Genomic DNA, 72,089 nt, shown 5'->3' with positions numbered 1-72,089 from the left:
ACGTACAATTAAAATGTAATTGATTTTAAACGTAGACTAAAAACAACCACATTTGACATACGCTTGAAAGGCCCGTGCCTTCCCAGCGGCACCAGAAGCAGAATTCTGTGAATGGAAGGCTTATGATGTAACAGGCCCTCCAGTGTGATGTCACGAGGCGCAGGGTAAATGCAGGGGGAGGTCGTCACCGCAGCGGAGAGAAAAGGAGAGAACACTGTTGGGAAAGTATATCGGGTAGGATGGGATCTTCTTTCAGGTTCATCACAGGAACATTTTGTAAATAAAAAGTTTTATTTTCTCAATAAATTGCATAATACCCGTCAGGCGGGCAACTAGAGCCAAATTTCGGAGGGGGGCTGAAAAAGATTCGGGGGGGGGGGGGGGGGGCACTAAGTCTTCCAACCATAGGCAGAGTGGCTGTAAATAGGGGTGAAAACACAACAAAAGCCTCATTAACGAGTAAATGGTCTTTTAAAGACCTGGGAAGTACTCGGGTGCGGCTGCAATTAGACGGACGCCAGCCCCCGAGGCTGTCTCTCAGCCGGGCTGACACACATGAGGGGGGGGGGGGGGGGGCTGAAGCCCAGTGAGCCCAATGGGTGTTGCGCGCCTGATACCCGTGCCTTGCCTGCCCCCCCTCCTGTTAAACTGAAACACATGGCATCACCCACACAGCAGTGATGTATGATGAGACGCTGAAAAGCCTCCATTGTGACGTGTCCTTGGTATGAGAGGCTGGTAACCAGGCAGCTGCAGCATTACACTCAGGGACGTCGTACGGAGAGGACCGCTGCTGGTGGCTGGAGCTCGGAGCAGTGAGAGGCCTGAGCTGCAGGGGCTGAGCAGGGTCCGAAAAGGAAGGGGCCCCTCCCTTTCCCTTCCTTCCCCTTTACCTCCCTTCACTTCCTATTCCTTTCCCTTCCTTCTCTATGTCTGTTCTCCTCTACCCTTCATTCTTCTCCCCCCCTCCTATCCCCGCCTCCCATCCAATGCCCTTCCCTTCCTCTCTACCCTATCTCAAATAGCCTTTCCCCTTCCCTCCCTCCCGTCTTCTTCCTTCCCTTTCTTCCCTTTCATTCCTTCTCCTCCATATCTCTTTGCTTATTCTCATTACTTCCCTTGACTATCTCCTCTTCACTTCCCTTCCCTAACTCTCCTCTCATCTCTCCCTCCTTTCCTTTCCAATTTCTTCTATCCCCTTCTGTTCTCTTTTCCTTCTCCTCATTTCCATTCAAATGTCCTTCCCCTTTCTTCTCTACATCGCCTCTCCCCTACCTTTCTTCCCCTTCCTTCCTTTCCCCTCCTACCCATTCTCTTTTATCCTTTCCCCTTCTATCCTCTTCCTCTCCTTCGCTTCTCTTCCATTTGCTTCACTTCCCTTTCCATTTCCCTTCAATTCTCTTCCCTCCCTTCCTTCTCCTTCTCTCCTCCACTCCCCCTCACCTTCCTCTTGTCCCTCCCTTTCATTGCCTTCCCTCTTACTTCCATTCATTTCCATCTCCCCTTCCATTTCATTCCCTTTCCTATCTCTCCCTTACTTCCCTATCTCTCCTTCCTCTACCATTCCCTCCCCCTCTTTCCTTCCCCTCACTGAAGTACTGGGAATTTAAAGCCCAGCGGTGCAGGGGAACACACCCTATGACTTCGGGTTCTTGCCTGTTTCAGACCTACAGAAACACAGAGTCTTCTGGGTGAAGTCAGAGATCAGTTTATTGGCTGCAGACCAATTACAGGTATCCTAGAAGTACAACAGCGTGTATGTTCTCAGGAGACTGCTTAAAGTTACAGAAACGGGCTTCTCCTTAAATACAAAATATCATGCTTCAGGCACACATTCCTTGGTTTACGATATGGCCATATAAATGTATACATTACAAACGAAAAGGCAGAGTCATGATGACCATCCCACATTCCAGTTAAGCCAGCCCACAATTATTTACCCAGCAAGGCTCAGATCCCACATCGGATATTGATAGGCCCCAATAAACACGAGCATCTCCTGTTTGGAAAACAAGCCATAAAGCAGGAACAGTCAGGTGTGAAAGAGATTAGCTGGAGGCTCGTGTGGGATGAAAAGGCTTTATGGTGTGTCAAACCCGGATGCTAATCACAGGTGGCCGGAGGACGGGGAGCTCGTGAGACCGGACTGACCTGGGGCAGCAGAGCCAAGCTGCCCAGGTCACAGAGAAGTCAAAGGAAGGCACATGTGTTCTAAAGGCCCGTATTTGCTCGTAATATGTAGCCTATGTGAGGGCAACCATAAGATGGCCACCGCTCTAAGATGGAACCCACGTAGTGATGTATAATAACGTATACACAGTGCATTCATAGCTAGAACGTTATACAAAGCACTTGTACATACCGCATTGACCATTCGCGGTTCGCTAATACCGGGATAGACAGGGGTAGGGCCCTGCCTCCTACGCGGTCTCAAATTTAAAAGTACGACAGACCCTCCTTTTGCCCTTACATAGGCAACAACTATACTCACATCAATCTGAGTCTATGTCAATATTCATGAAGTCATGGAGATGTTGCTGTAGCATCATCCTATTACTTAGCTCGTCCCTCGATACAGGTTTCCTTACGCATAATGTAGCACAGAGGCCACATATCGCAGGAGCACACTGTATACACAGACAGAACAGGAAAAGAATGGCTAAGATCATTCCAATGACCATCAGAACTTTCCAACCCCAGGCAGATATCAGTTCCCAGAACCACCCCACCAGTGACCGATCTCCCTTATCCACGTGTATGGATTCAGATATTTTGTGCAGTTTGGAGATGGCTTGATAGACTGTTGGAGCGTTATCTGGTATGAAAATGCAACAACTGGATTGGATAACCTTACATACCCCACCGCGGTCTGCAAGTATGACGTCTAGAACCATACGGTTCTGCAAAGTCATGAGGCGATCCGCTTGGAGCTCAGCTGTCAAATTACCAAGGGCACCAGCCGTAACATTAACAGTGGATTCAACCACACGGGTCAGTTGTCTCAAGTTCCTACTATTGACCATCGGTCCCCAAAACGGCAGGAAACCCAAAAAGAAGTCTCCCGCTTCCTGACCGGCAGTATCTTCCTTACTAATCACGCCTCTCACAACTCTGGTCTTGTGATAGTCGGAGGCAGCAGTGAATGTTGGCGGTAGCAAATTTGCAATATAACATGTGCCCGAGAAATCAGGGGGCAACCATGTATATGCTCGGTCACTGCAGACAAAATATGTACCCTTGGCAGCCAAAAACGCAGGGGAAAACTGTGATGGAAAAGTGTACGTTTCAGTACAGTCACTTCTCCCCAGTTGAGCTCTAGGATTCTGACCATTACCTTGTAAGCAGAACCGACCTATGTGGGGTACGACCCAAATTGGGGATGATATTTTTCGCTGTCTTTCACCCAGACTAATACTATACCCCGTCGCGTTCCACCCTACATAAGCTCTCAATTCATCTTTGGGAATAGATGAGTATGCGTCAATATCTCTGCTCATATCGGCAACTCCTTTCATTAAGGCTTTATTATTTGTGCTAGGTCTGATGGAACGCGGTTGTCGCGGGGAGTAGGCGTCTAATGCAAAGAGAAACATGGTCTGGAATGCCCATGACGATCCATTGTAACTAAATGGCAGCACTAGATAAGGAATACCCTTATTAATGGTATGTGGCATTAAACCACACACCCAGCAATTGGTTGTATTCATGACTAGTTGGTGCAGGAGCTGAATAAACGAGTTGTTTACAAACTCAGACCGTCTAGCTTGTTCATGTTCAGGCAGAGGGTGAAAAGAGTGTGAGGAGACAGTAGGAGGAGGTATAGGCTGTTCAGTGGTTGCAATGGGCTCTTGAGAGGAGAAGAATACAAATCCTACAGTAAACACTACCATACTACATAATACAAACAGACATAAAAATACAGAACGTTTGCTCTTCATCATTTTACACATTTTTGCTTTAAAGTTCATTTCCTCAGCGAGTCTCTCCATCTTGAAAAACTCCATCCTCTAATCGTGCCGCTTGCGGCGGGTGAGTATCTTCTGCTAAGGAGTACGCCTGTCGGTCCAGGGAATGCCCTAGACCAACCAGAACCGTTGACCTAACGTCTTCGGCCTGTACCCCAAAGTCTTGGCACCGCGACCCTGCGGCTGAACCCGGATGGTGGTTCGAAAAACAAAAATCAAGAAAGTCCTTCAGATGGGAGAGCTAAAATATCAAAAACAAAAAGGTAAGGGAATCTTTATTTGTCCATAGGCCTAGGTCTCAGATTGTAGTGGAAATGGCCAGGTACTGTCTGATCTCGAAACAAGAGTTCAGGCTCTGTGGTGTCCAATCGTTTTGACGGTGGCACAGCTTCTTGCAAAATATCGTCACTCTGTTGTGCTGAAGTTGTGCCTCTTACGCGTGCATCACTGAACGGCACAAAACGAGGTACAGTGTCTGTTTCAGAGTCAGCGATACCCTCCTGGACCCACTGGTCATACGGCAGAGGCAAAGGGATCCTTTTGATGTGGGCGCCGTGGATCCAGTTCTTTTTCCCCTTTACTCGAACAGCTGATCTTGTAGACAGAAGTACGAGGTGAGGGCCAATCCAACGGGGCTCATCGTTGCTCTTCCGCTGGAAATTCTTGATGAGCACCCATGTGCCAGGGTCGATAGGATGTCCTGGAGCCTCAGAGGCCTGGGGGAGAGTATCATGCACCTGTTGGTGTAAAACACGCAATTTAGCCGTCAATTCATACAAGTAATCAAGCAGTACGATATGGAAGAGATAAGAAGATCAGGGCACTCGAAAAAACTGCACCAATCAAGAAAGTATGATACAGTGTTATAAATAAGCAAAGATGTGGTGCAAGAAGCCAGGGACGTGACCTTCATGCGCAAATCTCTGTTCTTCGTAGATTTTAGACATCTGACTACATAATTACTGAAAAAGAGAAAATGGAAAACTTTAACTTGTGTGGATTTTATTAAAATTACTGTTCGCGAGGTATGTAAAAAATTGAACAAATAATAGGTTTACTCTTTTGTTGGTTATTACCGCACAGTATTAACTGTGGCACATCTTACCTATAGAACTTTGGCATATAATCGGTCTATAACATCGATTGATTAATTCGAATCAAATTAAAACAAACATATATAAGAGCTAGTAGGTCAAAAATGGACATAAATATACTTTGTTTATTGTGCTAAAAAAGATAAGGGTTATCCTGTCAGAACCTCATAAAATTGCTTCAAAAAATTGCTTCAAAAATATTGCTTTAATACTGCTCAAATATATGGCTTCAAAAATGGTCTGAAAATGTTTTGTAATTCCGTTCCTGATTTTGTATGTATCCCCCAGTCTGCATAGATTCACAGGTCATATTGGGTATAAGAAATGTGTTAAGACAATACCTCAGGTCTTGAAGTGATAACAGCATTTTTTCGTCCTTTTTTCTCTCTCTTTTATTATGATAATTTTAATTGTATATAATAATGTATGTCTTATATATGTATCTTTATAGCCTTGAAGAAGTCCCGTTGGGACGAAACGCGTCGGCTATGAACTGGCTATGAATTGTATGCTGTAATTTTAAATGAAAAATCTGAACTACCAAATAAAGAAAAACTCATCTTCAAGACTTCGAAGTTTATCGTGAATCTTTGGGGATACACTACACATCTGTTTGTTTATTGATTGTGACGAATAATTTTGTCCGTTATATCTGTATTTAAGTTGCGTGCTGAGCCACTTCTGTCTTAAGTAATCAAGCAGTACTGGATGTTCGATTTCGCTGAATTTCGTCGGTCTTGGCACACGCCATACATTGGCCGGGCGGCCAAAAATAATCTCGTATGGGCTAAGTCCCACTCGTGAGTGTACAGTCATTCTGGTGGACAGGAGTGCTAGAGGCAGAGCGTCAGGCCATTTAAGACCGGAGCTCGCCTGGATTTTGGCCAGCTTGAGTTTTAGAGCGCCATTGTAGCGCTCTACTAATCCAGCTGATTGGGGGTGATTTGCAGCGTGGAACTTTTGCTTAATCCCTAACCCCTCACACACATTCTTCATCACTCGTCCCACAAACTCACTCCCATTATCACTCCACACCATTCTCGGCATTCCAAACCTAGGGAAAAATTCCTTCACAAGGGCTTTGGCTGTGGATAGAGCAGTGTTGTCCTTCAGGGGATAGGCTTCTATCCATTTTGAAAAAACGCAAACAAACACCAATACATATTTCAGGTTGTTGCACCTTTCCATGTGGATAAAATCTAGCTGCAAAACTTCAAATGGATATGATGGAGGTGCAAAATGACCAGCTGGAGTTGGGGTTCCCCTACCAGGGTTGTACTTCAAGCATACCATACAATTCTTGACCACATTCTCTGCACACTTGGGAATTCCAGCATTCTGCCATACTGGAGCCAACAACTTACAGATTCCTTTCATACTGATATGTGCCATTCCATGTGCCATAGTAACCACTGGAAGCACATATGCATCAGGTAACAACCATCGCCTATGTTCTGACAGATCAATCCAACAACCATTCTCATCTAACTTACCCGTACTTTCTCTCCACTTGTTCAACTCTTTCTCTGTGGCTTCAGCTTGAAGGGACTTCACACTCTCTATTGTGTTTTCACACATTCCGACATCACCAATCCATCTTGCAGGGCCCGCAACATACATTTGAGTCTTTACATCTTTTGCTGTTTCTTTCGCGATTTCATCAGCAAATGCTTTACAACGGCCAACATCATCAGTGATTTTCTTGTGCGCACTGCATTTCATAATCGCAACTTGTAACGGTAGGGTCAGTGACTCAAGGAGATCATTCACCAACTTGCCATTCTGAATCTTAGCTCCATGCGAAGTCAGGAACCCACGTTCTTTCCACAATCACCCAAAACTATGAGCCACGCCAAAGGCGTACTGGCTATCCGTATATATGTTCACTTTCATTCCTTCAGACAACACGCATGCTCTTGTAAGGGTAATCAGTTCTGCTGCTTGAGCCGAATTTTGTGGCACACGTGCAGTTTCAACAATCGTGTGCAAAGTCGTGATAGCATATGCAGCAGTCGTATCACCATTTGGAAATTGAAACACGAACCATCCACCCATAAGGTACCATCACACTCAGTCAGGGGAGTATCTTTAAGATCCACTCTCCCTTTCGTCTCTTCTTCTGTTCTGAACAGACAGTCATGTTGCTCAATCTCATCTAGGTCTGCTGGAATTGGCAATAATGTAGCTGGATTCAACGTGTTGCATCTCTTTATGTGTATATGATTTGCTAACAGTGTCAACTCATATCCGGATAATCGCGCACTAGTTAAGTGCTGTGTCTTGGTCCTGTTTAACAATGTGTCCACAGCGTGTGGAACCATAACAATCAGTGTATTATCCATCACTAGTCCAGCAGACTGTCGAATAGACATAGCTGCGGCGGCTGTAGCTCTCAGACAACTTGGCAATGCCCTCGCAACCGGGTCCAAGGTTGACGAAAAATATGCGCATGGACGCGGTCTGTCGCCAAAAGGCTGTGTTAACACTGATAATGCGCAACCATCTTTTTCATGAACATACAATGTAAAAGGCTTGCTGTAGTCAGGGGTACCCAACACAGGAGCTGAACACAATGCATTACGCAATTCCCAAAAACTTTTCTGACACTCTTCAGACCATGGGATAGGATTCGGTGTGTCTTTACATGTTAATGCTAACAAAGGTTTTGCCAGCAAAGAAAAATTTGGTATCCAGTGCCTACAGTATGAAGTGATGCCCAAGAAAGCACGCACTTCTCTCTGTGTTCTAGGCACACTCAATTGTGCAATGGCTTGAATTCTTTCTGGGGTCAGTTTCCTTCCCTCCTTCGATAAGAGATGACCTAAGTAGGTCACTTCTTGTCGACAATATTGCAGCTTTGAGAGAGACACTTTGTGATGAAAGGCAGACAAATGACGCAACAATGACAATGTAGCTTCTTTGCAAATCTTTTCAGTGTCCGCGGCGATTAGTAAATCGTCCACATACTGAATGAGGATAGCTCCACTAGGTAAAACCAGTGCATCAAGCTGCGCTTTTAAAGCTTGACTGTATATTGATGGACTTTCACAGTAGCCCTGTGGAGCGCGTTTAAAGCGAAAGCTGCGACCTCCTAAACTGAAGCCAGAAATGTCTCTGCTCTCCTCTGCAATTGGGATGCTAAAGAAAGCATTCTTTAGATCGATCACTGAGAACCATGCAGCGGAGGCTGGAATCATAGTTAACAAGGCAGTTATATCAGGGACAACTGGAAACTGTGGCACAACAATCTTATTTACCTCTCTAAGATCAATCACAAATCTGTAAACAGGTGGCTGTGAAGGGTCCGTTCGTTTTAAGACAGGTAAAACAGGACTATTGCAAACGTTGCCTCTTGTCTCTTCAATTACACCCTTTTTAATCAAATCGCTGACAATTGCTAACAATGCTTTCTGACCTTCATTGGAGATCTTGTACTGGGGAATGCGTGGTAATCTGACATTGGCTTTTAAAGTGACCACGTATGGCGGTATTTCCAGAAGACCCACATCATTGGGACCAGTAGCCCAAAGGCCATCCGGAAGGGATGACAATTCAGGTGGCATTGCATTTTTAGACAAATACATTGGGGAAATCACTTTCTTACCTAATGTAAGTTGTACTCCTGAGGGAGAACAATATAGCGTTGCATGCAATCTTTTTAGCAAATCTAATCCTAGCAAATTTTCACCACAACCTGTCGTTAGGATGAGGGGTGCTTTTAGCTCACAAGGTCCAACAGAAAGTGACATAGGACTAGAAATCGGGTTCCTAACTGGGGCACCAGAAAAACCTACTGAAACATTTATTTCGCCAGACAAAGGCGCGCCAGGGAGTTTTGAATGCATGATTGAACTCTTTGCAGCACCAGTATCCAGCAGAAAGGGCTCCGTTACATTTGCTGTAGTTACTTCAACATAAGGTCCGCTCTGATCCACTGGCACTGAAACAACTCCCTCTCTCTGTCTACGGCTGTCCTAGTAACCATTATCTTCTACATTGTTGTCTTCTGCATAATAATCATTATTGTAGTACTGAGCTGTATTACCAGTCGCGTTGGCTTGCTGATCCAAGCTATTTATGGTATTTTGAGGCGGAAGAGGACGCGCGTTCTGGGGAACATTTCCACACCCCCTACCTCTAGGAGCTTGCTGACCACCTCTACCTCTTGCGCCATACGCATTACTGTTACGCTGCATTAATTTAGGACAACTATATTTGAAATGACCTTCCTCTTTGCAATATGAACATTGATTGGGACCTACGGGGATACGTGGTTGATAATACCCATTCATTTGCTGATTATTCCGAAACTGTTGGGGCTGCTGATAGATACCTTGGGTTTGCCTATAATTATTCTGTCCTCCACGTGGCGGATAAGCCTGCTGCAAGAGGACCTTTGTTTTCAGTTCTTTCGTTTTCTTATCTGTTCTATCTTTCTCATCTTTGTCTCTATTTTCATAATACTGTGCAGTAGCCAGTATTTGCGCTGAAGAGGAAACAGCCCAAGAACTTTCTGAGTCTTTTAATTTCTTACACAACTCGGGAAGTAGATTCTGCACAAATTTATCAACAAATAACCGTTGGCCACCTTCAGTGCTCATGTCTTGACCACTGTGGTCGATAAACGTTTCTTCAAACCTTGTAAAGAAATCGGACACTGTCTCATCTTTCTTCTGCTTGCATGCGAATAGTTTATCCCAATTTACGCGCATCGTGGGCATTATGGTTTTCATGTAGGTAATAATTCTACCAGGGAGGTCTGCTACTAAAGGGTCAGGTTTCGCACCACCAACTTGGCCAGCATCTGCAGCAATGATATTAGCCCATGTGTTACCCAATTCTGCAGCGTGATCTACATTACGAATGGATCCCCATAAAGGCTGGGGAACCACATTCCCAAACAGCATATCTATGTCAGCCAGATTCATTACACATGATTCTGCAGTTTGTGATAACTCCTTATAATATCCTGTAGGGTTTTTACGGGGGTCAGGCAATGTCTGCTTAAGCGCTAACACTTCAGATCGTTTCCAAGGGACATGCACCCAAACACGCTGAAAATGAGCTGGGACAGCTGGATTAGCATTTGGATCAGCAGGTCTCCACACTGGGGGAACCTCACGCATCGGATATTGGTGCGCTTTTACCTTTTTCCCCACAGGGAGTTCCTGTTCGAACAATGATTGTTGACAATCGCCATTTCTGAAGGACAGTAAAGTCGCAACTGCTTTATCTACATTGGGACCCACAATTATACCTGTTTCAAAATCAAATCGCACTCGACACAATTCCTGTGGGTTTGGGTTTGAACCATTATCCTCCAATTCCTCACAGAGGAATTCACACATTTTGTCAAAGACATACCTCTGTTTTGGGGCATCCCATTGGTGAAAAACGTTAACAACTGATTCCACATTATAGAGTGAAGGGAAACCAATCCACCTACGCGCCAGATGATCTAACACCTCTTTCTCGTCAGAACCAGGCAGCTGACTGCGCAATTGCTTACGCTGTAAACCAGGAGTCGCACTAGATGATCCAAAGAGAGGCGACATTAAACTAGTAACTACATTAGCTAGTCGTTGTCGTGCTGAAGGAGAGGTTGAGGTGAAAACGGGGGGATAGACAGAGGGAAGGAAAACGGATTCAGATACAGGTACCTGGGTAGTGTAAGAAGGAGCGCCAGGGGAGGCAGCTGATGTGCTAGGCAAAGTCGCAGGAAGCGCGGGGGCAACAGGTAACACAACTGGCGGCCCTTGAGAGGGCTGCACTGCGGGGATAGGAGCCAGTTGAAGAGGAGCTGGCGGCTGGGGGAAGGCTTGCGGCATATTTACTGGAGGCTGCGCATTTACAAGCTGTGGAGGTGCTGTGGCATTCTGCGCATACGGGGGTGGCACACTTAGCAAATGGGACATTAGGGAATCTTTCTCTTTCTCTTTTGTCTCATCTTGCACAAGGGGTGACAAAACAGGGTAACATTTATCGATCCCTAGTTTGCGCTGTCTGTGCAATTGCTCATTCATTTGTTCCTCCTCATTATCTTTAAATTGCACAGCCGCTTGCATCATTGACATACCTCTTTCTCTCTTATTCCTTTTCGCTAGCTTAATTTCCTTCTGTTTGGCTTCCTTTCGCCATAGGCGGAAAGAATCAAACATCGCCGGCCGGGCTTTCTTTTTAAACAATTTCACTTCCAAATTATCTAAGATATCTGTATCGAAACTACCATTTTGGGGCCATTTTAAAACACCGTCCTTTCTGGTGTATCGGATCCATACTTCATTATATGCAATGGGGCCCACGCCATGTTTTACATAAAGCTCATAAGTTGGAGTTCCAATTGGAGGAACCGGACATGAATCCTCTAACTGGAAATCCCTTCCACAACCCAAACAAAACAATCTTCCAAATACACTAGCACCAGGCATCTTCGCTCACTAGTCTAGTTCCAAACTTCAAAGGATTATCGATTACGATAGTCTCGTGAATACACGAGTCCTCTGGCTTTGGCGTTTGCAAACTCCAAATCAAAATTATCCCGAAGGATACCAAACAAATTGGGAGACGCTCCACTTATACTTAACTGAATATCGATGATCAATGGTGTCACCAGAAGACTCTCTCGATTGTTTCGCACTACAAAAAATCGTCAAGGGTCCAAAACAGGGCGATTAATCAGGGCAGCAGTCCTTCGTAGCCGTCGGGACGCGGAGAACCTCGCAGAAAAGACTTTCGGACCACGTCGACATGCAGGGGTCGATGAAGTGGCGGCCTTCCTCTGGAATTTCCACACGAAGCTCCTCACGAACCTCTGGCTTGGACTGGTACCGCTGAAATCGTCCCGAGTTGGGCGCCAACTGAAGTACTGGGAATTTAAAGCCCAGCGGTGAAGGGGAACACACCCTATGACTTCGGGTTCTTGCCTGTTTCAGACCTACAGAAACACAGAGTCTTCTGGGTGAAGTCAGAGATCAGTTTATTGGCTGCAGACCAATTACAGGTATCCTAGAAGTACAACAGCGTGTATGTTCTCAGGAGACTGCTTAAAGTTACAGAAACCGGCTTCTCCTTAAATACAAAATATCATGCTTCAGGCACACATTCCTTGGTTTACGATATGGCCATATAAATGTATACATTACAAACGAAAAGGCAGAGTCATGATGACCATCCCACATTCCAGTTAAGCCAGCCCACAATTATTTACCCAGCAAGGCTCAGATCCCACATCGGATATTGATAGGCCCCAATAAACACGAGCATCTCCTGTTTGGAAAACAAGCCATAAAGCAGGAACAGTCAGGTGTGAAAGATTAGCTGGAGGCTCGTGTGGGATGAAAAGGCTTTATGGTGTGTCAAACCCTGATGCTAATCACAGGTGGCCGGAGGACGGGGAGCTCGTGAGACCGGACTGACCTGGGGCAGCGAAGCCAAGCTGCCCAGGTCACAGAGAAGTCAAAGGAAGGCACATGTGTTCTAAAGGCCCGTATTTGCTCGTAATATGTAGCCTATGTGAGGGCAACCATAAGATGGCCACCGCTCTAAGATGGAACCCACGTAGTGATGTATAATAACGTATACACAGTGCATTCATAGCTAGAACGTTATACAAAGCACTTGTACATACCGCATTGACCATTCGCGGTTCGCTAATACCGGGATAGACAGGGGTAGGGCCCTGCCTCCTACGCGGTCCCAAATTTAAAAGTACGACATCACTTTCTTCCTTCCATATTGATCGTCTCCACTTTAGGCCTCTAGTCTATCTCTTTTCTCCTCACCTTCAATTTCCATCCCTTCCCCTGTTCCATATCCTTTCCTTACCCTTCCCTTTCCCCCCCCCCGGCCTCTCCATTCCCTATCTCTTGGCTTATCTTCTCTTGCCTCTTCTTCCCTTCAGTCCTTACCATCTCTCCTCCCCTCTCCCCTCCATTCATTTCCTTTACCCTTCCCCCTCCTTCCCTTCTGTTCCTTCATTCCCTATCTCTCCTCTCCTCTCCCCTCCCCTTTATGCCTTTACCTTGCTCTCCTCTCCCTTTCCCATGCATTCTTTGCTTCTCTATCCCTTCTATCCCTTCCCTTTCATCCCCACCCTATCTCTCCCTTCAATGTCTCCCCCTTAACATTCCCTTCCCCTTCCTTCCCATGTCATTTTCCTTCCTTCTGTCTCTGCTTTCCTTGCACCTTCCCTTCTCTCCCCTCGCCTCTCTACCATTCCCCTTTCCTTCCTTACTACCCTAATTGTTGTATCATTTCCAATTCTCTACCCTTCTTTTGCTCTCTTTCCCACCCCCCTACCTTCGCTGTCTCAACTCTCCCCTTCCCTTCACCTCCCTCCCCATTTCTTAATCCCTATCCCCTCTCTGCATCTTCCACTTCCTTGCCGCCCCTATGCTTCACATTCCTTTCCATCCCTCTTCCCCCTCCCATTGCCTATCTCTCCTTCCCTTTCCTGTCCCTTCCGTATGGCTCCTCTCCCTTCTATCCCTTTCCTTCTCTTCCATTGCGTATGTATACTCTCCTTTCCTTTCCTCTTCCCTTTTATCTACTTCCCTCATTGCCTCTCCTCTCCCATCTGCTCTCCTCACCTTCCCGTCCACTATCCTCTTCTCTTCTCTTCCTTTCCTGTTTCGCGTACCTATATCTCTTCTCCCATTTACTTTCCGCTGCATCCCTTCTCTCCTGCTCTACTCTCCTCTCAGCTCTCCTCACCTTCCCTCATTTTTCTTCCCTGCTCTTTCTTTTCTTTCTACCCTATCCCTTCCATATCTTTCCTCCCTTCCCTTGCCTCCCTCCTTTGCTTCCCTATCACTCCTCTCCCCATCCCTTCCTTTCCCTTCCCATTGCTTCATTTCCCTTCCCTGACTTCCTTCCTTTTCTGACTCTTCCCTCCCCTACTGTTCCCTTCCCCTAACTTCCATTCCTTCCCTCGACTATCTCTCCTCTACTCAAGCCTTTCCTCAAGTACCCTCCCCTCCCCTTTCACTCCCTCTTACCTAGCTCTTCTTTTCTCTACCCTTCCCTCCCCTTCCTTTCATACCTCCTTTCCATTTCCCTTTCCCTTCACTTCACTTTTCTTTTTCCCCATTCTCGTCCCCTCTACATACTCTTTCCGTCCCTACTCCTTCTCATTCTCCCTCTCCCACCCCCTTACTTCACTTCCTTCCCCATCTATTCTCTCCCCTTCCCTCCCGATACACCACTTCCCATTAGTTTCTTTATCTCTTCTATCCCTTTCTCTTCTTTCCTTTCCCTTCCTTTCTTTGCCCATTTCTTTCCCCATCTACCCTTCCCAGCCTTTTTAGCTATCCTTCCACCCTTTCCTTTCCCTTCTCTTCTCTTCTCTTCCATCCCCTTCCCTTTCTTCTCCATCTGTACACTCCTCTTTCTCCCAAACCTTTCCTTCTCTGCTACTCCTTGTCCTCTCCTCTCTCATCTCCTCTCACTTTCTATTCCTTTCCCCTTCATTTCTCTTCCTTACTTCCCTAACTCTTCCCTCCCCTTTACTTCCCTTCCCTATCCCTCCACTCTTCTCATCTCCTCACGGTCTCTTCTCCTTTACATACACTTTTCTTGACATTCCACCCTCCCTTCACCTTCTCTCCCTTTCGCTTAATTCTTTCTCTACCTCTCCTCTCCCCTTCTTACATTTACTTCCCTTTTATCATATCCTTTCCTTTCCTTCCCTTGCCTGTGTCTCCTTCCATTCCTTTCATCCTTCCCTATCACTTCTAGTATTACCCTCCATTCCATTCTCTTCCTTTCCCATTTCTCCGCTTCCCTGCCTTGCCTCTCCTCCCATCCGCTCACCTCACCTTTCCTTGACTTTAACTCCCCTCTTCCGTTCTCTTCTAGTTCCTCTGTTTCCCTTCCTTCCCTTGCCTTTTCTCATCTCCCCATTCCTTCCCTCCTCATGCCTTCTCTCCTGCTCCTCCTTTATCTCTTCTAATCCCTTCCCTTGACTCTTCCCATTTTCTTTCCCTCTTTTCTCTCCTCACTTCCACCCTTAATATCTCTCCCCAACTTTTCTACCTATTCCTTCCATTGTTTCTCCTTCACTTCCTATTTCCCTTACACTCCTTTCCGTTCCCTTCCATTCCCTTTGGTTCTCTTCCTAACTTATCTAGCTCTCCTTTCACTTCCCCTACATTCCTTCCCTAATTTGGCTCTCCCTTTCACTTCCCTTACCTATCTCTCCACTCTTCTCTTCTCATATCCATTCTCCTCTGCTTTCCCCTTTCCATGCACTTTCCTTCAGTCCCTCCTTTTCCTTTCTTCGCTCTCTCCACCTCTCCTTCCCACCTTCACTATCTCCTATTCCCCACCTTGCCCTTCTCTTCACTTCCCTTGTCGTCCTTAGTTCCCTGGCTCTCCTCTCGACTTTCTCTTATATCCCACGACCTTCCCTCCTTTCCTCTTCCCATCCCTAATTCTACTTTTCCATCTCTTCCATTCCCATTTCCGCTAGCTCAAAGATACAGCAGCTTGGAGAGCAAACTGAACTGAGCATGAAAAACACAAAACGTCTCACCCTTTAACACGAAACGTTGAACAAGAAAGACATTCCTTTTTTTGTGTTCTAATTTTTTTATTAAATGTATTTTTCATAAATATCAAACACAATATAGAGAATAAAACCAAACTGTGAATTTTAAAAACGCATTGCAAAAGAAGGAATATAAACATCTATTTGCATTTAAATATAGCACTTATAACAAAACTATTGCATCAAAAAGAGATAAATGATAATAAAAACAAAAAAGGGGCTAGATTGACCGTATATTGACTGGTCAAGACTAAAATACATGCTTTAAATTGAGGACTGTACCTCTATGTTGAATATGTTTAATAAAAAGAATAATAAAAAAAAAACAGTACGTGGAAATGAGCATTGGCCACCTCTAAGAAAAATAATCCACTCCCACCACACATTAACTGAAAGTAATGTAGCATTTTTCCAATTAGAAGGGTGGGTATTGGTTTTGGGTGCCAAGGGTCATTTTATGGTTCAGGTTGGGTGTGGGTATTGGGGTGTTGAGGATAATTTAAGGGTTCAGGTTGGGTGTGGGTTTTGGGGTGCCAAGGGTAGTTTTAGGGTTCAGAGTGAGTATGGGTTTTGTGGTGCCGGGGTAATTTTAGGGTTCAGAGTGGGTGTGGGTTTTGGGGTGCCAATGGTAATTTTAGGGTTGAGGGTGGATATGGGTTTTGGGGAGCAAAGGGTAATTTTAGGGTTCAGGGTGGGGATGGGTTTTGGGGTGCTAATTGTAATTTTATTTATGCGTTTTGGGGTGCAAAGGGTAATTGTAGATTTGAAGGTGGGTATGGATTTAGGAGTGACAAGAGTAATTTTAGGGTTCAGAGTGGGTATAGGGTTTGGGCTGCTAAGGGTAATTTTAGGGTTCAGGTAGGTATGGGTTTTTGTGCACCAAGGGTAGTTTTAGGGTTATGGGGAGTATGGGTCTTTATGGTGCCAAGATTAATTTTAGGGTTCAGGGTGGGTATGGGTTTTGGGGTGCCAAGGGTAGTTTTGCGGTTCAGGGTGGGTATGCGTCTTGAGGTACAAAGGATAATATTGGGGTTCAGGGTGGGTTTGGGGTTTGGGATGTAAAGATTGTTTAAGGTCCAGGGTGGGTGTGGGTTTTGGGATGCCAAGGGTAATTTTAGGGTTCAGGGTGGGTATGGGTTTAGGTGTAAAACGAAAGGGGCGTCATTTACGCCCCAGACCAGTCGCACAGCTAAATGCGCAAATCCACAGTGCTTCAAATTAATCCATTCTTTACCAAATGATCATTCGTTTCTCTTTTTCCACTCAACTCCGCTTGATCCACACTTGAAAAACCATGTAATTTTCCAGGTTTCCTATGTTTTTGATGAGACCATCCGGACTTCTGTCAAAAACACGATCAACACATGGTCCATCCCAGGCATGTTCTTTATTAAAACCCAATGCATTTCGGACTGCAAGAGTCCTTCTTCAGGGGTAACTACAAAGTGAAACATTTCGTAATTAATAATAAACATGTACATATATCATAATACATTCAGATTTTTAAACGAAGATGTTACAAACAGCAGTAATCTACTGTGCTGTGAAAATTATTGTGCTTTATATGTGAACAAAAATAAATTGTAAAAAACATCCCCCTTACTGTCATTCCCCAGTAACCTCCCTCTTGTGCGCTGTGAAGCTTCTCGACAATATGTTGTTAGGTAAAATACCAACATATCCTGTATACTTGTGGTAATCAAAACCTTCTTCATAACCAACCAATCGTATTGAACCAATATCAACAGCCCCTGTGTATAACACACTGTTTATCAACCATCTACTATTTACTCTTCCATTAATTTCTCCAATCCTAAATGAAACATTCCGCCCGTGAGGTCCCAACTAGACTCAACCTTGCTACCTATTTCCTTGTTTCAGACAAACATTCCTTGATACATTCAACATGTTACGCACGTACCTGCCAAGGAGTTTTAACGATTCAACGTCCACATTTCGAAAAAAAGGTATTAACCCACCCATAGCAATGCTCGGTTTTTAAACCTCGCGTGTGAGCTAGAGTCCCTCCCCGATGCTTTCATGTTCTAATTAGTCATATGATCTAACTGTTACCACTTCACAGCTTGCAACTACTACAACTCCCAAAGTGCTTTGCTTTGCTTTCACCGGATTCCTGTTCCGGCATAAATATACTTTAAAAAAATTTTGTTTTAACAATCAAATCATCCTAAATTGTTAAGCGTGACTAAATTAGTGCTATGTGCAAAAACTACATTCACTGTTTGTAAAAATCTGCATTCCACTTATCCCCCAATTAAAAAGAACAAGGTGTATTTGCCGTTGATGTGGATCAAACTTCCGAAACCGTTTAGTCATTATTCTCCATGGGTTTCGGTGTGCCACGTGTAATTTTACTGTTCAGGGTGGGAATGGGTCTTGGGGTGACAAGGTTGATTTTAGGGTTCAGGGTGGGTGTGGGTTTTGGGGTGCCAAGGGTAATTCTAAGGGTTCAGGGTGGCTATGGGTTTTGGCGTGCCAAAGGAAACTTTGGGGTTCAGGCTGGGTGTGGGTTTTGGGATGCCAATGGTAATTCTAGGGTTCAGGGTAGGTATGGGTTTTGGGTGCCCAGGGTAATTTTAGGGTTCAGGATGGGTATGGGTTTTGGGGTGCCAAGGATAATTTAAGGTTTCAGGGTGGGTGTGGGTTTTGTGGTGCCAATGGTGATTTTATGGCTCAACGTGGGTATGGGTTTTGGGGTGCCAATGGCAATTTTAGGGTTTATGGTGGGTATGCATTTTGGGCTGCCAAGGGTAATTTTGGGGTTAAGGGTGCGTATGGGTTTTGGGGTGCCAAGGGTAATTTTGGGGTTCAGGGTGGAAGTGGGTTTTGGGGTGACAAGGGTAACCTTAAGGTCCCGGGTGGGTATGGATTTTGGGCTGCCAAGGTTAATTTTAGGGTTCAGTGTGGGTATGAGTTTTGGGGTGCTAAGGGTCATTTTAGGGTGTGAGTCTGGTTATTGGTTTTGGGGGTGGCAAGGGTAATTTTGGGGTTCAGGGTGGGTATGGGTTTTGGGGTGCCAAGGGTAATTCTAGGGTTCAGGGTGGGTATGGGTTTTGGGGTGCTAAGGGAAATTTTGGGGTTCAGGGTGGGTGTGGGTTTTGGGGTGCCAATGGTAAATTTAGGGCTCAGGGTGGGAATGGGTTTTGGGGTGCCAAGGGTAAATTTAGGGTTCAGGATGGGTATGGGTTTGGGGGTGCCAAGGATAATTTAAGGGTTGAGGGTGGGTGTGGGTTTTGGGCTGCCAAAGGTAATTTTAGGGCTCAAGGTGGGTATCGGTTTTGGGGTGCCAATTGTAATTTTACAGTACAGGGTGGGTATGGATTTTGGGCTGGCAAGGTTAATTTTAGGGTTCAGGGTGGGTATGGGTGTTGGGGTGCTAAGGGTCATTTTAGGGTTTAGCCTGGGTATAGGTTTTGGGGTGCCCAGGGTAATTTTGGGGTTCAGGGTCAGTATGGGTTTTGGGGTGCCAAGGGTAATTTTGGAATTTAGGGTGGTAGTGGTTTTTGGGGTGCCAAGGGTAACCTTAGGGTTCAGGGTGGGTATGGATTTTGGGCTGCCAATGTTAATTTTAGGGTTCAGGGTCGGTATGAGTTTTGGGGTGCTAAGGGTCATTTTATGGTTGAGCCTGGGTATGGGTTTTGGGGGTGCCAAGGGTAATTTTGTGGTTAAGGTTGGGTATGGGTTTTGGGGTGCCAAGGGTAATTTTGGGTTTCAGGGTGGGTGTGGGTTTTGGGTGGCAAAGGGTAACCTTAGGGTTCAGGGTGGGTATGGGTTTTAGGGTGTCAATGGTAATTTTAGGGCTCAGGGTGGATATCAGTTTTGGGGTACGTAGGGTAATTTTAGGGTTCAGGGTGGGTGTAGGTTTTGAGGTGTCGAGGATAATTTAAGGGCTCAGGGTAGGTGTGGGTTTTGGGGTTGACAAGCATAATTTTAGGGCTCATGTAGGTATGGGTTTTGGGGCACCTAGGGTAATTTTAGGGTTCAGTATGGGATGGGTTTTGGCGACCCATGGGTAATTTAAGAGTTCAGGGTGGGCATGGATTTTGTTCTGCAAAGGTTAATGTGACGGTTCAGGGTGGTTATGGGTTTTGGGGTGCTAAGGGTCAATTTAAGGTTGAGCCTGGGTATGGGTTTTGGGGTGCCAAGGGTAATTTTGGTGTTCAGGGTGGGTAAGGGGTTTGGGGTGCTAGGGGTGAATTTGGGGTTCAGGGTGGGTATGGGTTTTAGGGTGCCAATGGTAATTTTAGGGCTCAGGTTGGGTATAGGTTTTGAGGTGCCAAGGGTAAATTTAGGGTTCAGGGTGGGTGTGGGTTTTGGCGTGTTGAGGATAATTTAGGGGTTCAGGGTGGTTGTGGGTTTTGGGGTGCCAAGGGTAATTTTAGGGCTCAGGGTGTACCAAGGGTCATTTTAAAGTTCAGGGTTCTTATGGGTTTTGGGGAGCCAAGGGTAGTTTTAGGGTTCAGTGTGAGTATGGGTTTTGGGGTGCTAAGGGTAATTTTAGGGTTCATTGTAGGTATGGGTTTTAGGGTGTCAAGGTTATTTTTGGGGTATGGGGATATGGGTTTTTGGGGTGCCACGGGTAATTTTAGGTATTGGTTTTGGGATGCAAAAGGTAATTTTAGGGTTTAGGGTGGTTATGGGTTTTTGGGTGCCAAGGGTAATTTTAGGGTACATTGTATGTATGGGGTGCCAAGGTTATTTTGGGGGTATGGGGGATATGGGTTTTTGGGGTGCCACGGGTAATTTTAGGTATTGGTTTTGGGATGCAAAAGGTAATTTTAGGGTTTAGGGTGGTTATGGGATTTTGGGTGCCAAGGGTAATTTTAGGGTACATTGTATGTATGGGGTGCCAAGGTTATTTTGGGGGTTATGGGTTGCCAAGGGTAATTTTAGGGTTCAGGGTGGGTATGGGTTTTGTGGTACTAAGGATAATTTTAGGGTTCAGGGTAGGTATGGGTTTTGGGGTGCTAACTGTCATTTTAGGGTTGAGACTGGGTATGGGTTTTGAGGTGCCAAGGGTAATTTTGGGGCTCAGGGTGGGTATGGGTTTTGGGGTGCCAAGGGAAGTTTTTAGGTTCAGGGTGGCTGTGGGTTTTGGGTTGCCAAGGGTAATTCTAGGATTCAGGTTGGGTATGGGTTTTAGGGTACCAATGGTAATATTAGGGTTCAGGGTGGGTGTGGGTTTTAGGGTGCCAAGGGTAATTTTAGAGCTCAGGATGGATATGGGTTTTGGGATGCCAAGGGTCATTTTAAAATTCAGGGTTGGTATGGGTTTTGGGGAGCCAAGGGTAGTTTTAGGGTTCAGAGTGAGTATTGGTTTTGGGGTGCTAAGGGTAATTTTTGGGTTCATTGTAGGTATGGGTTCTAGGGTACCAAGGTTATTTTGGGGTTATGGGAGGTATGGGTTTTGGGGTGCCAAGGGGAATTTTAGATATTTGTTTTGGGGTGTAAAAGGTAATTTTAAGGTTCAGGGTGGGTATGGGTTTTAGGGTGCCAAGGGTAATTTTAGGTTTCAGGATGGGTAAAGGTTTTGGGGTACTAAGGGTAATTTTAGGGTACATTGTAGGTTTGAGGTGCCATGGTTATTTTTGGGGTATGGGTTTTGGAGTGCCAAGGGTAAATTAAGGGTTCAGGGTGGGTATGGGTTTTGGGGTGCTAAGGGTAATTTTAGGATTCAGGGTTGGTATGGGTTTTGGGGTGCCAAGGTTAATTTTAGGGTTGAGGGTAGGTATGGGTTTTGGGGTGCCAAGTTTATTTTTAGGGTTATGGGGTGTATGGGCTTTGGGGTGCCAATGGTAATTTTACTGTTCAGGGTGAGTCTCGGTTTTGGGGTGCCAATGGTAATTTAAGGGTTCAGCGTGGGTATGGGTTTTGGGGTGCCAAGGTTAATTTTAGGGTTGAGGGTAGGTATGGGTTTTGGGGTGCCAAGTTTATTTTTAGGGTTATGAGGTGTATGGGCTTTGGGGTGCCAATGGTAATTTTAGTGTTCAGGGCAAGTCTAGGTTTTGGGGTGCCAATGGTAATTTAAGGGTTCAGCGTGGGTATGGGTTTTGGGGTGCTAAGGGGGATTTTAGGGTTCAGGGTAGCTATGGGTTTTGGGGTGCCAGGGGTAATTTTAAAGTTCAGGGAGTATGGGTTTTGGGGTGTCAAGGGTAATTTATGGGTTCAGGGTGGGTATGGGTTTTGGAGTGATAAGGGTAAGCTATGGTGGGTATTGGGGTGGTAAGGGTATTTTAGGAATTTAACGGGGTAGGGGTATTGGGGTAGTAAGAGTAATCTTAGGGTTTTAGATTGATCAAAAAATTATATATATATATAATAAACACATATATATATATATATATATATATATATATATATATATATATATTACCTACTGGCGGTCGCCAATAGGTAGTTATAGTTAGGACCACGTTTCCATAGGAAATCCGCAACATTCTATTTTAAATAACTTTGGCGCCGGTCGACGAATCCTCGCGAATTTTTCAAAATAGGTGGGGCGCTACGCTCCGCTCCTACCCTGAAAGTCTCGGGGGGATTCGTCAAGCGGGGGCTGAGATAAAAGGGGGGTCCCAAAACGCGTTTTCCCATGCCTTTTTCCATAGGACCTATAGACAGGGCTACAGCCCGAACGGCTGAACAGAATTACTAGAAATTTGGCAGAGAGGTAGTCCTCAGGTCAAGGAAGTGCCTTTTGTAGGTTTGGTGTAAATCTGTTCAGTAGATTCTGAGAAAATAGCCTTTAAATCAATATATATATCTGAGCCAGCTTACGGTGCGCTTACGGTACGCTTACCGTACGCGTACGGTGGCGTGCGCGAGCGCGATTCTGATTGGCTCTTAGATCTAAGTAAACATTCGAATCGGCCGAAACCAGGAAGCGGCGGCCGCCATTTTCTCTCTCGCACTGAGAGTGATTTTTAAAATATAAAGCCCAAAAACATGTAAAGGGGCTGTTTAGACAGCTCCCACACACATAGCCATGTTGAGGGAGTCCCCAAAGATCCCCCAAGGCCAAAAACGGAATTTTTATTTTTTCGGTAATTTTGCCGATTACGCTTACCGTACGCGTACGGTAAAAAAGTTTTAAAAAAAAAAAATTATCCACACTCTCTCCACCCCGTGTGCAATTGGTGCCCGAAGGGCACCAATTGTGCATGGCTTATTACACATGAGATAAACTAAAATATTTAAAAAAAAATAATAAAAAAAAAAATTATCCACACTCTCTCCACCCCGTGTGCAAATGGTGCCCGAAGGGCACCATTTGTGCATGGCTTATAAAATATACGAAAAATTACAATATTACCTTTCAAAACGAAGTGCATCATATGTCCTCCATGTGCGCACGGTGCGCGAAGCGCATCGTGCGTACATGGCCCATCTAGCGTAACGTGGGCACGCGGTGCGCGTAGCGCACCGCGTGCCCACCGTGCGTGCACGGCACTAACTGCGTAAAGTGGGCTCGCACGCCACGAATGGCGTAAAGTAACTTAGCATTTAATAAACCGTACAAATTCACTGAAAAAAACATAGGTTTCACACACGTTATAGTTAGGAATTAGCATTTAAAAAACTTTGCAAATTCACTGAAAAAACCATAGGTTTCACACATGTTATAGTTAGCGGAAATTTTACTGATAAAAAACCAATGAAATTCCCCCGTTATAGTTAGTGCAGGCAACTATAACTCACGCGACCGCAATCTTCTGCTGATGACATATGTGTCTTTATGAAAAAAAAATATTTGTAATATATGTATAGCTAAAATTTAATGGAAGAAGACATGGGCAAATAAGTGTCTAAATACAGTATTAGCATCAGCAGAGGATTGCGGTCGCGTGAGTTATAGTTGCCTGCACTAACTATAACGGGGGAATTTCATTGGTTTTTTATCAGTAAAATTTCCGCTAACTATAACATGTGTGAAACCTATGGTTTTTTCAGTGAATATATATATAGATATAGAGAAAATTGCATTAGGAAAACGCGTTTTGTGACCCCCCTTTTTTCTCGGACCCCGCTTGACGAATCACCACGAAACTTTCAGGGTAGGAGCGGAGCGAAGCTGTCCAAAAGTTTGGAAAAATTTTCGAGGATTCATCAACCGGAGCCAGACTTATTGGAAATAGAATGTTGTGGATTTCCTATGGAAAATAGGTACTAACTATAACTATCTACTGGCGACTGCCAGTAGATTTTATATATATATATATATATATATATATATATATATATATATATATATATATGAAACAACCAAACATGTAAAACGGAGAGCACTCCAAGCAAAATCCAGGAAAGATGTTTCTTAAAGCATGAATGCTTTATTTAGCAAGTTCCCCTCCCTTTCCCCGAAACGCTGACAGACGCGTGTCGCCGACTGGCTTTTTCGATGTCAGTTTCCTTTACATTTCGCGGGCACATTTAAAATTAGGTCACATGTCACAAGGTGAGATTTTGACATAGAAGATGGACTTTCAGCAGCATTGTTTGTGAATCCATGGCGGCCATCTTATAGTGACAAATATTACAAGGTAATGTGCCTTTCAATAATACAAACAATATATTAAAAGTTAAGAATTGGACAGCAATGCAATATGGCAAATGTCTTTCTTGTCGAGGAGATTAAGAGAGAAAAGCAGATGGTGAATGATAATTTTCAAAATTTGCATGCATTTACCATGTATATAAATGTATATGTCCTAAATTCACAGGAACACGTTACATATTTCTCCAGATTAGCGCAGTACGGGGAAAATAATATGTTAAAGAAAAAGAAAAATATATATTTATCTTTGTCTTACGGTGCGGATAAATGTCCAATTTACACCTCACCCATGTTGCCTAATCTGTCATCTCCTAGTATACGACAATAGAGCCCTGAATGGGCATAGAACCAAATGCTGAGAGAGAGTGCATGGCTATTAATGCTTAAGACAGAATTTGAATTTAAATTTGAAATTTAAATTGAAAAGACAGACCAGAAAAAGGCAAAGAAGGGTATCCAGAATGTATATGAAGATATACCCTTCTGCATCAAAGTGATATTCAAATCCTCATAAATGGACCCATAACTCCTCTTCATTGTTAAGCCCTATTGGGGTCTTGGTCTGGAGATCAATTATATAAGTCGATTCCAGGATGCGGAGTTTCCGTACCCTGTCACCTCCTCTTTCCGACTTACCCACTTGGTCAAGACAGTGAAATTTTAATAAATCACGGTTGCTTTGGTGGTACTGCTCGAAATGTCGGGCAACCGGATATGCGGGATCCTTGTTAGTAATTGCCCGCATATGTTCCAAAATACGTTTTTTCGTGGGATGTATAGTACTCCCTATGTATCTTTTAGAACACGGACTAGTAAGGCAATATACAGTGAAGTCTGAGTTACAGTTGAGGAATAGTTTTATCTTGCGTACTGGTCTTGGGTCATTGGGTCTGCCTGGGTACGTGGTGGTTTTTTCACTAAATTTACAAGCTTTGCAGTGATTGCAGGGATAGAAGCCTGCTAAGCCTATCCGATTTCTGACTCTGGGAACTGAGTCAAAGTGACTATGGACAAGATAGTCACCTACTGATAGGCTACGTTTGTAAGTTATTACTGGGCGTGCTGGTAACTTTTTTTGAGGATGATGTCCGTTTGTAAAATGTGCCAGTTTTTCTTGAAGATCTGCATTACTTGACTGGACTTCTCATTGAAATTGGTTATCATCCTAACTTGGCCTTCATCTGATTCAGTAGCTTTCTTAGTGATTAAGAGATCTTTTCTATTAATATTTTTGATTTTAATTTCAGCTGCGGAGAGGTCAGAGTTCTTATAACCCCTTTCCCTGAATCTTTTAGTGGCTTCTGTTTTGACCTGTTCATAATCACGATCTTTTGAACAATTTCTTTTAAGGCGTAGGAATTCCCCAAATGGTATGTTTTTGATAGTATTGCGTGGGTGGTGGCTATCAGCATGTAACACAGTGTTCCCTGCTGTTGGCTTCCTAAAAAGTTTTGTAGAAAGTATGCCATTATCCACATATACCTCAAGATCCAGATATGTAACTGACATGTTACTAATTTCACCTGTAAATCTTAAGTTAAGTTCATTCATATTCAGGGAAGCCACAAATTCCTCAGCCGAGGCGCGACTACCACGCCAAATTATAAAAAGGTCATCTATGTATCTGGCCCATAGGGCGGTTTTTTCCACCCAACAATCATTTGCCTCACCCCAGGCAACGTGCTTCTCCCACCAGCCCACGAAAAGATTAGCGCAGCTGGGAGCGAAGCACGTTCCCATCGCGGTCCCCCGCAATTGTCGGTACAGTTGTCCTGCAAAGGTAAATATGTTATTGGTGAGACAGAAAGTAATCATTTGCAACAGCATCTTGTTATGTTGGTAATACTTGATAGGTCTTTTGTTAAGAAACCAATCGATGGCAATAATGCCATTTTTATGGTCTATACAAGTATATAAGCTTGTGATGTCCAAGGTTATAAGTAGCATGTCTGCTTCCCAGGCAGTTCCTTCAATGAGTCTTAAAAAGTCTTGTGTGTCCTTGATGTAGGAGGCCAAGTCTTTAACTAGTGGAGCCAGAAATGAGTCTATGTAGATTGATGTATTTTCTAAAAGACTATTTATGGACGCCACTATGGGTCTGCCTGGGGGATTAGTCACACTTTTGTGTACCTTGGGAAGGTGGTAGAAAGTCGGAATCGTTGGTGTTTCACATTTCAAAAATAGAAATTCATCTTGGTTCAATAGGCCATCATTTTTCCAGAGTTGCAATAAATTGTGGTATGCATCGATGCTTTCAAAGTAGACTGTTCTTGATATTGGCGTATAACAGTCCTTGTCGTTAAGTTGTCGCATCGCTTCTTTTTGGTACTGATCTTTATTAAAAACCACCATGTTTACCCCTTTGTCCGATGGTTTGATTTCGATAGTTTGATCTTTCTCTAAAGATTTAAGGGCCTCCCAGTGTTTCCTTGGGATGTTGTACCGACGTTCGTTGAAATCCTTACGATTGGCCAAGGTTTTCAGATCCAAGATTACTGCCTCACTAAAGACGTCAATGGCGTCAAATGGTGTCTTAGGGACTGCTCGAGATTTCATTTTGAAGTTACTGTGTCCCCCTATTTGATTGATTCCAGCTTCCGCTAAACATTCATCTGTATGAAAAAAAAAATATATATATATATATATATATACATACATATATGGAGAAGAGAGACAGGGAAGGGCACAGTACAGTAGAAGGGGATGGGTGGAGTTAGAGGGATAAAAGACAGAAGATAGAGATAGGTAAGAAGATGGAACGGAAGGGTATAGGAGGAGACAGAGAAAGAATGGAAAGGAATGGAAAGAGAAGGGAAGGAAAGAAAAGAGAAGGGGAGAGAAGGGAAGGGAAGGAAATGGGGAGGGGAAAGGGGAAAAAGGGAAGGGGAAGTGTAAGGGGAGGGGAAGAGCGAGAGGCAGAAGCATATGGAAGGGAAAGGTAAGGAAAGGAGAGAAAAGGGAATGAAAGGAAAGAAGGCATGGGGAAAGATGAATGGGAAGAGGATGGGAGGGATTGGAAGGGGATAGGACAGAGTACAGGAAAAGGAAGGGACGGAAAGGAAAGAAAAAAGAAAAGAACGGAGGGGAAGGGAAGGGAAGAAGAAAAGGGATGGAAAGATGGGGTTGGAAGGGTAAAGGCGGTGACAGGGAAGGGACAGGAAGGGCAGGGAAAGGAGAAGGGGAAGGGCAAAAGTGCAAAGGAAAGGGGAAAGGGAAGGGGAAAGGAAATGGGAAGGAGGAAGGTATAGGAAAGGGGGAAGGGGAAAGGAAAGGGGAGGAGAAAGGGAACGGAAGTGGAATGGAAGGTAAGAGGGAAGGGAAGGGAGAAGGGAAGGGGAGGGAAGAAATTAAGGGGAGGGGTAAAGTAGGAGACAGGAAAGGGGTATAGGAGGAGACAGAAGGGGTGGGAAGAGATATAGGAGGAGACAGGGAAGATAAGGGGTATAAAAGGAGACCGGGAAGGGTAGGGGTATAGAAGGAAACAGGGAAGGGGTATAGGAGTAGACAGGGAAGGGAAGGGGTATAGGAGGAGGCAGGGAAGGGAAGGGGCATATAAGGAGACAGGGAAGGGGTATAGGAAAGGGCAGGGAAGGGGTATAGTAGGAGACAGGGACAGGAATTAAAGGGAATGGGTATAGGAGAAGACAGGGAAGCGGTTGAGGGTAAGGGGTATGGGAGGAGACTGGGAAGGGAAGAGATAAAGAAGAAGACAGGGAAGGGGAGGGTCATAGGAGGAGGCAGGGAAGGGGTAAAGGAGACAGGGAAAGACGGGATTAAGAAGGAAAAGGGGAAAGGGTATGTGGAAAGGGAAGGGAAGAGAGGGGTATAGGAGCAGACAGGGGATGGGTATAGGAGGAGGCAGGGAATGGGTATAGGAGACCGGGGAGGATGGGTTTAGGAGAAAACAGGGAAAGGGTATGGGGACTTAGGGAAGGGGAGAGAGGGGTATAGGAGGAGACAGGGAAGGGAAGAGAGGGGTATTGGAGGAGGCAGGGAAGGGAAGGGAAAGCGTAATAGGAGGAGAGAGGGAAGGGAAGAGAAGGGAAGGGAAGAAGGAAATGGAGGGAAAGTGGGGATTGGAAGGGTATAGGCAGAGACGGGAAAGGGAAAGGAAAGGCAAGGAAATGACAGGGAGGGGAAAATGAAAAGGGAAAAAGAAGGGGGCAAATGAAAGGGGAAAGGGAAAAGGAAGGGAAATGGAAATGGAGAAGGGAAGGGGAGGGGAAAGGGGAAGGGGATGAAGGGAAGGAAAGGTGAACAAAAGGGGGAAGAGAAGAGAGAGAAGAGGAAGAGAAAGGGGAAAGGGAAAGGGGTATATCCCTTCCCTGTCTCCTCATACGCCTTCACTTCCCTTACCTGTCTCCTCATATACCACTTCCCCCTTCCCTTTCCCCTTTCCCGTTTCCCCTTTCCCTTCCTCTTCTCTTTTCTTCTCTTCGAGACAGGGAAGGGAAGTGAAGGTGGATGAGGAGGCAGGGAAGGGATATAGGAGGAGACAGAGAAGGGAAACGGTATAGGAGGAGACAGGGGAGTGGTATAGGAGGTGACAGGGAAGGATAGGGGTAGAGGAGGAGACAGGAAAGGCAGGGATATAGGAGGAGACATGGAAGAGGTATAGGAGTAGACAGGAAAGGGAAGGGATATAGGAGACAGGGAAGAAAAGGGCAGCGGTATGGGGAGATGAAAGAGAAGGGGTATATAGGAAGAGGCGGGGAAGGAAAAGGGTACAGGAGGAGACAGGGAAAAGGTATATGAGGAGACAGGGAAGGGAATGGAAGAGGAAGGGGAAAGGGAAAAGTGGAAAGGAAAGGAGAAAGGGCAAAGGAAAGGGGAAAGGAAAGGGGAAGGGAAAGAAAAGGGGGAGGAAAGGGAACAGACGGAGAATGGAAGGGAAGAGGGAAGGGAAGAAGGGAAGGGGAGGGAAGAATGGAAGAGGATGGGTAAAGTAGGAGACAGGGAAGATGTATAGTTGGACACAGTGAAGGGGTATAGGAGGAGGAAACAGTGAAGGGAAGGGTATAGAAGGAGACAGGGAAGTGAGGGGGTATAGAAGGAGACAGGGAAGGGGTATAGGAGACAGGGAAGGGAGGGGTATAGGATGAGACAGGGAAGGGGTATAGGAGCAGACAGGGTAAGGAATGGAAGGGAAGGGGTATAGGAGAAAACAGGGAAGGGGTATAGGAGGAGACTGGGAAGGGATAAAGGATTAGACAGGTAAGAGGGGAGGGGAGGAGGCAGGTAAAGGGCATAGGAGACAGGTAAGAGAGGGAAGGGGTATAGGAGGAGGCAGGGAAGGGGTATAGGAGACAGGGAAGGGATGGGGTATAGGGAAAAAGAGAAGGATATAGAAGGAGACAGGGAAGGGAAGGGTAATATGAGGAGACAGGGAAGGGAAGAGAAAGGAAGAAGGAAAGAGAGGGGAAGTGGGTTTGGAAGGGCAAGGAAGGGAAATGAAGAGAAATGAAGAGAAGGGAAAGGGAAACCGAAAAGGGGAAAAGGGCAAAGCAAAGAGAGAATGAGAAAGGAAAGGGGGAGGGGAAAGGGAAGGGGGAAGGGGAGTGGTGGGGTGGGGGAGGGGGGAAGGAAAGGTAAAGGAAGGGAGAAGAGAAGGGAAGGGAAAAAGGAAGGGGTATAGGAGGAGACACGTAAGGGGAGGAAAGGCGTATGAGACAGGGAAGGAAAGGGGTATAGGAAGAGACATGGAAGGGAAGGAAAGGGGTATTGGAGGAGACAGGGAAGGGAAGGGGTATAGGATGAGAAAGGGAAGGGGAGGGGTATAAGAGGAGAAAGGGAAGGGTATAGGTGGAGACAGGGGAGTGGTATGGGAGGAGGTAGGGAAGGGATAGAGGAGGAGAAAGGGAAGGCAGGGGAATAGGAGGGAAGGGGTATAGAAGACAGGGAACGGGTATAGGCGGAGACAGGGAACGGGTATAGGAGGAGACAAAAGGGGTTAAGGAGTAGACAGGAAAGCAGTATAAGAGGAGACAGGGAATGAAATGAAGGGGTATAAAACACAGGGAATGAAAGAGCAGGGGTATAGGAGGAGACAGGGAAGGGAAGAGGAAGGAGAAGCAGGAAGGGAAAAGGGCAAAGGAAAGGGCAAAGGGCAAGGGAAAGGGGGAAGGGGAAAGGAAATGGGGAAGGAGAGGGGAAGTGAAAGGGAATGTGAGGGGAAGGGAAGTGAAGGGAGAAGGAAAGAAGGGAAGGGGCGGAAGAAGGGAAGGGGAGGGGTAAAGTAGGAGACAGGGAAGGGGTATAAAAGGAGACAGAAGGGGAGGGAAGGGATATAGGAAAGAGGGAAGGTGTATAAAAGGAGACAGGGAAGTGAAGGGGTAATAAAGGAGACAGGGAAGAGGTATAGGAGACAGGGAAGGGAAGGGGTATAGGAGGAGACAGGGAAAGTGTATAGGAGGAGACAGGTATGGGGTATAGGAGGAGACAGGGAAGGGGTATAGGAAGAGGTAGGGAAAGGAAGGGGTGTAGGAGCAGGCCGGGATAAGGAATGGAAGGGAAGGGGTATAGGAGAAAACAGGGAAGGGGTATAGGAGGAGACCGGGAATGGAAGGGATACAGGAGGAGACCGGTAAGAGAGGGGAAGTGTATTGGAGGAGGCAGGGAAGGAGTATAAGAGACATGTAAGAGAGGGAAGGGGTAAAGGAGGAGGCAGGGAAGGGGTATAGGATACAGGGAAGGGATGGGGTATAGTAGGAAAAAGATAAGGGGTTTGGGGAAAAAGAGAAGTGTATAGGAGGTGACCGAGAAGGGAAGTGTAATTTGAGGAGACATGGAAGGGAAGAGAAAGGAAGAAGGAAAGAGGAGGAAAGTTGGGGTTTGGAAGGAAATAGGCAGAGACAAGGAAGGGCAGGGAAGGCAAATGAAGGGAAGGGAAGGGGAAAATGAAAAGAGGAAAAGGGCAAAGGAAAGGGGAAAGGGCAAAGGGAGAAGGAGAAAGAAAAGGGAGAGGGGAAAGGGAAGGGGGAAGGGAAGGGGAGGAGAGGATGGGATAAAGGAAAGGAAAGGCAAACGAAGTGAGAAGGGAAGGGGAAGGGAAGGGAAAAAGAAGGGGGAAGAGGTATAGGAGGAGATAGAGCAGGGGTATAGGAGACAGGGAAGGGAAGGGGTATGGACAGGGAAGGGAATGGAAGGGAAGGGTATAGGAGGAAACAGGGAAGAGACGGGGTATAGGAGGAGACTGGGAAGGGTATAGGTGGAGACAAGGGAGTGGTATGGGAAGAGACAGGGAAGGTAAGGGATATAAGAGGAAACAGGGAAGGCAGGGGAATAGGAGGAGACAGGGAATGAAAGGGAAGTGGTATACGAGACAGGGAAGGAAAGGGCATGGATATAGGAGGAGACAGGGAAGGGAAGGGAAGAGAAGGGGTATAAGAGGAGACAGGGAAGGGAAGAGGAAAGAGAAGTGGAAAAGGAAAAGGGCAAAAGGGCAAAGGAAAGGGGAACGGGAAAGGAAATTCGGAAGGAGAGGGGAGGGGGAAGGGAGAGGGAAAGGGAATGGAAGGGGAAGGGAAGAGAAGGGAGAAGTGAAGAAGGGGAGGGGTAAAGTAGGAGACAGGGAAGGGGTTTAGTTGGAGACAGAAGGGGAGGGAAGGGATATAGGAGAGAGGGAAGGGGTATAAAGGAGAGAGGGAAAGGAAGGGGTACAGGAGGAGGAGGAGACAGTGAAGGGAAGGGGTATAGAAGGAGACAGGGAAGTGAAGGGTTATAGCAGACAGGGAAGGGGTATAGGAGACAGTGAAGGGAAGGTGTATAGGAGACAGGGAAGGGGTATAGGAAAAAGCAGGGATGGTAAGGGGTATAGTAGCAGACACGGAAAGGAATGGAAGGAAAGGGGTATAGGAGGAGACTGGGAAGGAAAGGGATAAAGGAGGAGACCGGTAAGAAGGGAGGTGTATTGGAGGAGGCAGGGAAGGGGTATAGGAGACAGGGAAGGAATGGGGTATAGGAGGGAAAAGATAAGGAGTATGGGGAAAAAGAGAGGGGTATAGGAGTAGATAGGGAAGGGAATGACAATATGAAGAGACGGGGAAGGGAAGAGAAAGGAAGAGGGAAAGTGGGGGTTGGAAGGGTATAGGCAGAGACAGGTAAGGGCAAGGAAGGGAAATGAAGAGAAGGGGGAAATGAAAAGGGGAAAAGGGGAAAGGAAAGGGGAAAGGGCAAAGCAAAGGGAGAAGGAGAATGGAAAGGGGAGGGGAGGGGAAAAGGAAGGGGAGTGGAGGGGAGGGGTGGGGATGGATGGATGAAGGGAAGGGAAGGTAAAGGAAGGAAGACGGGAAGGGGGAAGGGAAAAGGGAAGTGGTATAGGAGGAGACAGGTAAGGGGAGGAAAGGCATAAGAGACAGGGAAGGGAAGGGGTATAGGAGGAGACGTGGAAGGGAAGGGCTAGGGTATAGGAGGAGACAACGAAGGGGTATAGGAGGAGACAGGGAAGGGAAGGGGTATAGGAGGAGACAGGGAAAGGGTTTAGTAGGAGACAGGAAAGGGGTATAGGAGGAGACAGGAAAGGGGTTTAGTAGGAGACAGGAAAGGGGTATAGGAGGACACAGGGAAGGAAAGGGCAGGGTTATAGGAGGAGACAGGGAAGGGAAGAGAAGAGAAGGGGTATAAGAGGAGGCAGTGAAGGGAAGAGGACGGAGAAGCAGAAAAGGAAAAGGGCAAAGGAAAGGGGGAAGGGGAAGGAAAGGGGAAAGGGAACGGAAGGAGAAGGGAAAAGAAGGGAGAAGGGAAGATGGGGAGGGAAGAAGGGAAGGAGAGGGGTATAAAACAAGACAGGGAAAGAAGGGGTATAGGAGGAGGAGACAGTGAAAGGATGGGGTATAGAAGGAGACGGGGAAGTGAAGGGGTATAGAAGGAGACAGGGAAGGGGTATAGGAGACAGGGAAGGGGTATAGGAGGAGACAGGGACGGGGTATAGGAAGAGGCATGGAAAGGGTAAAGGGACAGACAGGGAAAGGAATGGAAAGAAAGGGGTATAGGAGGAGACTGGGAAGGGTAGGGATAAAGGAGGATACAGGTAAGAGAGGGGAGGTGTATTGTAGGAGGTAGAGAAGGGGTATAGGGGACAAGTAAGAGAGGGAAGGGGTATAGTAGGAGGCAGGGAAAGGGTACAGGAGACAGGGAAGGGATGGAGTATAGGAGGAAAAAGATAAGGAGTATGCAGAAAAAGAGGAGTATAGGAGGAGAAAGGGAGGGGTAATATGAGGAGACAGGGAAGAGAAAGGAAGAAGGAAAAAGAGGGAACGTGGGGGATGGAATGGTATAAGCGGAGAGAGGGAAGGGCATAGAAGGAAAATGAAGGGAAGGGGAAAATGAAAAGAGGAAATGGACAAAGGAAAGGGGAAAGGGCAAAGCACAGGGAGAAGGAGAAAGGAAAGTGGGAGGGGAAGGAAAGGGTGAAGGGAAGAGGAAGGGAATGGAGGGGAGGAGGAATAAATGGAAGGAAAGGTAAAGGAAGGGAGAAGAGAAAGGAAGGGGGGAGGGAAAAGTGAAAAGGGAAGGGAAGGAGTATAGGCAGAGAGAGGTATGTGGAGGAAAGGCGTAGGAGACAGGGAAGGGAAGGGATATAGGATGAAGCATGGAAGGGAAGGGGTATAGGAGGAGACAGGGAAGGGGTATAGGAGGAGAAATGGAATGGTATAGGTGGAGACAGGGAAGTGGTATGGGAGGAGACAAGGAAGGGAAGGGATAGTGGAGGAGACAGGAAAGGGTTATAGGAGGAGACAGGGAAGGGGTTTAGTAGGAGACAGGAAAGGGGTATAGGAGGAGAATGGGAATGAAAGGGAAGGGGTATAGGACACAGGGAAGGAAAGGGCAGGGGTATAGGAGGAGACAGGGAAGGGAAGAGAAGGGGTATAAGAGGAGTCAGGGAAGGGAAGAGGAAGGAGAAGCAGAAAAGGAAAAGGGCAAAAGGGCAAAGGAAAGGGGGAACAGGAAAGGAAATTCGGAAGGAGAGGGGAGGGGCGAGGGAAAGGGAATGGAAGAGGAAGGGAAGGGAAGGGGAGGGGTAAAGTAGGAGACAGGGAAAGGGTTTAGTTGGAGACAGAAGGGGAGGGAAGGGATATAGGAAGAGAGAGGGAAAGGAAGGGGTATAGGAGGAGGAGGAGATAGTGAAGGGAAGGGGTATAGAAGGAGACAGGGAAGTGAAGGGGTATAGAAGGAGACAGGGAAGGGGTATAGGAGACAGTGAAGGGAAGGTGTATAGGAGACAGGGAAGGGGTATAGGAAAAAGCAGGGATGGGAAGGGGTATAGGAGCAGACAGGGAAAGGAATGGAAGGGAAGGGGTATAGGAGGAGACTGGGAAGGAAATGGATAAAGGAGGAGACAGGTAAGAAGGGAGGTGTATTGGAGGAGGCAGGGAAGGGGTATAGGAGACAGGGAAGGAATGGGGTATAGAGGAAAAAGATAAGGAATATGGGGAAAAGAGAGGGGTATAGGAGTAGACAGGGAAGAGAAAGGAAGAAAGAAAGAGAGGGAAAGTGGGGGTTGGAAGGGTATAGGCAGAGACAGGTAAGGGCAAGGAAGGGAAATGAAGAGAAGGGGAAAATGAAAAGGGGAAAGGGCAAAGCAAAGGGAGAAGGAGAATGGAAAGGGGAGGGAAAAAGGAAGGGGAGAGGAGGGGAGGGGTGTGGATGGATGAAGGGAAGGAAAGGTAAAGGAAGGGAGAAGGGAAGGGGGAAGGAAAAGGGGTATAGAGGAGACAGGGAAGGGGTATAGGAGACATTGAAGGGAAGGGGTATAGGAGGAGACAGGGAAGGGGTATGGGAAGAGGCAGGGAAGGGGTAAAGGGGCAGACAGGGAAAGGAATGGAAAGAAAGGGGCATAGGAGGCGACTGGGAAGGGTAGGGATAAAGGAGGATACAGGTAAGAGAGGGGAGGTGTATTGTATGAGGCAGTGAAGGGGTTTAGGAGACAGGGAAGAGATGGAGTATAGGAGGAAAAAGATAAGGAGTATGGGGAAAAAGAGAGGAGCATAGGAGACAGGGAGGGGTAATATGAGGAGAAGGGAAGAAGGAAAGAGAGGGAACATGGGGGTTGGAAGAGTATAAGCGGAGAGAGGGAAGGGCAGGGAAGGGAAATGAAGGGAAGGGGAAAATGAAAAGGGGAAATGGGCAAAGGAAAGGGGAAAGGGCAAAGCAAAGGGAGAAGGGGAAAGGGGGAAGGGAAGGGAAGGGAAGGAAAGGGGGAAGGGAAGGGAAGGGGAGTGGAGGAGGGATACATGGAAGGGAAGGTAATGGAAGGGAGAAGAGAAGGGAATGGGAAGGGAAAAAGGAAGGGAAGGGGTATAGGAGGAGACAGGTAAGGGGAGGAAAGGCGTAGGAGACAGGGAAGGGAAGGGGTATAGGATGAAGCATGGAAGGGAAGGGGTATAGGAGGAGAAAGGGAAGGGGTATAGACAGGGAAGGGAAGGAAGGGAATGGAAGGGTATAGGAGGAAACGGAAGGAGTATAGGAGGAGACAGGGAAGGGGTATAGACAGGGAAGGGAATGGAAGGGTATAGGAGGAAACAGGGAAGGGGTATAGGAGGAGAAAGGGAATGGGTATGGGAGGAGAAAGGGAATGGTATAGGTGGAGACAGGGGAGTGGTATGGGAGGAGGTAGGGAAGTGATAGAGGAGGAGACAGGGAAGGCAGGGGAATAGGAGGAGACATGGAAGGGAAGGGGTATAGAAGACAGGGAACGGGTATAGGAGGAGACAGGGAACGGGTATAGGAGGAGACAAAAGGGGTTAAGGAGTAGACAGGAAAGCAGTATAAGAGGAGACAGGGAATGAAATGAAGGGGTATAACACACAGGGAATGAAAGGGAAGTGGTATATGAGACAGGGAAGGAAAGGGCATGGATATAGGAGGAGACAGGGAAGGGAAGAGAAGGGGTATAGGAGGAGACAGGGAAGTGAAGAGAAGTAGTATAGGAGGAGGCAGGGAAGGGAAGAGGAAGGAGAAGCAGGAAGGGAAAAGGGCAAAGGAAAGGGGGAAGGGGAAAGGAAATGGGGAAGGAGAGGGGAAGTGAAAGGGAATGTGAGAAGGGAAGTGAAGGGAGGAGGGAAGAAGGGAAGGGGCGGAAGAAGGGAAGGGGAGGGGTAAAGTAGGAGATAGGGAAGGGGTATAAAAGGAGACAGAAGGGGAGGGAAGGGATATAGGAAAGAGGGAAGGTGTATAAAAGGAGACAGGGAAGGGGTATAGGAGGAGGAGACAGTGAAGGGAAGGGGTATAGAAGGAGACAGGGAAGTGAAGGGGTAATAAAGGAGACAGGGAAGAGGTATAGGAGACAGGGAAAGTGTATAGGAGGAGACAGGTATGGGGTATAGGAGGAGACAGGGAAGGGGTATAGGAAGAGGCAGGGAAAGGAAGGGGTATAGGAGCAGGCCGGGATAAGGAAGGGAAGGGGTATAGGAGAAAACAGGGAAGGGGTATAGGAGGAGACTGGGAATGGAAGGGATACAGGAGGAGACAGGTAAGAGAGGGGAAGTGTATTGGAGGAGGCAGGGAAGGAGTATAGGAGACATGTAAGAGAGGGAAGGGGTAAAGGAGGAGGCAGGGAAGGGGTATAGGAGACAGGGAAGGTATGGGGTATAGTAGGAAAAATATAAGGGGTTTGGGGAAAAAGAGAAGTGTATAGGAGGTGACAGGTGAGGGAAGGGTAATATGAGGAGATAGGGAAGGGAAGAGAAAGGAAGAAGGAAAGAGGAGGAAAGTTGGGGTTTGGAAGGAAATAGGCAGAGACAAGGAAGGGCAGGGAAGGCAAATGAAGGGAAGGGAAGGGGAAAATGAAAAGAGGAAAAGGGCAAAGGAAAGGGGAAAGGGCAAAGGGAGAAGGTGAAAGAAAAGGGGGAGGGGAAAGGGAAGGGGGCAGGGAAGGGGAGGAGACAGGAAAGGGGTATAGGAGGAGACAGGGAAGGGGTTTAGTAGGAGACAGGAAAGGGGTATAGGAGGAGAATGGGAATGAAAGGGAAGGGGTATAGGACACAGAGAAGGAAAGGGCAGGGGTATAGGAGGAGACAGGGAAGGGAAGAGAAGGGGTATAAGAGGAGGCAGGGAAGGGAAGAGGAAGGAGAAGCGGAAAAGGAAAAGGGCAAAAGGGCAAAGGAAAGGGGAAACAGGAAAGGAAATTCAGAAGGAGAGGGGAGGGGCGAGGGAAAGGGAATGGAAGAGGAAGGGAAGAGAAGGGAAGAGAAGGGAAGAAGGGAAGGGGAGGGGTAAAGTAGGAGACAGGGAAAGGGTTTAGTTGGAGAGAGAAGGGGAGGGAAGAGAAAGGAAGAAGGAGACAGGGAAGTGAAGGGGTATAGAAGGAGACAGGGAAGGGGTATAGGAGACAGTGAAGGGAAGGTGTATAGGAGACAGGGAAGGGGTATAGGAAAAAGCAGGGATGGGAAGGGGTATAGGAGCAGACAGGGAAAGGAATGGAAGGGAAGGGGTATAGGAGGAGACTGGGAAGGAAATGGATAAAGGAGGAGACAGGTAAGAAGGGAGGTGTATTGGAGGAGGCAGGGAAGGGGTATAGGAGACAGGGAAGGAATGGGGTATAGAGGAAAAAGATAAGGAATATGGGGAAAAGAGAGGGGTATAGGAGTAGACGCGGAAGAGAAAGGAAGAAAGAAAGAGGGAAAGTGGGGGTTGGAAGGGTATAGGCAGAGACAGGTAAGGGCAAGGAAGGGAAATGAAGAGAAGGGGAAAATGAAAAGGGGAAAGGAAAGGGCAAAGCAAAGGGAGAAGGAGAATGGAAAGGGGAGGGAAAAAGGAAGGGGAGGGAAGGGGTGTGGATGGATGAAGGGAAGGAAAGGTAAAGGAAGGGAAGGGGGAAGGAAAACGGGTATAGAGGAGACAGGGAAGGGGTATAGGAGACATTGAAGGGAAGGGGTATAGGAGGAGAAAGGGAAGGGGTATGGGAAGAGGCAGGGAAGGGGTAAAGGGGCAGACAGGGAAAGGAATGGAAAGAAAGGGGTATAGGAGGCGACTGGGAAGGGTAGGGATAAAGGAGGATACAGGTAAGAGAGGGGAGGTGTATTGTAGGAGGCAGGGAAGGGGTTTAGGAGACAGGGAAGAGATGGAGTATAGGAGGAAAAAGATAAGGAGTATGGGGAAAAAGAGAGGAGCATAGGAGACAGGGAGGGGTAATATGAGGAGAAAGGAAGAAGTAAAGAGAGGGAACATGAGGGTTGGAAGAGTATAAGCGGAGAGAGGGAAGGGCAGGGAAGGGAAATGAAGGGAAGGGGGAAATGAAAAGGGGAAATGGACAAAGGAAAGGGGAAAGGGCAAAGCAAAGGGAGAAGAGGAAAGGGGGAAGGAAAGGAAAGGGGGAAGGAAAGGGGAGGGGAGTGGAGGAGGGATACATGGAAGGGAAGGTAAAGGAAGGGAGAAGAGAAGGGAAGGGGAAGGGAAAAGGGAAGGGGTATAGGAGGAGACGGGTAAGGGGAGGAAAGGCGTAGGAGACAGGGAAGGGAAGGGGTATAGGATGAAGCATGGAATGGAAGGGGTATAGGAGGAGAAAAGGAAGGGGTATAGACAGGGAAGGGAAGGAAGGGAATGGAAGGGTATAGGAGGAAACGGAAGGAGTATAGGAGGAGACAGGGAATGGGTATAGAATCAGAAAGGGAAGGGAAGGGGTATAGACAGGAAAGGGAATGGAAGGGTATAGGAGGAAACAGGGAAGGGGTATAGGAGGAGAAAGGGAATGGGTATAGGAGGAGAAAGGGAATGGGTATAGGTGAAGACAGGGAAGTGGTATGGGAGGAGACAAGGAAGGGAAGGTATAGAGGAGACAGGGAAGGCAGGGGAATAGGGGGGACAGGGAAGGGACGGAGAATAGGAGACAAAAGGCAAGGGATATGAGGAAAAAGGGAAAGGAAGAGAGGGGTATAGGAGGAGACAGGGAAGGGAAAGGGTATAGACAGAGATAGGGAAGGCGTATAGGAGGAGACATGGAATGGAAGGGTAATAGGAGGAGACTGGGAAGAGAAGGGAAGAAGGAACGGGAGGTAAAGTGGGGGTTGGAAGGGGGTAGGTGGACACAAGCAAAGGGAAATAAAGGGCAGGGAAAGCAAATGAAGGGAAGGGGAATATGAAAGGGGAAAAGGCAAGGGAGGAAAGGGCAAAGGAAAGGGAGGATAAAGGAAAGTGAGATGGGAAGGGGAGCGGAGGGTAAAGGGAAGGGGAAGGGGAGTGGAGGGTATGGGAAGGGAAGGAAAGGTAAATGGAAAGGGGGCGGGAAGAGAAGAGAGAGAGAAGGGGTATAGGAGGAGACAAGGAAGGCGAGGGAAGGTGTGTGAGACAGGGAAGGGAAGGGGTATAGGAGGAGACTGGGAAGGAGTATAGGAGGAGACAGGGGAGTGGTATAGGAGGAGACAGTGAAGGAAAGGGGTAGAGGAGGAGACAGGGAAGGCAGGAGTATAGGAGGAGACGTGGAAGGGAAGGGGTATGTGGAAGGGGTATAGGAGGAGACAGGGAAGGAGTTTAGGAGGAGACAGGGCATGGGTATAGGAGGAGACAGAGAATGGAAGATAAGGGGTATAGGAGGAGGCAGGGAAGTGAAGGGAAAGGAAAGGGTACAGGAGGGGACAGGGAAGAGGTATAGGAGGAAACAGGGAAGGGAAGGGAAGGGAAGGGAAGGCAAGGGAAGGGGTATAAGAGGGACTGGGAAAGGAATGGGTATAGGAGAGGACAGGAAAGAGAAGGGAAGGGGTGTAGGAGGAGATAGGCAAAGGAAGGGGTGTAGGAGGAGACATGGAAGGGAATGGAATGAGTATAGGAGGAGACAGGAAAGGGAAGTGGTGTAGGAGGAGGATGGGAAGGTATATAGGAGGAGGGAGGGAATGGGTATAGGAGGAGAAATGGAAAGGTATAGCAGGAGGAAGGGAAAGGATCTGGGAGGAGGAAGGGAAGGGGTATAGGAGGAGGAAGGGAATGTAAGGGGTATGGGAGTAGGAAGGGAAGGGTTACAGCAGGTATATGAGGAGATAGGGAAGGGGTTTAGGAGGAGACAGGGAAGCGGATGGGTTGGGTTAGTTTGGAAGGGTATACGAGAGGAGGCATAAGGAAAGGAAAGGAAAGGAAAGGAATGGGCTGGGTAAGAGGGCAGAGCATGGTGGGGCAGAGCAGGGAAGGATGGCAAGGCAGAGCAGGGCAGGAGGCCAGAATGGGAGGGCAGGTGGGCAGGAAGGCAGTGCAGTGGGGTAGGGAAGAAGAGTGGGGCAGTGGAGCAGGGTGGGAGGGCAAGAGGGCAGAGTGCAAGGTAGGAGGGCAGGGTAGGAGGGCATGTGGGAGGGCAGAGGGGCAAGGCAGGAGGTCAGGGCAGGTGGCAAGGGAGGAAGGCAAGACAGGAGTCAGGGCTCCAGGGTAGGACAGGAGGGCAGAGAAGGAGGGAAAGGCAGGGCAGGAGGGAAAGGAAGGATAGGAGGGCAAGTAACCGCAGGAGGGCAGGAGAGCAGAGAATGGCAGGAGGGAAAGGAAGGGCAGAAAAGAAAGGAAGAGAAGGGGAGAGGAGAGAAAGAGAGAGGTGGTGGTGTGGGGGGGAGGAAGGTAATGGAACTGAAAGAAAGGAAAAGAAAGGAAATGAAATGGACGGAAAAAGAGAAGATGAAAAGGGGAAGGGAATTGGAATTTCAAGTCAGTTTCAAGTTTGGTTTCAAGTTCAGTTTGGTTTTCAGGGAAGGGTATTAGAATTTCAAGTCAGTTTCAAGTTTGGTTTCAAGTTCAGTTTGGTTTTCAGGGAAGGGTATTGGAATTTCAAGTCAGTATCAAGTCAGTTTCAAGTTAGTTTTCAGTTTGATTTCAAGTTTAGCTTTCAGTTTGGTTTATTCACTCACCTTGTCTCCTTATTCTGCCCCACCCCTCTCACCGCCCCTTTCCCTTTTCAGAGCCTGCTCATACCCTGCAGCTTCGGCCTCTCCCTGCCCCGAGATCCAGACGCCAGCAGCCGTCCTCTCCGTCCGGTGTCCCCGAGTGCAATGCTGCAGCTGCCTAGTTACCAGCCTCCTATACCAAGGACACGTCACAATGTTGGTTTTTCCACATGTCATCATACATCACAACTTTGTGGGTGATACCATGTGTTTTAAGATTAACGGGGGAGCAGGCAAGGCACTGGTGTTGCGGAATTCGTTAAGTACATCCAAATATTTAATGACAAAAATAACCTGAGATGAACCTGAAAGAAAATCCCTTCCTACCCGACACTTCCTCAACAGTGGTCTCTCCTTTCCTCTCTACTGCGGGGACGGCCTCCCCCCTGCTTTTGCCCTGCGCCTCGTGACCTCACAGTGATGTTACATCATAGGCGTTCCATTCACAGGATTTTGCTTCTGGTGCCGCTGGGAAGGCACGCGCCTTTCAAATCAATATAAAATGCAGGGTTTTTTTAAGTCTTCATTTAAAATAAATGGAACTTTTTATCATAGTCCGCATTCTCATCACTTGCTCAAACAGCGCTCCTTCATTGTACAAATTAAATGATTTTTACTGGGCCACGTCACCGTATCCAAGATGGAAGAGGGTGTGGTTTAACGGCTAGAACGGCCGACCTTGAAGTTCCAGCATGAGGTTCCAGTCTGGCAGGAGGTTCAAATGTACTGTGATTTTGGGCAAATCTCCCCGTGCCTTAATAATGAATGTGTTCCTCTGTCATGTAACTGGTGCTCAAGTAAAGCGCCCTGATACCTTCGGGTTGATTTAGCGCTATAAAAAACTGCAACAACAACATCTCCCTGTCAGCCCTGCTCCTCCCCTCGAGTACTGTCCAGTAATCCACTCCTTCCTGTGTTACGACAGCCGTTATACACTGCGGAGAAATTACCCATTTCAATTTTTTGAACTGTTCATAGAATACTTACCTTTTACACGGTCTACTGTTTCAAATCCGTTGTACAGCAACGGATTAAAAAGCCATTCCACTCATTAACAAGCAGATGCACTTCCCGTCCCACTGCCCATTGCGGCACATTAATACATTGATTCCTGACCTCCCCAGGGAAGGACCACCCCAAAACCCCCCTCAGTCTAGAGCCTCCAGGCATGATTTCCCTCCAAGCCCTTCTCACTTATCCCCCCTCGCTGTGACATCTCCCGGTCCCCAACCCGAGGCGTGACATCATCATCAGACACGGAAGTCCTCGAGCTTCACTCATGAATACTAGGAATACAGCCTCAGACCACTGGTACCTATCTAGCAGCAGTGGTAAGCCTCATTGCACTCGAGGCGATTGGTGTTATTCCAGTCATTTCACTATTTATGATTTCAGTGAATGTGATAGAAAAACGAGCACTGCCGTCATGAGAATGTCTTTGGGAAACAAGTCTTTCTCCTTCCCTGACAACATGATTAGCAAGTGAGTGGTGAATGAGTGAAAAAGTCGATGTTTGGATGGATGATTGAGTGCACTGATGGATGGATGGATGAATGAATGAATGCGTGTATAGATGGATCAATGGGCCCACAAGTGCACCGAGTGACTCAGTGCATTAATAGATGGCCCGATAGGTGTAAGAATGAATGCCTGGTAAAGGCCAAGGGGCGATCGAGTGAACTGGTAAATGAACGAGTGAGTGTATCGACGGATAAGTTGGTGGAGAATGGAAGGCTCCGTTAGCAATCATTCCATTAATGGTTTACAGGGCTCTGGTGATGGTGCCGTGCTAGCACTTGTTAAATGATTTCATGCCCGTGACAGTCTGTTTCAAATCATGCAGTGTCATTTAACAAAGCACTGCATTCTGGGAGCTATTCCCGTTGAACTGGACGAACACAGAGAAATAAAACAAGAGATCCCAGAAAAGCCCAGAACTAGAGAAGTTATTTGTGGTCAAACAGAGCACAATTATTCTTCCCTGCCCCTGCTTTGCTGTGTCCGTTAAGGCAGCCGGAAATGACGCACACCTTGCTCTGGCTCTAGTGTGTCACGGCTGCCATTGTTAGAGAGGCTGTGAATGGCCTGGCATCTTAATCCTCCAAAAAAACAGGTAACAAGTGCCAAACTGTTCCTCGCAATATACTCTATAGGTTAAAGGGTGTTTTTAGCCTTTGCATATAGCCTAGAACCGCAAGATGTTCAGCAGCATTGTTGTACGGCAGGTGGGAAATTGCCAACTCACTCCTACCTATATGGCATTCTAGCCAGGCTCGACTGGCGGTGAGCATTGATGAAACCAATGAGCCAGCATCCGAGCTGCATGTTACCTGGATGAGGTAAGTGTGCAGTAAGGAGGTCCGGAGTGGTTGTTGGAAATTTGCCCTCTCTTCAGTGTCACCCTGATTTATTGGCCTTTTTGCTGAACCCTATTTTTGCTGGTTATGTAACTCTGTGCACTTTACCCCTGCTAACCTGTGGTAACATGCTTGTTGTGCTTCTCTTTTCAACATGGCAAAATTCATATACTCCAGATTGGCATATTTAACACAGCTATAAGTCCCTAGCATATAGTTCCCACAGTGTACCCAAGGCCTGTAAGTCAAATGTCAACAAAAAGAATCACAGAACCTCCCCCAAATATTTTTAGTCGGTAATAACTCCCACAAATAATTGGTTAGTGCCTCATTCAATCACAGGGACATAGAGAAATACATTTTTAAACAATTTTATTTTTATATAAGCAAAAATATAAAAATGGAGTTAGTGCAATAAACATAATTTCTAATTTTTGTTGCACTAACAAAAAGCCAAGTAATGCCCACAAAGAACAATATTTTAACCAAAATGCATTTACAAGTACATACAGATAACACACAATAAATTCAATATATTACAATACTACACATGAGACCTATACAAAAAACAACATGAAGACAAGCCACCTAAAAAGAAAACAGAAACAAATCTCAATAGTAGTACAAATTGTTCATGTCAATAATTAGAACACCACAAGCGCCGACGCGCGTTTCGGAGTGGACCACAAAGTCCACTAATTCCTTCGTCAGGGCGCATAAATAGATAAATGGAACAGAGATCAATTTGCTCATCAATGGGGTCTTTTTAGTGCATTAAGACTCCGTGGAGAAAAGGGCTTAAAAACGGGGCTTCTTGGCAACCCAGAGCGTGCTCAAAACGAACTCTGTGAAAGAAATGAATGAGGCAAACAATAAGTCGATGTATAGCAATTAAAAACACAGTAATCTATTTCTATGGGAGCAAACCATCACCAAGTAGAGAGCCAGGGTTGACAAATAGAAAATACACACCGAAAAACTGTGAAGAAAAAGTATTTGCAACATGAGGATTACTGCCAGACCAAGAGATATACCCAAGTGTTGAAAAATAAAGACAAAATACAAAGGGTGTACAGTGACTTAAATAAAAACCCTGAAGATAAAAAAGTAGAATGATAACAGGATCAGCACATAATTACCTACTGAGTGAGGGAGTAGCTATCAGAATTCCAATGGACCAATAAGCAAAACCAAAAAGTAATGAAGCCAATACGAGCGATACTCCTGGGGGACAGCTTCGCTACAAGAATAGGTAAACCAATTAAAGTGAATTAGTTATAAGTAACTGGATAGCGTAGGTACTGAAAGAGAACCTACAATTTACACAGGTAGTGAAGTTTTAACAAGGTATGGTATAGGACAATGGCAGACCCTAGATAAGATAAAGGGAAGCCTATTCAAAGCGGAACAGGCGACGTAAATATTATCTAAACAAATAACTATGTGGGCAGATGTAGGAACCGGGCCATGCAAAGAATCAGAAAAATATGAATAGCTTACTCAAAGATAGTGTGGAATGAAGTGGAATATGCGCGAAGGTCGTCACTTGGGCAAGATTAGAAGAATCCAAAATTGAGCAGTTGCCCCCCAAACTGATAAGTTACGGGCATGAGACTCCTGCGGGAATAATTAGGAAACTGAATAGAGAACTTAAAATGTGTGAGAAAATGAAACAGATCCCGGATAAAAATAAAGCTTACTTGTAGTTGGATATAGAATAGGCTTAGTAGCAAGGTAAACGCTAAATCGTCATCGCCTCAGAAATGAGGTCAGTAGCGTACAGGTGCCCACCAATCTAAAGAAAAAATATAAAAAATAGATAAATGAAGTGAAACCTGAAACCCGGACTGCCCCAGATAAGGAAATCGCGCTCGTAAACTTACTGGTGGGTGGTACGCGGTGTGGAACCTGAACGGAATAACGGCCCGATCCTAGGGAGGTAAACGTTGTAGCAGGATTTAAATCCCTGATTCAATAGCCTACACCTGAAGACCCACGTGGGGGACATGAGCGATCCAACATCTAGAGAGTAGGAGATAGGCCGCCATCTTAGGAGTATGCGAGAACGGCGACCCGATCTATCGTATCTCCGAAGTGGGGACTAACGCATAAAGTAAAATATTGTGAAAGTAGCGATGGAGTAAAAAACATACATAATAGAAATACCAAGGGGACCAAGAAAACTAAAACAAAGTGAAAAATAAATGAAAATAAAAAAATAGAGATAAAAATAAAGAACAGACTATGGAAAAAGGGACGAATGATCCATGATACACAAGGGGCAGATGAAATCTACTATGACATGGGCTATGGGAATAGTAGAAAATATATGAATATGGAAAAAAGTATATATACAAATATAGAAAGACCAAGCACTGAAACCTGGAATGAGAGGGAGAAAACTTCTCTCATACTGTACAATAAAGGCCAAAGAGGTACATAAAAAATAAAAAATAAAAAACTAAAAAACTAGGAAAGCTCACCTGCAGTAATAAGGAATGCACCCAGAGAGTTCATAGTAAAGCATTCTGCCAAGGACAGTATTCATTGAGTCCAATGATGGCAGTACGCAGAGTGAAAATCCAAAATACTTCTCTCTTACCTCTGAGTCCATTGATATTTTTGTCACTCGGAGTGTGTACTTTTTCAAGTATCGTCCATCTGAGTTCATTATCCGCATGCCGGTGATCTAACCAATGTTGGACGAGAGGAGCCCCTCTTCGTTTGTTTTTAATCGCCGACTTGTGTTCACTGAAGCGGATTCTGAATTCTCTGCCAGTTTCCCCCACATATCCCTTATTACAGGGACAAAGAATGAGGTAGATGACGTTGGCAGATCTGCAATTGGTCATCTCTTTGAGTTGGAAAGTATGTTTTTCCCATATTAGTTCAGATGATACAATGGCAGAGCTGCAGGCATGGCAATTCCCACATTTGTGGTTGCCTAACACGGGGTTGCTGCCAGTAATGGATTTCTGATTGATGGATTTGGTGTTCTCAAGTCTGGATTTAACCAGGAAATTACGTAGATTTCTGTTTCTCCGAAAGGCAAACAAAGGTCTGGGTAAGGAGGTAATCTGCTGACCTGAATTAAGTATATGCCATTGCGAGCAGATAATCTGTCGTAGTTTGTTATTTATGGTTGAATGTCTAGTGACACAAACCAATTTCTTTAGATCATTGGTGGGTTTATCCAAAAAGAGAGCATCTCTGTTGTAATACTTTGCTCTTTTATAAGAATCTCGCACCAATCTACGGGGGTAGCCACGAATAAGTAGTTTTGTGCGGAGTTCCTCCGCATGGCACTCAAAGTTACTGAGGTTGGTACAATTTCTGCGTAGTCTCAAGAATTGGCTGAAAGGGATACTGTCTCGTTGACTACGAGGATGGAAACTTTGATATTGAAGGAGAGTGTTCCTGGCCGTGGGCTTGGTGTACAGGGATACCTCAATGATACCATTCGCCACATGGATCCATATATCCAGAAATTCAATCATGGTCTTGCTGATGTTAGGACTAAATTTAAGGTTGGGGTCACATAAGTTCAACCATAAAATAAATTCAGTTAGATCTTCTTCTGGTCCCTTCCATATAAAGAAAATATCATCTATATATCGATGCCAGTGGGTGATGTTTTCGGAGAATGGTGCCACTTCATTGAAAACAAAACGAGTTTCGAAGCACCCCATATAGATGTTAGCAACATTTGGGGCACAGGCAGCCCCCATGCTGACTCCTTGGATTTGCTTGTAAATGGATTTGTTGAATTCGAAGTAGTTGTCTTGGAGCACTATACTGAGACATTCCAGAATGAATAATTTGTCATCTGAGCTGTTAACCGCTTCCAAAGTATGTTTAACTGCTTCTAGGGCACCAGTTTGCGAGATGTTTGTATATAGTGCCTCAATATCCATAGATACAAGTATCTCAGTGTGGACATTAAATGGGAGGCCTTCGATGGTTTTGATAAGGTGGCCTGTATCTTTGATATATCCTCGGAGTCCACTGGCCAATGGTTTGAGAAACTTGTCAACGTATTTTGACAATGGCTCAGTGATAGAACCTATGGTGGAAACTATAGGTCTGAAAGGTGGATTGATAATGCTCTTATGGGTTTTAGGTACCCCATAAAGAATAGGGATACTGAAGAATGGACGATTAAGATAATCGAATTCATGTTGGCAAATTGAGCCTCTCTCCAGGGCTCCTTGGGTGATGTTAAGAATGTCGTTTTTAATTCTTGTGCTAGGGTATGAGTTAACCCTTAAGTAATGTTCTGGTACATTGAGCATTTCCTCCATTTGTGAAGTATAGACCGCACTATTAAGTGCAACTATACCTCCACCTTTATCACAAGGTTTGATGGTGATAGTGTTGCTGTTCGCAAGATTTTTAAGTGCATTGTATTCATCAAAGTTGAGATTGTATGATGGTTTCGGGACAAATTTCAACATGTCATTAACTTTGGACGTCACAACTTTTTCGAATATACCTACTTCTGGTCCTACTTCATCAAGGGTAGGAGTGAAAAGAGAATTAGGCCGAAGTCCTGACCTATTCGTAGTCTCGGGGGGACTATGATTTTCAAAAAATCTATTGAGTCGTATTTTCCTAAAAAAGGATTGGAGATCGCACTGAAGTTCAAATTTATTAAGCCCTGTACTTGGAACAAAAGATAGTCCTCGTGAAAGGAGATCAAGGGCCTGACTATCCATGGGGATGTTAGACAGGTTGAAGATAGCTATAGAATCTTCAGGAGCAGGAGTATTCACTCCCTCCAGTATTGATTTCTCCGTGTTTGGAGAAAGTGTTGCTGGTTCTCTGGGTATGGATACTGCTGTTCCTGGTAGGGATATTGACCTCTCGCTTGATTTCTGAATCTTGTGCGTGGAGTATTCTGTCTGCTCCCTAAAAAACGATTCCCTCTATTATGGTTTTCAAATGCCGGCCTTCTGTAGTTGGAATTTCTAGAGGGACCAGCCCCCAAATCACCATCAGAGTCAGAAGACTCAGAAAAGGTAAGAATCTTTCTGTTGGACCAATGTTGTTGGTCACTCTGATAGGGCTGTTCCCTAGAAAGGTTATAGTATTGGCTACCTAGATAGGGATAGATTTTCTCCTCAGAAAAATACCGAATATCTTTCTTGAGTTTATCTGTTTTCTTTTTAATCAGATAATCGCTAAAGGAATGAAGCTCAGCGTTAACTTCCTCCAATTTTTTCTTGGCCTCCTCAACAGGGTTGTTTTTCTTAAGATTTTCTTCGATCTCTGATATTTCCTTGAGAAGAAGTTCTACGGCTTCCCTGGCTGTCTCTATAATAAGGATCATTAGGTCCCTGGAACACCGATTAGCAATTAATGACCACTTTTCCAGGAATTTCCTGACCTCAACGAACAAGCCAGGAATGTTTCTAATTCTCAATCCATTGGGAATAACCCCTGCCTTCAGGTATTCTAACATAAAGTCTGCGTGAGACTGCGTTCTCCTTGTTTTCTTTTTGAGATTAAGAAGTTTTAGCCATTCATCATTTTCAGTTCTGTTAAGAGAAAACGGGCGTTCTGTAGAAGAACTTTGTCCCATTAGTCTTGAGAAATCTTCATCGCTAAAACCAAAGGTTTTAATGCTGTCCATGGAGATAAAGGATAGTACAAGAATGACAAGCCGTATGAAGAAGAAGAATAGGAAGGGGAAAATATACACAGAACAGGGTGCAAGTGATAAGGGAGTGAATAATATAGAAAAATGTATATAATTGCTCCACAGGTATAGACTACAGTGCAAAAGCACCCCTCACAGCAAAGTGCCGGGAACAACTAGAAATTTTGTTTAGATAATATTTACGTCGCCTGTTCCGCTTTGAATAGGCTTCCCTTTATCTTATCTAGGGTCTGCCATTGTCCTATACCATACCTTGTTAAAACTTCACTACCTGTGTAAATTGTAGGTTCTCTTTCAGTACCTACGCTATCCAGTTACTTATAACTAATTCATTTTAATTGGTTTACCTATTCTTGTAGCGAAGCTGTCCCCCAGGAGTATCGCTCGTATTGGCTTCATTACTTTTTGGTTTTGCTTATTGGTCCATTGGAATTCTGATAGCTACTCCCTCACTCAGTAGGTAATTATGTGCTGATCCTGTTATCATTCTACTTTTTTATCTTCAGGGTTTTTATTTAAGTCACTGTACACCCTTTGTATTTTGTCTTTATTTTTCAACACTTGGGTATATCTCTTGGTCTGGCAGTAATCCTCATGTTGCAAATACTTTTTCTTCACAGTTTTTCGGTGTGTATTTTCTATTTGTCAACCCTGGCTCTCTACTTGGTGATGGTTTGCTCCCATAGAAATAGATTACTGTGTTTTTAATTGCTATACATCGACTTATTGTTTGCCTCATTCATTTCTTTCACAGAGTTCGTTTTGAGCACGCTCTGGGTTGCCAAGAAGCCCCGTTTTTAAGCCCTTTTCTCCACGGAGTCTTAATGCACTAAAAAGACCCCATTGATGAGCAAATTGACCTCTGTTCCATTTATCTATTTATGCGCCCTGACGAAGGAATTAGTGGACTTTGTGGTCCACTCCGAAACGCGCGTCGGCGCTTGTGGTGTTCTAATTATTGACATGAACAATTTGTACTACTATTGAGATTTGTTTCTGTTTTCTTTTTAGGTGGCTTGTCTTCATGTTGTTTTTTGTATAGGTCTCATGTGTAGTATTGTAATATATTGAATTTATTGTGTGTTATCTGTATGTACTTGTAAATGCATTTTGGTTAAAATATTGTTCTTTGTGGGCATTACTTGGCTTTTTGTTAGTGCAACAAAAATTAGAAATTATGTTTATTGCACTAACTCCATTTTTATATTTTTGCTTATATAAAAATAAAATTGTTTAAAAATGTATTTCTCTATGTCCCTGTGATTGAATGAGGCACTAACCAATTATTTGTGGGAGTTATTACCGACTAAAAATATTTGGGGGAGGTTCTGTGATTCTTTTTGTTGATTTTTTCCCCTGCTTTCCTCCCCTATTATTTAGTTTTTCAGGGGCCCTCTTTAGTTTATTTCTAGTTGTTCCCGGCACTTTGCTGTGAGGGGTGCTTTTGCACTGTAGTCTATACCTGTGGAGCAATTATATACATTTTTCTATATTATTCACTCCCTTATCACTTGCACCCTGTTCTGTGTATATTTTCCCCTTCCTATTCTTCTTCTTCATACGGCTTGTCATTCTTGTACTATCCTTTATCTCCATGGACAGCATTAAAACCTTTGGTTTTAGCGATGAAGATTTCTCAAGACTAATGGGACAAAGTTCTTCTACAGAACGCCCGTTTTCTCTTAACAGAACTGAAAATGATGAATGGCTAAAACTTCTTAATCTCAAAAAGAAAACAAGGAGAACGCAGTCTCACGCAGACTTTATGTTAGAATACCTGAAGGCAGGGGTTATTCCCAATGGATTGAGAATTAGAAACATTCCTGGCTTGTTCGTTGAGGTCAGGAAATTCCTGGAAAAGTGGTCATTAATTGCTAATCGGTGTTCCAGGGACCTAATGATCCTTATTATAGAGACAGCCAGGGAAGCCGTAGAACTTCTTCTCAAGGAAATATCAGAGATCGAAGAAAATCTTAAGAAAAACAACCCTGTTGAGGAGGCCAAGAAAAAATTGGAGGAAGTTAACGCTGAGCTTCATTCCTTTAGCGATTATCTGATTAAAAAGAAAACAGATAAACTCAAGAAAGATATTCGGTATTTTTCTGAGGAGAAAATCTATCCCTATCTAGGTAGCCAATACTATAACCTTTCTAGGGAACAGCCCTATCAGAGTGACCAACAACATTGGTCCAACAGAAAGATTCTTACCTTTTCTGAGTCTTCTGACTCTGATGGTGATTTGGGGGCTGGTCCCTCTAGAAATTCCAACTACAGAAGGCCGGCATTTGAAAACCATAATAGAGGGAATCGTTTTTTAGGGAGCAGACAGAATACTCCACGCACAAGATTCAGAAATCAAGCGAGAGGTCAATATCCCTACCAGGAACAGCAGTATCCATACCCAGAGAACCAGCAACACTTTCTCCAAACACGGAGAAATCAATACTGGAGGGAGTGAATACTCCTGCTCCTGAAGATTCTATAGCTATCTTCAACCTGTCTAACATCCCCATGGATAGTCAGGCCCTTGATCTCCTTTCACGAGGACTATCTTTTGTTCCAAGTACAGGGCTTAATAAATTTGAACTTCAGTGCGATCTCCAATCCTTTTTTAGGAAAATACGACTCAATAGATTTTTTGAAATCATAGTCCCCCCGAGACTACGAATAGGTCAGGACTTCGGCCTAATTCTCTTTTCACTCCTACCCTTGATGAAGTAGGACCAGAAGTAGGTATATTCGAAAAAGTTGTGACGTCCAAAGTTAATGACATGTTGAAATTTGTCCCGAAACCATCATACAATCTCAACTTTGATGAATACAATGCACTTAAAAATCTTGCGAACAGCAACACTATCACCATCAAACCTTGTGATAAAGGTGGAGGTATAGTTGCACTTAATAAAGCGGTCTATACTTCACAAATGGAGGAAATGCTCAATGTACCAGAACATTACTTAAGGGTTAACTCATACCCTAGCACAAGAATTAAAAACGACATTCTTAACATCACCCAAGGAGCCCTGGAGAGAGGCTCAATTTGCCAACATGAATTCGATTATCTTAATCGTCCATTCTTCAGTATCCCTATTCTTTATGGGGTACCTAAAACCCATAAGAGCATTATCAATCCACCTTTCAGACCTATAGTTTCCACCATAGGTTCTATCACTGAGCCATTGTCAAAATACGTTGACAAGTTTCTCAAACCATTGGCCAGTGGACTCCGAGGATATATCAAAGATACAGGCCACCTTATCAAAACCATCGAAGGCCTCCCATTTAATGTCCACACTGAGATACTTGTATCTATGGATATTGAGGCACTATATACAAACATCTCGCAAACTGGTGCCCTAGAAGCAGTTAAACATACTTTGGAAGCGGTTAACAGCTCAGATGACAAATTATTCATTCTGGAATGTCTCAGTATAGTGCTCCAAGACAACTACTTCGAATTCAACAAATCCATTTACAAGCAAATCCAAGGAGTCAGCATGGGGGCTGCCTGTGCCCCAAATGTTGCTAACATCTATATGGGGTGCTTCGAAACTCGTTTTGTTTTCAATGAAGTGGCACCATTCTCCGAAAACATCACCCACTGGCATCGATATATAGATGATATTTTCTTTATATGGAAGGGACCAGAAGAAGATCTAACTGAATTTATTTTATGGTTGAACTTATGTGACCCCAACCTTAAATTTAGTCCTAACATCAGCAAGACCATGATTGAATTTCTGGATATATGGATCCATGTGGCGAATGGTATCATTGAGGTATCCCTGTACACCAAGCCCACGGCCAGGAACACTCTCCTTCAATATCAAAGTTTCCATCCTCGTAGTCAACGAGACAGTATCCCTTTCAGCCAATTCTTGAGACTACGCAGAAATTGTACCAACCTCAGTAACTTTGAGTGCCATGCGGAGGAACTCCGCACAAAACTACTTATTCGTGGCTACCCCCGTAGATTGGTGCGAGATTCTTATAAAAGAGCAAAGTATTACAACAGAGATGCTCTCTTTTTGGATAAACCCACCAATGATCTAAAGAAATTGGTTTGTGTCACTAGACATTCAACCATAAATAACAAACTACGACAGATTATCTGCTCGCAATGGCATATACTTAATTCAGGTCAGCAGATTACCTCCTTACCCAGACCTTTGTTTGCCTTTCGGAGAAACAGAAATCTACGTAATTTCCTGGTTAAATCCAGACTTGAGAACACCAAATCCATCAATCAGAAATCCATTACTGGCAGCAACCCCGTGTTAGGCAACCACAAATGTGGGAATTGCCATGCCTGCAGCTCTGCCATTGTATCATCTGAACTAATATGGGAAAAACATACTTTCCAACTCAAAGAGATGACCAATTGCAGATCTGCCAACGTCACCTACCTCATTCTTTGTCCCTGTAATAAGGGATATGTGGGGGAAACTGGCAGAGAATTCAGAATCCGCTTCAGTGAACACAAGTCGGCGATTAAAAACAAACGAAGAGGGGCTCCTCTCGTCCAACATTGGTTAGATCACCGGCATGCGGATAATGAACTCAGATGGACGATACTTGAAAAAGTACACACTCCGAGTGACAAAAATATCAATGGACTCAGAGGTAAGAGAGAAGTATTTTGGATTTTCACTCTGCGTACTGCCATCATTGGACTCAATGAATACTGTCCTTGGCAGAATGCTTTACTATGAACTCTCTGGGTGCATTCCTTATTACTGCAGGTGAGCTTTCCTAGTTTTTTAGTTTTTTATTTTTTATTTTTTATGTATCTCTTTGGCCTTTATTGTACAGTATGAGAGAAGTTTTCTCCCTCTCATTCCAGGTTTCAGTGCTTGGTCTTTCTATATTTGTATATATACTTTTTTCCATATTCATATATTTTCTACTATTCCCATAGCCCATGTCATAGTAGATTTCATCTGCCCCTTGTGTATCATGGATCATTCGTCCCTTTTTCCATAGTCTGTTCTTTATTTTTATCTCTATTTTTTTATTTTCATTTATTTTTCACTTTGTTTTAGTTTTCTTGGTCCCCTTGGTATTTCTATTATGTATGTTTTTTACTCCATCGCTACTTTCACAATATTTTACTTTATGCGTTAGTCCCCACTTCGGAGATCCGATAGATCGGGTCGCCGTTCTCGCATACTCCTAAGATGGCGGCCTATCTCCTACTCTCTAGATGTTGGATCGCTCATGTCCCCCACGTGGGTCTTCAGGTGTAGGCTATTGAATCAGGGATTTAAATCCTGCTACAACGTTTACCTCCCTAGGATCGGGGATCAGGCCGTTATTCCGTTCAGGTTCCACACCGCGTACCACCCACCAGTAAGTTTACGAGCGCGATTTCCTTATCTGGGGCAGTCCGGGTTTCAGGTTTCACTTCATTTATCTATTTTTTATATTTTTTCTTTAGATTGGTGGGCACCTGTACGCTACTGACCTCATTTCTGAGGCGATGACGATTTAGCGTTTACCTTGCTACTAAGCCTATTCTATATCCAACTACAAGTAAGCTTTATTTTTATCCGGGATCTGTTTCATTTTCTCACACATTTTAAGTTCTCTATTCAGTTTCCTAATTATTCCCGCAGGAGTCTCATGCCCGTAACTTATCAGTTTGGGGGGCAACTGCTCAATTTTGGATTCTTCTAATCTTGCCCAAGTGACGACCTTCGCGCATATTCCACTTCATTCCACACTATCTTTGAGTAAGCTATTCATATTTTTCTGATTCTTTGCATGGCCCGGTTCCTACATCTGCCCACATAGTTATTTGTTTAGATAATATTTACGTCGCCTGTTCCGCTTTGAATAGGCTTCCCTTTATCTTATCTAGGGTCTGCCATTGTCCTATACCATACCTTGTTAAAACTTCACTACCTGTGTAAATTGTAGGTTCTCTTTCAGTACCTACGCTATCCAGTTACTTATAACTAATTCATTTTAATTGGTTTACCTATTCTTGTAGCGAAGCTGTCCCCCAGGAGTATCGCTCGTATTGGCTTCATTACTTTTTGGTTTTGCTTATTGGTCCATTGGAATTCTGATAGCTACTCCCTCACTCAGTAGGTAATTATGTGCTGATCCTGTTATCATTCTACTTTTTTATCTTCAGGGTTTTTATTTAAGTCACTGTACACCCTTTGTATTTTGTCTTTATTTTTCAACACTTGGGTATATCTCTTGGTCTGGCAGTAATCCTCATGTTGCAAATACTTTTTCTTCACAGTTTTTCGGTGTGTATTTTCTATTTGTCAACCCTGGCTCTCTACTTGGTGATGGTTTGCTCCCATAGAAATAGATTACTGTGTTTTTAATTGCTATACATCGACTTATTGTTTGCCTCATTCATTTCTTTCACAGAGTTCGTTTTGAGCACGCTCTGGGTTGCCAAGAAGCCCCGTTTTTAAGCCCTTTTCTCCACGGAGTCTTAATGCACTAAAAAGACCCCATTGATGAGCAAATTAACCTCTGTTCCATTTATCTATTTATGCGCCCTGACGAAGGAATTAGTGGACTTTGTGGTCCACTCCGAAACGCGCGTCGGCGCTTGTGGTGTTCTAATTATTGACATGAACAATTTGTACTACTATTGAGATTTGTTTCTGTTTTCTTTTTAGGTGGCTTGTCTTCATGTTGTTTTTTGTATAGGTCTCATGTGTAGTATTGTAATATATTGAATTTATTGTGTGTTATCTGTATGTACTTGTAAATGCATTTTGGTTAAAATATTGTTCTTTGTGGGCATTACTTGGCTTTTTGTTAGTGCAACAAAAATTAGAAATTATGTTTATTGCACTAACTCCATTTTTATATTTTTGCTTATATAAAAATAAAATTGTTTAAAAATGTATTTCTCTATGTCCCTGTGATTGAATGAGGCACTAACCAATTATTTGTGGGAGTTATTACCGACTAAAAATATTTGGGGGAGGTTCTGTGATTCTTTTTGTTGATTTTTTCCCCTGCTTTCCTCCCCTATTATTTAGTTTTTCAGGGGCCCTCTTTAGTTTATTTCTGTAAGTCAAATGTCACCAGTGCACTGCGGCACTCACTGTGTCAACCACTGCAGTGATGGAGTAAGGCATGTCTCTGCGGCTATCACTGTAGCCTGGCTGTGCAGTTTTAAACTGACAATTCAACCTTTCAAAATAAACCCTTTTGACTGACCCAAACCTTCCTTTTAAATATTAATGTCACCCTTAATGTTGGCCCTTTTGTCCATTGGGCAGGATGCCAGCTATTTAAAAGCAGGATGTGTAGAAGTTTAATATTCTGCATGTTCTTACGGTGAAAAAGCATAAAAGCTATTTTCACTGTAGCAAGTCTAGCTGCTTCCATAGGGAAGTGCTGGAATACATTAAAATACATTATAATGCTAATTTCAAATTGGTAACAGCTAGCAAAATAATTCTAATTTTTGTCCAACTATCACAGGAAAGACAGTTTGGAAAAGTTACTGTTTACCTGCCTAATGCCTCGGTGGTGTTCTTCATAGGGGCCTCCCCTGTCACAAGCAGATGTATCTCGCACCTGGGCCTGCCACTCCTTTTGTCCTTCTAGTTGCCAGACATCAACCCCAGTGGGAGGAGGAGCTCCCCCAGAACTGGTTTAGAGGCTGTTGGCATCCCCTTTGACATTAGAATGTTAAATTCTGCTTGAATGTCACATCCTGCTTAACAGGTCGGCTGGAGTTTTACATATAAGATTCTGGGCGCACTTAAAATGAGGAAAACAGAATGGCATAACACTTTATGTGTATCCACTGTCTGATTGCCAAAAGCTCCGTTTTGATTTTATCAGAATTCTGTCTCTGAGTTTATTTGGTGTGCAGGGACTGTTTAGAACGGTATTTTAGTGATAGATGTGGGAGGGCACTAGAATTACCCTAGTATACTCCACACTTAACCCCAGCCCACAGAATCCAAGTTTAGTGTGGCTGAAGAGTTCGGCCATTTTGAAAATGTTCAAAGTGAGTAGGGTTAGCCGTGGGAACCGGTCTTCTTTTGCTTAGGGAGCCCTCAGGGGTCATTCTCACCCACTAGTTCATGCCAGTAATACATGTGGTTTCGATAGGCACAGACTTGAGGACACTCTTGGACCTGTGGAAGATCAAAAGAGCACTACATCTGCTGTCTGAGGTCTGAGACCTGAGAAGAGCCTAGAAGACTGGAACCTGCCCTTCCTCTTGTACCCAAGATAAGGAAGTGGACTCCAAGGGTCATAAGGCTGACCTCATGTTCAATCTACAGGGATACATCAAGCTCCAAGAGGCCTTCCCTGCAGCTGCCCAGCTGATCAGTAGCAACTAGACCTGGACTTGACTCCACCTGCCATGCTGTGAGTCTCTAAGTTAGTGGTTCCCAAACGTTTTAGAACCATGACCCACTTTTTAGAACAACAAACTTTCGAGACCAACCTACCTTTAATAGACTTGAGACGAGGTCATTTTTTAATGTGCCTAAAGCATTGTGTAGTACCAAATTATCAGTTACAGATGGCACATTTTTCCATTGAAATGGCCTCTAACGTTGCACATACTGTTTACTGACAAAACTATGTAGCGCACAAGTGATAATGTGTGGAATGTGTACTGTGGTTGTCTTGTTTGTCTATACTTTTATGATCCACTGCGATCAAAATAAAGTTCTATGATGATAATGTGTGTAGAAATCGGGTTTCTGGTATTATTCATCATTTGTGCATCACAATGTCTTGATTCGTTTTGATCCTATTAAAATCGCTGTTTCCAGCACACTGAAGAATTACAAAATAATGTCCTTACTTTTTGCTTTTTCTAACAGCTAAATGTATACAGTCCATTTACAGGTATTTATATTTTGGTGTGTGGTGCAAATAAAAACAATATCACACTTTGCTGTGCTCCAGCAAGATTGTCACATAATTCACTTTAAAAACTCCTCTCACTCTGCAGTCAGAGAAATAAACTTACACACCAATTCTGTGTTAAAAGAATCAGCAGCAATTTGTCCGAAGACATAGCCTGACATTTGATCTTTGTGTTTGAAGCACAGCAAATGTGACATGATAAACACAGAATTTAAAGGCATCTTTATTTATTGCTTGGACTTTCCCAACCCACCAAAAATCGGTGGGTCCCGAGCCACAGTTTGGGAAATGATGCTCTAAGTGTCTCCTGTAGGTCCTAGAGGGCTTTAGAAGTGTACTTCTGTGGTGGATTGGGACTTAAAGGACTAACGTCAGAAGATAAAATGTTTGACCAGGACAAACTTTGTTAGTGTGTCTGACCCGCACTCCATCGTGGTCAGTGTCAAATTTCACCAAGGACCCGTTCTACCGTGACCATTAACTATTATTGTCACTTTGGACTCAGTCGCGGCCGGCATGACTCGTGGGTGGAGGGGTAGGGGGGCTGTGTGCGGGGGGGGGGGGGGTTAATTTAAAATAGAAAACTTACCTTCGCCGGCAGCCTACATGGAGAAAATGGAGAGTGCACATGACTGGTTTTGTCGGCACCAAAGGGCTAACCAAACAGTCAGCGCCACAATAGTGGGCAAGCCACTCCCCCCTGCCCTGGAGCAGACCCGCCCACCCACACACTCCAAGCCAGACCCTTCTGCTTTCTCGTAGAGTGAGAAGCAGAAACATAAAATGGTATTTGTAATACCATTATCTGTTTCTGTTTCTCGCACTGCGAGAAAGCAGTGGGATGACGCTCCTCCGCCCACATGAAGGAGCCGCCACTGTTTGGGCTTCTTGGTTCAATTCTTACTTAAAACTTTGAAAATTCATATAGCCTGTTTCCCTTATTGGATGTTTGCCATTTGTCATTTTGGTGTCATTTTGGTTATTAAATTGTACTCTGTTTTTCTAATTTGTTTTGGAATTTTGTATTGTTTTGCATTTTGACTTTGATACTGTGTTAACCCCTTCGCTGCTGCGGACATTCCGCTGCAGCGCTGGGGGGGGCAGGGGGGCAGCGCGGTGGGCCTGTGCTCATGACGGAGCCGCTCCGTCATGAGCCACAGTTGAGCTGTGCTCATGACGGAACGGTTCCGTCATGACTCCGCCCATTTGCGTTGTCGCCCCGCACAGGCGGGGAAACAGCGCCGCGCAGGCGGAGCGGCCGCCAACAGGATTGTCATGACGGAACCGTTCCGTCATGAGCACACGGCAACCGTGGCTCATGACGGAACGGTTCCGTCATGAGCGGGGAAGGGGTTAATACTGCATAAATACTTACACATTGCCCCTTAGTTAAGCCCGTTTGCTTTGTGCTATAGTTACCAGGCGATTGAGATGGGGTTTAATTAGTGGTTCACCCTGACCAGGATACTGATTATTACTTGAGATGGGTACTTACCTACCTCAACTAATAATTCAATTTCTTACAGTGGTGATAATGTAGTTCAAATCAAATCAAAACGAGCTTTATTCGGTTGTGCAAAAAAACAGCCATAAAAGCACAATATATTGACAGTTAAAGTTAAAACATTTCGAGAAGATAAAAACCATCCTAAAAATGTCCTACAGCTAGCAAGTTCGTTTAAGCACAGTACAATTTACTCAATCTACCCGCAGGGAAGAGAATTTTCTTAAGATATAGGCTCTGCCAGCAGAAGTTCAAAATGAAATATATAAAAATGCTGAATGCAATCACGACAAAGTGACAGTAAGCTTAAAAACTACAATTAACAAATATTTAAAAAAAGAAAATAGGTGCAGCAATTTTAGAACAAAAAACAAGCGCTAAAGGCATTCGCACAATTCCCAAAAATTTGTAAGAAGGAAAAAACAACCCGTACTTAGTCGAGGTTCTGCCTATGCCTAACAGTTAGTTTCAGAAATAAGGCTATAGATTTAGCAGAAGGTTCTGCATCTAGATGTTGGAGAGCAAGAAATGCAGGGCGGCTCCTACGGAGACCCCAAATTTTTAAAATCGGAATAAGCAACTGTTTCCTTAAATCCTGATAGAATTTGCAGAACAGCGTTATATGAATTGTGGTTTGAGGGGAAGACTCATCGCAGGGGCAAACTTGCAGAGGTTTTTCCCAGGTGTTAATTTTGGGGAAGGTAACCAGATGATGAAAAATATTAAATCTAAATCTGGTTAGCAAAAATCTCTCGTAACCCGAGATAATGTAGTTGACAAGGGAAAACGAAATAGATCCAGCTTGAGTGTTGGGATGTGAAATATTTTCAAAAGCGCAGAGTAAATATGTGAAAAGGGGATGCCAGCAGAGAGAGAAGGTGCAATCCTCATTGGGGAGTGAATGGGTGGATACCAGCAGCCTCAAGGCAGGTTTGACACTGCAGATTAGTGACCAGTTGCCCTTGTTCCAGTGAGGTAAGGGATACCAGAGGGACATTATTTGCATCTAGGTCACTTCAATGCAGGTTGCAGGGTATGATGATAGGCTCACCTATGGAGGCGGCAAGTGGAAAGAGGGAGGGAGGAAGTGATAGTGAACCATTGTGGAGGAGCACTACACCTAGATAATTGCCAGTCAGGGAGTTAAATGGTCATCAGTGATAATAAAGATGGGCTTGAGTGCTCTGAAATCATTGATAAGAGGTAACAAAGGATAAAACAGTGGCTGCAATTACTGCCCAGGGTAAAGTTAAGGATTATGGTCCCTTGACTTGGAGGGGATTAACTGTGATAACTGGTTGCCCTGACTCGATGGTAGCGAGAGTTGGACCCACAGCATGAACAGCCCAGGGAAAAGCAGCAGCAAAGGTGGGGCTCAAGCACAGTCATTTACAGGTGGCTTTTTACAGCAAGGCTGAAGGGAGGTAGTAACCCTTTTACTCTGTGCAGCGTTGATAAAAGTTTCATCTCAATATCTGAAGGGCAGTGAGAAATGAGTGCAGACCTGGAGCTACCAACAACAGGTGACGCTCCAGATCATCACCAGGTGACATGTACTGCTCCGTTTAGGGGTCACCTCAAATTAGATGCCAAACCCAACAGAGACAGATGGGCACTTCCCACCCCATCCATTGGGCTATGCTCATAGAAATGTCAAGGAAGTTAGAAACAGGTTTCCAAGAAAGTGCACCGCAGGTTATGGATGAGGAACCATACCCCAGATTCCACCTACCTCAAACAATATATATATATATATATATATATATATATATATATATTCACTTAAAAAACCATAGGTTTCACACATGTTATAGTTAGCTGGACATTTCCCTCGTAAAAAACCAATGAAATTCCCCCGTTATAGTTAGTGCAGGCAACTATAACTCACGCGACCGCAATCCTCTGCTGATGACGTCAGATATTACATCACTGATTACATATGTGTCTTTCTGAAAAATAAATATTTGTAATATATGTATAGCTAAAGATTAATGGAAGAAGACATGGGTAAATAGGTGTCTAAATACAGTGATGTAATATCTGACGTCATCAGCAGAAGATTGCGGTCGCGTGAGTTATAGTTGCCTGCAGTAACTATAACGGGGGAATTTCATTGGTTTTTTACGAGGGAAATGTCCAGCTAACTATAACATGTGTGAAACCTATGGTTTTTTAAGTGAATTTGCAAGGTTTTTTAAATGCTAATTCCTAACTATAACATGTGTGAAACCTATGGTTTTTTAAGTGAATTTGTACGGTTTTTTAAATGCTAAGTTATGTATTTATTAATATTTTTTTTTCAGGTTTTTCACCGTGCGCGCACCGTGCGCACGCTGTGGGCACTCGGTACGCTTCGCGCACCGAGCGCCCACGATGCGTTGTGCGTGCCGTGCGCGCACGGTGCGCGCACCCCACGCTTTTTCGTAAAAAAAACCGTTTTTTTCACCCTTGGGGGTCCTTCAGTGACCCCCTGACAAAGGCTAGGGGGTCAGGAACTGTCCACCCTGCCCCCTTTTCACGTTCTCCACCTTTGTTTTTCACTGCCTCAGACTGCGAGAGACAAAATGGGGGACGACACTTCCTGATTTCGACCGATTCGAATGTTTACTGACATCTAACAACCAATCAGAATTGCGCTCGCGCACGTCACCGTAGTCACTGTAGTCGAAGGTACAGCCCGAACGGCTGAACAGAATTACTTGAAATTTGGCAAAGAGGTAGTCCTCAGGTCAGGCATGTGCCTTTTGCGTATATGGTGTCAATCTGTTCAGTAGTTCCTGAGAAAATTGCAGTTAAAAGTACATAAATATCTATAGGCGCGCACCGTGCGCGCACGGTGCGCGCAACATAACGTGCGCGAGCGTAATTTTGAATGGTGGTTACATGTCAGTCAACGTTCGAATCGGTTGAAATCAGGAAGTGTCGGCCGCCATTTTGTGTGTTTTGTGTGTGACAGTGAAAAAGAAAGGTGGAGAACGTGAAAAGGGGGCAGGGTAGAGAGTTCCTGACCTCCTAGCCTTTGTCAGGGGGTCCCTGAAGGACCCCGAAGGGTGAAAAAAACATTTTTTTTTTTCAAAAAACCGCGGGGTGCGCGCACGGTGAAAAACCTTAAAAAAAACATTTTTTAACGAGCCATTCCATATTACAGGATACAGTCAATCTATAACTATATACATAGGTAGCTTATTGTAAAATAAATATATAAAAAATATAATAAAACATACATAACTTAGCATTTAAAAAACCTTGCAAATTCACTTAAAAAACCATAGGTTTCACACATGTTATAGTTAGCTGGACATTTCACTCGTAAAAAACCATTGAAATTCCCCCGTTATCGTTAGTTCAGATAACTATAACTTGCGCGACTAACACTATCACAAGGATGATGTCATCAGTGATGTCATGAGTGATGCCACTGACCATGTCATGAGTGATGTAATATGTGACGTCATCAGCAGTGGATTACGGGCGCGCAAGTTATAGCTACTGAACTAACCATAACGGGGGAATTTCAATGGTTTTTTACGAGTGAAATGTCCAGCTAACTATAACATGTGTGAAACCTATGGTTTTTTAAGTGAATATATATATATATATATATATATATATATTCAGTGAAAAAAACATAGGTTTCAGGCACGTTATAGTTAGAAATTAGCATTTAAAAAAAACCTTACAAATTCACAAAAGAACGCAGGTTTCAGGGACGTTATAGTTAGTTGGACATTTCACTCATACAAAACCAGAGAAATTCAGCTGTTATAGTTAGTTCAGCTAACTATAACTCGTGCCCGTGCAATGCACTGCTGATGACGTCACATATTACATCATTCATGACATGGTCAGTGACATCACTGATATCTCAAATGACATCACTGTTGACATCATCCACGTGATAATCTGATGCACCTCCTCACACCCTAATATAACCTTTGTTACACCCACTCTAAAATACAGAGTATCATTTTCGAAACCATAGACACACCCACACCAGTTACTACGTATTCACTCACTGATTACTAGGTCTACACACACATCCACTCATTCACCCATACAGTCACTCATACACGCAGTCACTCATCAATACAGCACTATCATTTGCACTCGTACACCTATACAGACACTCACACACTGCAACTCACCCATACAGTTACTTACACACCTAGTCAGTTATGTAAAGAATCACACTCCCATTTACTCACCTATATAGTTATACACACACCACCTCACCCATTCATACAGATACTAACACATACTTACTCTCTTATACAATCACTGACACAAGCACACACTCATCCATACAGCAACTTTCACTATGACTCACTCTCACATATACTCATTTACATACTCCAACACTCACATATACTGCTTTGCACATATGTAGTTACTCACACATATACCACTGAGACATCCATTCACTCACCAACACAGCCATACACACACTCACTCACCCATACAGCCCTTCACAGATGCACTCTTGAACCCATACACCCAGTGAATCACCCACTCACACATCTATGCACAAAGTCACACACCTCCACCCACTCACATAAACACTCAGGCACCCATACAGATACTCAGGTAACCAATCAACAACCCATATAGACACTCGTGTAGCTATGCACCAACCCATGCAGCAGCTTACACAACAGACACACTGCTACAGAAATTCACACAGTTTAGTCACTAACCCATGCATTAGTAAGATACATTTAATCACTCACTTATACAGTCACACACCTACTAAGTGTACCATCCAGACACTTATACACCCACTCATTCTTCAAAACACTTTGGTATATATATATATATATATATATATATATATATATATAAAACATATGTAAACTTTATAGAAACACACAGTCGCTGGATGGAAGAAGGCGAGCAAAGGCGGACCGGGGTAGCCGCACTTCCCTGCATCACAAGACACGGCGACAGGAAGCATATTTCTCTTCACCGTCCCAGCAACTACGATTGAACTATGGATCCTGGCCCTTATCAAGGAGGCCACACCCAGTGGAGTATTGCGATTTTTTACACCTGCCAGACAGACGCTTCTTTTTACAAACACCACGCGCGTACTCGAGCAAGCTCACATCACAAGACACAGCGACAGGAAGCATATTTCTCTTCACCGTCCCAGCAACTACGATCTCCCTGGAGAAGTTCATTGCTTAATGAACAAAATGCGTTGGCTGGAACTTTGTATTGTCAGATGACATTGAAAATAAAGGATTGATTTTGATACAACAAAAACAAGTGAACATAATTTATTGGAAAGACCACCTGGGTGGTGCACCACTCCAAATTTTGACACAGTCGCTGGATGATGTCATCAGTGATGTAATTTGAGATGTCATCAGTGATGTCATCAGTGATGTCACTGACCATGTCATGAATGATGTAATATGTGACTTCATCAGCAGTGCATTGTGGGGGCGCGAGTTATAGTCAGCTGAACTAACTAGAACGGCCAAATTTTTCTGGTTTTGTACGAGTGAAATGTCCAACTAAATATAACGTCCTTGAAACCTGTGTTGTTTTTCAGTGAATTTGTAAGGTTTTTTAAATGTTAATTTCTAACTATAACGTGCCTGAAACCTATGTTTTTTTCATATCAATATATATATATTCACTGAAAAAAACATGGGTTTCAGGGGCGTTATAGTTAGTTGGACATTTTACTTGTACAAAACCATAGAAATTCCCCCGTTATAGTTAGTTCCTCTAACTATAACTCGCGAGCCTGTAATGCACTGCTGATGATGTCACACATTACATCACTGATGACATGGTCAGTGACATCACTGATGACATCTCAAATGACATCACTGATGAAATCATCCTTGTGATAGAGTGGCAGACCTCCTCTCACCCTAATATAACCTTTGATACACACACTCAAAAATACAAACTAACATTTTCAAAACAATGGACATACCAATACCAGTTACAACACACCTATTCAGTAATTCCAAGATCTACACACACATCAACTCATTCACCAACAGTCCCTATACAGTCACTCATACATGTACTCACTCATCATATGTACTCATACACCTATACATCCTGTTACACACTGCCACTCATCCATAGAGTTACTCACACACAGTCACACATGCAAACAAAGTATCAAACATCCATTTACTTGCATATACAGTTATACACACACTACCACACTTACTTCTACAGAAACTTACACATACTTACTCTCTTAAACAATCACTTATAGAAACACCTACTTATTTGTACAGGAACTCTTCCAATCTTTCACTCTCACATATACTCACTTATATACACCAATACTCACATATACTAGTTTAAAACATATGTAGTTGCTCATAAAGACACTTTTGAGACAGTCATTCACTCACTAACACACCCATACACACACTCATCCACCTATACAGTCCTGCACACATGCTGTCTTCAACACATACAGTGAGTCACTCATTTATGCACCTATGCACTACGTAATACCCCCCACTGAACCATACAGACACTCAGACACTCATACTGATACTCAAAAAACCAACTAATAACCCATATAGACACTCATGTAGCTACTCACCAACCCATGCAGCCACTTATACACAAAGTGAGAGACTGATACAGATATTTACATATTTAAACATTACTCACTAAGCCATGTATTCACTAAGATACACTTAATCAGTCAGTTATAGAATCAATTTTTCAAAAACAAATCATCCATTTAGACACTTATATACCCATTTATTCTTCCATCGACCTTGAGATACATATATAAAACATATTTAATTTTCAGAAAAACACACATTCACTGGATGATGTCATCAGTGATGTCATTTGAGATGCCATGAGTGATGTCATGAGTGATGTCACTGACCATGTCATGAGTGATGTAATATGTGACGTCATCAGCAGTGCATTGTGGGCGCGCGAGTTATAGTTAGCTGAACTAACTATAACGGGGGAATTTCTATGGTTTTGTACGAGTGAAATGTCCAACTAACTAGAACGCCCCTGAAACCTATGTTTTTTTCAGTGAATTTCTAAGGTTTTTTAAATGCTAATTTCTAACTATAACGTGCCTGAAACCTATGTTTTTTTCAGTGAATATATATATATTTATTATACTATGTATACATGTGAAAATGTCTCGGTCCGCCTGTTTGCCTCGGTGGCACAGAAAAAATGGGTGGCACAGACGTCAGCACGCCGACGAGGTCCTCTTATGGCTCCGATGACGTCATACGGTGTTGCGAGCGGAGCCGTGCTATTATGACGTCCTCGTCGACGTGAGAGAGCTAGGAAAGAATTTCCGTGGAATACTGGTGCAGGGGATATTCACCTAAGTGTTCAGGCTAGCAACTGTTTATGTTGCCACTCCAGAAACCGAAACCAGTGATCCGAGGGCAGAGGCCCTGCAGATGGCACACGAGGTGGGGTGCCCAGTCATGTGCACCTGCAGGGCAGTGAAGTGACAAGCACCACAAAAAAGGTAACGAGGGCACTGAATAACACAGGATCTTCTCTTTGTATCTGGCAGGAAAAACAAAGTTAAAATGCCCTAGTACCAAAATGTAGAATTAGTGCTACAACGGTCTTCAAGAGGACCTGCGATGCCGCTTCTGCCTCCCGTACCCTGGAGGCGGCACACGGGTCACGCGGTACGGTCATACTGCGGTGGGACGCACACTTGTTGACCTCTCATGACACTGCTTCACACTTCAGGGAGGACGCTTTCCATTAGCTATGTTTTCTGATGACGTGTCGCGCCGGCCAGTCCAACAACAGAACTCCTTCAGATCCAAACAGACTCTTTCACTTTCTCACCGGATGTGAAACCAGGCCACGCGGACACTTTCACAATACAACAGCTGGGAATGCACTTTTAGGTAAAAAAAACACATTCCTTCCTCCTAATTAATCAAATAAACGTCTCACTGAAGAACAGGGGCTAGCTTTGATCGGCAAACAGCCGTTACGACTTTTTTACTTTGCGATTCCATTACAACGCATGCATTACCACGCATGCGTTGTACATCGCAAAGTAATTACTACACATTTTTTTTAGAACGCATGGTCATTTACCACGCATGCCTTTACAACAAATTTTGTTGTAAAGGTATGTATGGTAAATGACCATGCGTTCTAAAAAACATGTAGATGATCCACGTTGTTGTAAGGAAACTGAGGCTGTTCCGTTTCCTCACAACGATGTGCACCGCCCCTCAGAGACGACGTGAAGCAGGTACCACGAGGAGAGAGGAACCACGAGGAGTGAGAGGTAAGGGGAATTGGGCAGGGGGTTGGTTTTTTTCTAGGGTTTATGGTAGTGCAGTGGTGTTTGGGTAGTGTAGGGGGTCGTGCTGGGGGTAGTGTTTTAGGGTTTAGGGTAGTGCAGTAGTGTAGGGGGTTGTGCTGGGGGTAATGTTTTAGGGTTTAGGGTAGTGCTGTGGTGTATGGGTAGTGTAGGGGGTTGTGTTGGGGGTAATGTTTTAGGGTTTAGGGTAGTGCAGTGGTGTTTGTGTAGTGTAGGGGTCATGCTGGGGGTAGATTTAGGGTAGTGCAGTGGTGTTTGGGTAGTGTAGAGGGTCGTGCAGGGGGTAGATTTAGGTTTTAGGGTAGTGCAGTGGTGTTTGGGTAGTGTAGGGAGTCGTGCTGGGGGTAGTGTTTTAGGGTTTATGGTAGTGCAGTGGTGTTTGGGTAGTGTAGGGGGTAGTGTTTTAGGGTAGTGCAGTGGTGTTTGTGTAGTGTAGGTGGTAGTGCTAGGGGTAGAGTTTTAGGGTTTAGGGTAGTGCAGTGGTGTTTGTGTAGTGTAGGGGTAGTGTTTTAGGGTTTAGGGTAGTGCAGTGGTGTTTGTGTACTGTAGGGGGTCGTGCTGGGTTCTAGTGTTTTAGGGTTTAGGGGAGTGCAGTGGTGTTTGTGTAGTGTAGGGGGTCGTGTTTTAGGGTTTAGGGTCATGAAGGGGGTCATGCTGGGGGTAGTGTTTTAGGGTTTAGGTTAGTGCAGTGGTGTTTGTGTAGTGTAGGGGGTAGTGTTTTATGGTTTAGTGTAGTGCAGTGGTGTTTTTGTAGTGTAGGGGGTCATGCTGGGGGTAGAGTTAGTGTTTAGGGTAGTGCAGTGGTGTTTGTGTAGTGTAGGGGGTCGTGCTGGGGTGGTGTTTTAGGGTTTAAGGCAGTGCAGTGATGTTTGTGTAGTGAAGGGGTTTATGCTGGGGGTAGTGTTTTAGGGTTTAGGGTAGTGCAGTGGTGTTTGTGTAGTGTAGGGGGTTGTGCCAGGGGTAGATTTAGGGTTTAGGGTAGTGCAGTGGTGTTTGGGTAGTGTAGGGAGTCGTGCTGGTGGTAGTGTTTTAGAGTTTAGGGTAGTGTAGTTATGTTTGGGTAGTGTAGGGTGTCGTGCTGGGGGTAGTGTTTTAGGGTTTAGGGTAGTGCAGTGGTGGTTTTGTAGTGTAGGGGGTAGTGTTTTAAGGTTTAGTGTAGTGCAGTGGTGTTTTTGTAGTGTAGGGGGTCATGTTGGGGGTAGTGTTTTAGGGTGTAGGTTAGTGCAGTGGTGTTTGTTTAGTGTAGGGGGTTGTGCTAGGGGTAGATTTAGGGTTTAGGGTAGTGCAGTGATGTTTGGGTAGTGTAGGGAGTCGTGCTGGTGGTAGTGTTTTAGAGTTTAGGGTAGTGTAGTTATGTTTGGGTAGTGTAGGGTGTCGTGCTGGGGGTAGTGTTTTAGGTTTTAGGGTAGTGCAGTGGTGTTTGTGTAATGTAGGGGGTAGTGTTTTATGGTTTAGTGTAGTGCAGTGGTGTTTTTGTAGTGTAGGGGGTCATGCTGGGGGTAGAGTTAGTGTTTAGGGTAGTGCAGTGGTGTTTGTGTAGTATAGGGGGTCGTGCTGGGGTGGTGTTTTAGGGTTTAAGGCAGTGCAGTGATGTTTGTGTAGTGAAGGGGGTCATGCTGGGGGTAGTGTTTTAGGGTTTAGGGTAGTGCAGTGGTGTTTGTGTAATGTAGGGGGTAGTGTTTTATGGTTTAGTGTAGTGCAGTGGTGTTTTTGTAGTGTAGGGGGTCATGCTGGGGGTAGAGTTAGTGTTTAGGGTAGTGCAGTGGTGTTTGTGTAGTATAGGGGGTCGTGCTGGGGTGGTGTTTTAGGGTTTAAGGCAGTGCAGTGATGTTTGTGTAGTGAAGGGGGTCATGCTGGGGGTAGTGTTTTAGGGTTTAGGGTAGTGCAGTGGTGTTTGTATAGTGTAGGGGGTTGTGCTAGGGGTAGATTTAGGGTTTAGGGTAGTGCAGTGGTGTTTGGGTAGTGTAGGGAGTCGTGCTGGTGGTAGTGTTTTAGAGTTTAGGGTAGTGTAGTTATGTTTGGGTAGTGTAGGGTGTCGTGCTGGGGGTTGTGTTTTAGGGTTTAGGGTAGTGCAGTGGTGTTTGGGTAGTGGAGGGGGTAGTGTTTTAGGGTTTAGGGCAGTGTGTTCAACCAGCCACAATATCCGTGGACAAAGGGGATCCTGACTCTTTTGAACGCTCCACCAATTGAATAATTTGGGTCAAGGGCCCTACCACGTCGAAGACCTATCAATTCCTTTCTTGGGTTCCCTCATATACTTGGAGAAAAAGGTACATAGTTTCTCATCAATTTCAGGCGTGTGTGCCACCTTCCCCTTCAGTGAGGGCCTGGGGCATTCTCCCCTCATCCTATACCTGACCTCCCTTTCAAGGGGTTGATGGATTTTCCCCACCACATACTCTGCCACTTTCGTGTCAGGGGTCTACTCCACTGACCTAGGATGGTAAATTTGGGTAGGCTCGAACATGTCTGAGTGGACCCCGTCCCCAACCCAGGACTGAGAGGAGTGGGACTCTGGATGCCGGGTATGCCCCAAGTCCTTATCCTCATCGGAGGAGAAATCGTCCTCCGATACACCCTCTCCCTCTAAGGGAAACCCGCCGTCGGGGTCTACAATAGTGGTGACAGCGTCGCAATTTTCTCCGGATTCCTCCTCCGTCCTCCTCCCGGCAGGGTGCATGTCTTAGCGTTCACGCATTCTTGAGGAAGGTCTCCGTAAGTTTATCAAATCCTTCAAAGTGCCCCGCGTTATGCTTAACGGCCCTTTTATTCCCCATCTGGGAGCTACTGGGAACCGGCACCACCAGATCTGGGTCACTGAACACCCCAGGGATGCTTTTCACCACTTATCAACCTGATCCCTAAGAGGAGCCAGCGCCCTAGAAATAGCCAGAGAGAGGGCTTGGTCCACTGCTAGAGGGAGAAGATGGGGGGGCCATTCCTCCTTCACTTCCTGGTAGGAGGAGTAAAAATGGTCTACTGGAGAAGACATGATAGCAGAGGGTGTGAGCACAGAACAAATGCCCTTAAAATCCTTAAGGCAGCCCCCTCACCGGTGCTCCAACAGCTAGGCTTTCCCCTTAGCGGTTATAAGAAAACACTGAGGCGCAATACCAATTACTACCACCAGGTGGCGGTGGTCACTAACGTGGTCGTGTGGGAAAATCACCGCGTAGCGGTGTCAAAATTAGGCGAGGGTTGGTCGGGAATCAAGCGGACACTAAAGGAGTGACCAGATTCCCAAACGCACGTAAAGACCAGCGGGAGCGCTCGATGGAGCAGCCTTGCTCGGACCAGACGCGCCTGACAGGATCTCACCGCGCGCAGAGCGCAGAGTGCACAATGGGAGAAACTGCGATGGGGAGAACGCTCTCAGGCAAGAGCCTACTGCGCAGGGAATATGAAACAATACCAAGGCAATAATGCTAATAACGTGCACAAGAAACCGCTATACAAACAGCAACAACGTCAGATTAAGCCAAGAATGTAAGGAATGCACTTAACTGACGAGCAGTGAAGAAAGAGGAAGAGGACGGGACGTCACAATATTATATACGATGGACTGTGATATGATTGGACTATAGTTGCCTTGGAGACTGCCCCCCTAATGGTTCATGGGTTGTGTAGTCTTTTGTTTAATGATTGTTGTGTTACGTTTTCTTTGAACTGCTATGCAAATAAAGTGAGGAAAGATATGCATAATCCTCGCCTCCGTCCTGCCATAGATTTCATTAAACTTTATTTGATCTGATTTAGAAACATAGATCATAAAAGTGTACATAAAAACAGTAAATCCTCTTTCCTAATACAATACAGTGAGAATTAAATAAAACAGTAGGTAAAAACGGGTGTTACAAAGCCCGGTTCAGAGCAACTTAAGAGAATCATAAAGTTCAATGTTTCGCAAGATCAATCTCATGTACTTCGTGCAAAATATGCAATAAGGGGTCCAAGTAAGATGTAGCGCTCCAATACCTGACCCGTCTGCACTATATAAAACTGCAGAAAAGCTAAAAATAAAAAGTGTTTTGCACACTTCTGTCATTGGGTTATATGTGGGCTACATCTGGGTGATATTTGTGCTACATTTGGGCTCTTTTTTCTCTGGGGGCCATCGTGGGAGCCTTATTTGTTATGAAGTTTCCTAATTTTCTCATTTACTGCAGTCTCCTCAGTAGGAAATGCTTTCAGTTTTTTACTTTGATTCCATAAAGAAGGCATTCAGATGTGTCACACATTTGCCATAAATTCAGAATGTTAGCACTCTAGTTGCTCATTAGATCACTGTAGTAAAGCTACTGCTCACCAGGGAGTTAACTGGAAGTCTACTGCTGGTATTGAAAGTGAT

At 44.9% G+C, this 72,089-nt stretch overlaps 1 protein-coding gene across 1 annotated transcript; it reads right to left on the bottom strand.

Annotated features, from left to right (window-relative positions):
* Positions 1 to 23,970: 23,970 nt before the first annotated feature.
* LOC146867077 (uncharacterized) lies at positions 23,971 to 41,123 on the bottom strand. The gene is made up of 2 exons (XM_085614807.1): positions 41,059 to 41,123; positions 23,971 to 26,789 (listed from the first exon to the last, which is right to left on the bottom strand). The coding sequence occupies exon 2, from the start codon at positions 26,731 to 26,733 to the stop codon at positions 25,228 to 25,230; it is 1,506 nt and encodes a 501-aa protein (XP_085470933.1). The 5' UTR covers positions 26,734 to 26,789; positions 41,059 to 41,123; the 3' UTR covers positions 23,971 to 25,227.
* Positions 41,124 to 72,089: the final 30,966 nt, after the last annotated feature.

This window comes from Triturus cristatus, chromosome 1_2 (genome assembly GCF_964204655.1).
Source record: "Triturus cristatus chromosome 1_2, aTriCri1.1, whole genome shotgun sequence".
Taxonomy (NCBI): Eukaryota; Metazoa; Chordata; class Amphibia; order Caudata; family Salamandridae; genus Triturus; species Triturus cristatus.
This window is presented reverse-complemented; position numbering and strand designations above follow the sequence as displayed.

Bases quoted from the DNA above. Each gene is read 5' to 3' on its own strand.
- LOC146867077 (XM_085614807.1), bottom strand. From the start codon at position 26,733: ATGAAATCTCGAGCAGTCCCTAAGACACCATTTGACGCCATTGACGTC.